Consider the following 72,089-nt stretch of genomic DNA (forward strand, 5'->3'; position numbering starts at 1 on the left):
CTGTATATCTAAATTTTACACATGTAAGTATATGAGGAAGAATTATGAGGTTATTTAAATGTATTTATGATAAGTTTTCAGTGAAATGGTAAAAGACTTGTAGTGTAATGAGGGGAAAACGGAGCAGAAGCCAAAATGAAATTCATAGCCTCTGATCTCAGATTTCTAGGGTTCAGATCTCACACTGCTGTATTTTAGGTATGCAACCTTGAACAAGATACTTAACTGTTCTGTACGTCAGTTCTTTCAACTGTGCTACTAAGCTAATAATAAAATCCATCTCAAAAGGATGTAAAGTGTTCATAATAGTGCCTGGCAAATCATACATATTAATTATTGGTTTAACATCGCCATTATTATATATTCACAGTAACTGCAAGTTCGTATAAGGAAAAATGCAGGTCACCTGGAAGCCAAGAGACAAAATATCATTAATATTTGCTTCTGAATGGTGAGTTTATGGGCAACTCTTTTTCTGCTTCATTACACTCTTCGGTATGTCTCCTTTTACAATAAAGTTAAAAATTTTATGCACGCATGGCTTGATGGGAATAAAAGTGGAAACTTGGAATAGGTTAAAATTTATAATCAATTATATTATAGCTTTAATTAAATGTCAATTAACCCTACTGTATAGCTGGTGTGATCGAATTCACATTTACCATACTTTACTTAATTCCAAATACATTCTAACTCGAAAATACTTTGTAAAGTTTAACCAATTTCAATCTAACACTCAGAAACGAAGTAAAATGTTTACTATAATCTCAATATTTTGACCTACTAAAACTAAAAATACTTAATTTTTTTATTTTAAAAATCCCATGCAAAAATCCCAAAGGTGCCTTTCATGTGTAAGCTTTAATTAGCAACCACTTTGGTCTCTGACACATATTGCGCAGATATTGAAGTGTTAATATTACTGCAGCTTGATTACAAAAGGCAATGATTACTTGTAAAGCAGACAAAAAAGATATGCCCTGATTACAAAGGAATGATTAAGGCGGAACGTCAGACACAGCACATTTATAGCAGTCTTAGCCATATAATGGATAAGACTTTGCAAAAGTCTATATTTAGAATCACCAGTACTGTGCACTTTATAATATTGGGTGTTTGTGCCATGCAAACAGATCCCCTGAACTCAAAATCAGGCCTAAGACCCTTGGAGACCGCATGACCCACAGCAAACCGCACGACTGCAGAATGGGCCCAACTGGCCGCCGTAGTCGAAGTTCTCACCGGGCAAGGCCCGACCTGAGGCACTAAATGAAGCCTGAGGCGAAGGTTTCCGCCAGCCTGTGCTGGTGGACGATAACACGTTTTGCTGAAAGAGAAAGCTGAGAGGAAAGCCTGACCCTAAAAAGGGTTGCTGCCCAGACTGGGAAGCCAAGGCCCAGGTCTCCATTTTTATTTGCCTCTGTGACAAAAGCAAAACCTAGACTGAGGGGACCAGGCCTCGCCCGAGGGGAGCTGCCGTCCGCCTAGGACGATGGCAGGGTTTGAAAGGCGCAGGAGAGAAAAAGCCGGATCAGTGAATTGTAATATGTGAAACAGAGGCAGAGGGAGCGGGCTGTGAGGCGCTCCGAGCGGGTGGCGCAGACCAGGCCCGGACGTCGCGCGGGAAGGGACGGCGGGTGGGCGGCGCGTGGTCGGCGCCTCCCCACGGGACTGCCCCTGCGCGTCCCCGCGGCCCCGCCGGCGTCCCCAGTGACCCCTCGCGGCCTTGACCCTCGGGGCTCCGGGCTGGGTGTCGGGAGGGGTGAGTTGGAGGCCGATCTCCTTTAACGTGCTGCTTTCCAGGGTCCTCAGACTTGGTTATCAAATATTTAACGTCGAGAAGGGGCTCCTCAGGAGCCTGGGCCGGAGATGAGTTTAGAGACGTTGTTTCAGCACATCCTCTTCACGGAGCACCAGGCTGAGGAGAGTCGCCGCTTGATGCGAGAAGGTCGGGCTTTTCTGGCGTTTTGCGGGGGACCGTTTGTCTTCCCGAGTTGGGTGCTTGGAGAAGAAAGAATTCCCGAAAGCGCTGGTCAGCAGAGCAGTTAGGGGAGTTTGCTTTCCACGTTGAGGGAGAGAAAGCTGAAAGGTGTCTTTCCAAATGCTACAGAAATGGGAATCTGAGAAATATGTATGTTTGTAAGGATTTAATTTGTATTACAGTGAGGTCGGAAATAAACAGATGTCGTGAAAAAATTAAGGAAGCAACAGAGCAGCTGAATGAAGAGAAAATCAAGTTGGAATCTAAGGTATTGCTGTGTAGAGCATGATAATCAGCATTTGAAAAAAGCCTGGTGCAACTTGACTTTTTGAGGGTATTTCCCTGATGAACTAGTTTTCCTTCAAATAGGAAGCACGCTCTTCTATCATGTTGCCTGGTGATATTTAAAGTTCTGATTCCAGTGAAGTAGTTAGTTCTAATATGAGCTTGTCCTAAAGAAACCAGTTCAGTTAATGAAGAACTCATTTCCATTTGGGGGAATGGTTAACATCTTAAAAGTGTACAGTGTCACTGGAAATTAATTGTTGAATAAGTAGATGATGCAGTATATACATTTTGAATAATAAAGTGTGCTATTTTGATGTAAGTATTAAATGTAACTTTCAAATGAGTGTATGTCTTTTGTTTTTTAATTCTCGACCACTTTTGGACATGTCTTTTCACCCAAAAGTATAACTTTTTGACTAGCATTTTTCCCTTTGTAAAATTGTCTTATTTGAAATCGAGGCAGGAGAACCTGGTGGCAGAGGTTGAAAGCAGAGGGTTGATATCTCGGAGTAGGCATTTGACTTTGCATTTTATTGACCAGTTTATCAAGTGGAGACAGCATAAGGAGAGACGTGAAATTAATCTGAATAGGGCAATAATTAAGATATTTGTTTTTTGATCCGGGTGATAAAAGCAGTTTTAGGGAGGTCACTCTGAACTCTGATCTGGAGGATAGAAGCAGGACATTTAGTTAGGAAGCTAAGGCTTTCGTTTAAGTATTTCACAATGAGGGCCTGGCTGTGGGTGGAACAGACTGCCATACAAAAATATTTATTCAGCGTGCAGCGGGGGAGTCTATTTGAGGAAGTTTATTTGCTTTAAATAGAAATGTCTACCTCTGTGAGGAATTTCCATTTTTCTGTGTGAATAAAATAATCATATAACCCTTCTACCAACTAGTAAATTTCTGCTCTTCAAATCTTTCTTAAATGTCACCTGTGGAGTTCTCCCATAGACATGTTGGAAAAATGTTTTTAATATAGCAGTCTGTACATTACCTTGCAATTAAACAACAATACATACTTATGTTTGTGTCATATCCCTTGCTATTTTGTAACATCGGGAATTATTTTTCTTACTCATCTTTTTTTGCTCTCACTTACCTGTATCCGAAGCCTAGCATGTAGTGTGCATTAATGTTTTGAGTGAATAAATTTATCACCAATATTTGTGATAATAGGGATAATACTGTTTTTTAAAATAGAATTTGGCACTATTCAGTGAGATCATTCTCCCGTTTTATTTTGAATAGCAAATAAACTAGCTACTACCAACAATGCTAAAAGCTGGTGGGCTGGGCAAAGTATTAAAGAATGCCATGATATAGATGTCTTTTTCTTTGAGAAGAATTAAGTTGCTTTCAGGTTTGATAACTAGAACGTAATAGAAGTAGTAGGTGACACATATACGATTAGAATTAGGTAATGCATAGCTAACATTTATTGAGCACTTGTGTGCTGGGCACTCCCCTAAAAGCTCCACCTGCATTAGCTCCTTTAATTCTGACAGTAATCCTGTGATGAGGTATGTCATTAACCCTACTTTATTGGTGAGAGAACTGAGAAACAGAATTTCAATGGCTTGCCCATGAGATATAATTTGAAAACAATGAAATTATCCTAAAGTAAGTAACAATTGAACAGTGACGGATATTTTAGTAAAACAAATTTCTTGAGCTCATCTTAAAGTTTATTCTTCATGATATTCACATATAATAATGTATCTGAAGCTTTAGAATCTAGTCTAGGGCAATATTTTTAAAAGGTCACCTATATAAGTTTCTCTACAAAATGGATTTTTCTCTGATTGATGAAGATATTGACCTGACAGATTACAAATAATGAAAAAAAAGGTTTACTCCATTTTATTTTCTTTGTAGGAGCCTATTTGCCTGAAAATGGAAATGTAATTAGTTGATATATACATATACATAAAAATGTCAATTCAGACATTTGTGCTAGAGAGATGAGAAAGCAAATCCCTATGCTGTTTAGAAACATAAAATTGCTAATTAATATAGGCTCATAAATGCGCTGCTTTTTAATCAGCTTATGTATGTGGGTAATAATACAATTGTATCTTACTAATAAAATTAATACATGAGGTCCACATTTCATACAATTCTAATTCGTAATTGAGATATTTGATTTATTATAGTCAAAATTGTTTGTATATCTGTGTGTGTTTAAAGATTTTAAAGGTGTCACCACAATTATAATGTAAATGACTAATAGGAAGAACTAAAGAAGTAATCATATATTGATTTCTTATTTCTTTTATCATAAGAGTTCATTATATGTCTGCCAATATCAGTGAAAATGTATTTACTTGAATATTTGACTTGGCATTTATTGACCAGTTTATCAAGTGGAGACAGCATAAGGAGAGACGTGAACATAATTTGAATAGGGCAATAGTTAAGATATTTGTACAGTGATACATTGAGAAAATATTTAAGGCATTTATTTTGGAGGTTGCTTATGATAAAAAATGTATTTAGGAAGTACGGTTTTCATCTTTTTTTCTGTTCTGTAAAACCCCAGGTAGCCTGTAATTAGAACTTGAATGATAGCATTTGCCTTTTAGGACTCAATGAATCCTTTAAAATATATAGTTGCAGAAATCTCAGATAATATAGTATGAGTCTTTGTGAATTGGACAGCTACATTATTCCTGGTTAGGTTCAGTAATGTGAAAACAGAAAGACAGGAATTTGCCCTGAATTTGCATTAATACTTACCAATATACCTAAAGCTTCTTCAGAATGTCGAGAAAGAGTTTTACAATACTGATGTCAGAGCAAACCAAAATTAAAGAATCAGAACAATTATGGATTTAATTTAAGCATCTGAAGGAGGTTATTCTATTAAGAAATGGCATAGGTAAAATTTGGGCATTTAATCTTTATAAACATATATAATGCCATGTTCTCTCAAGGGGAGTAAATGGAGAAAAGTCTGTAGCAGTTTTGCAAATATTTTATTTTTTTCTCTCCTAATTTTAAGTTCTTGCACAAACTTCATAATAATAATAAAAGAATATTTCATGAAATTAAAAAAAATATTTTTACTGAGATATCTTCACATACATACAGTCTACCCAAAGTATATAATCAGTGACTCACAGTGTCATCACATAGTCCTGAATTTTTAAAAGAAAATTCTGTTGAAATAAAAAAGTAATTTAAGGGATCTCCTTTTACATTTCCCCCTAAGGTTTAAAATGTACACATTTCTTTTATTTTTATTGGTATAAGTTAAGAACCCTGCCAGAGTATGTATGTGACACCTGAGACTCTGAATTAGAGCACTGAAACTATGAAAGTCAGCATTACCCCATACAGTAACTGTTTGAAAAGTTGAAAAAGTGATCAGACCTCAGCTAGAGATATGAATAAAGCTGATTTGGATAGGACTAAGGTAAATCAGAATACAGGGTAAAGAATGATATGATCCCTATTTTCAAAATTCAGTTTCTGTATGAGACCAAAGGAAGAAATGTTTATTTGGTGCAAAATTTATATTTTGGTTAGCACATTATCTCATTTAACTTGTATGATCAGTTTGTTTGAACACCATAATAACCTGGAATCTTGAATAGGGTGTGAGATCTTGGTGGTTTGTACAGGTTAGTGTGATATCTCTATATATCCCAGAGAAATTTGGGCAGAGAATAAAAAAGTATTTGCAAAGTCCCCTTAGGGGTCTGGGGAGAAAGGAGGAAATATTCAACTTCCCTATCTGGGGAATTCCTGATTTTCTTGCAATTGGTGGGAACAACAAGTTCAATAGGCTGAGCCCTCGATCTTGGGGTTCACCTCTATAAATTTGTTCCTGCAAAGAATAGGTTAAGCCTACTTATAACTGTGCCTGGAGACACCCCCAGAGAACCTTTTTTGCTGCTCAGATGTGGCCTCTCTCTCTAAGCCATCTTGGCAGGTGTGTTCACTGCTCTCTCCTACTACGTGGGGCATGACTCCCAGTGGTGTAAATCACCCTGGCACCATGGGACAGAATTCCTGGGATGAGCTGGAATTCAGTATCCTGGAAATGAGAAAGCCCTCTTGACCAAATGGAAGAAGAGAGTAATGAGATAAAATAAAGTTTCAGTGGCTGAGAGATTTCAAACAGAGTTGAGAGGACATCATGGAGGTTATCCTTATGCATTATATAATTATCCTTTTTTAGTTTATAGTGTATTTGGAGTGGCTAGATGAAAGTACCTGAAACTGTTGAGTCGTGTTCCAGTAGCCTTGATTCTTGAAGATGATTGTATAACTGTATAGCTTTTACAGTGTGACTGTGTGATTGTAAAAACTTTGTGTCTGATGCTCCTTTTATCCGGGGTATAGGCAGATGAGTAAAAAAAATAAGGATAAAAAATAAATAAATGATGGGGGGGCTAAAGGGTAAAATTGAGTACATTGGAGTACTAGTGGTCAGTGAGAGGGAGGGATAAGGGGTATGGGATATATGAATTTTTCTTTTTATTTCTTTTTCTAGAGTGATGCAAATGTTCTAAAAATGATCATGGTGATTAATACACAACTATGTGACGATATTGTGAGCTATTGAATGTGTATCATGTATGGACTGTATATGTGTAAAGATTTCTTTTCAATACAAATATTAAAAAAAAAAAGAAAGAAAAGAACCCTCTCAGAGGATAGTCATATCCTTTGGTACTCTACTAGCCAGTTAGGGAAAGAACAAAGTCACAAATTATTATCATTTATTATATTGAAATGGAGCTCTGAAGTTGAGGTTGTATTAGCCAGGTTTCTCTAGAGAAACAGAACCAACAGGAGGTATCTGTAAATATGAGATTTATGAAGTTGTCTCATGCAACTGTGGCAACGGAAGAGTCCAAAATCTGTAAACAGGCTGTGAAGCTGGCAGCTCCAGTCAAAGGTCTCAAGAACTCCATAGGAGAGGGTTTCTGGTTGAAGAAGCAATGAAAGTCTCTCTTCTTAATAGTCTCCAACTGATTGGATTATATCATTGTGGGATACACTTTAGTTGATCTTGAGCACAGATGTAATCAGCCACAGCTGTAATCAACTAACTGATGATTTAATAAACCAGTCTTCCAATTTATCAACCAGCCATGAAATATCCCTGCAGCAACATTCAGGCCAGTGCTTGCCTGACCAGACAACTGAGCACATCACCTGGCCAAGTTGACACCAGAATCTAACCATCACAGACTTTTTTTTTCCTTTTCTTTTACATTTCATTAAAGAGAAATTTGGATCATACCTAAATTTAATTCTCTTTACTTGTTGACTAAAAGTTGCTTAAAAACCACAAATTTACACTTGTTTAAATAGCAGTATGTGGATTATTTAATCTTAATTTTAGAAAATAAAGTGGAATTCAGTTTATCAAAATTTATTTTAACCTAAATTTCTAATAATAGTGACCAAAACATTTTTTGGTAGTTTCTCACACTGTCACCACATGTATTGCTTACAGGTCCTCTGTCTTTTTCATGTGAAATTCTTTTAAGCCCAATCTCTTCTGTCCTGAAACTGTACGGTTAATTTTTTAAAGTTGTACTATAGAATGTTGGATATTTTGTCCTTTTTACATTTCATCTTGTTCACATGTACAGTTTCCATAGCCAGTCAAGGTATTTCTGAGTCTGGAGTCCTTTCTTTGACAACTGATTATCCTTTGACACCTGAGATACCTCCATAATTGGAGGTTTGACTGATATTCTCCTCAATCCCCAATGCCACTACCAGCTCATGCCATATTCTAGTCTCCCATTTTCCACTCCTCATTGCTGACGTTCTATTGACACACTAGATAGTTCCCTTTCCCCTTCTTATTTAGATTTTACACCTGGCTTCCAGGACTTCTCCCTGTCTCAACTGTTGACATCATTCTTGATGATACCATTATCCATATGAACTACTCAGCCACAACTCTGATCTGTTAGTTCCATGGTCTCCACGTTTTCAGTGACCCTTGTCTCCATTCTACTTCAGCCATCTTGTTGCATAATCATGCCCTGGACTTTTTCATTACCTAAAACCACTTCACTTTGAAAATCAATAAAGCATTCTGCTTTCTGTGCAAACCTCTTATCATTCCATATTGCTTATTTAAGTTCTCCTGTTATATTTGTTCCTAAGTTTCATCCGGACCTTTGCAGCATACTTACAGTAGCAGTATCTGTGTCACAAATATTTCTCCATCCCCAGACATCATGTCTGAATTCCAGCTGGAAAAAGAGGGAAAAAGCAATAGGCTTTTCCTCATGAAGTTTTATTATTTTGGGGGTAGAGAGATCCTCCCAGGAACTTAAGCCTGTATTTCAAGGATGAGAATATTGTTCCATGGCCATTCATGGCATGGGAGTTTAGGGACATGAGCATTTTAAATTGGGCACATTACTTTGAATAAATTTGGAATTTTGTTTGTAAAGAAGAAAGGAAGGCTGGCTCATTCCTCTCTTGTCCCTGAAAATGGTCACTAACAACTCCCAGAGGCAAATGCTTTCTTGTTCAAAAATCAGAGAAAAGATTCTAGAGGCTTTCTTTGAAAAACAGGGTAATTTTTTCTCAGAGCCCCATCAGACACCTTCTTAGTTCAGCTAATTGACACGTGACCAGCCCTGAACCTGGGGCCAAGGGGTAGGAACTTCTTCCAGAGTTAATGGCTTGTCTAGGGGAGGTGCTGGTCTCTAAATATTACTTAAATAGTTATCTAGGAAAGGAGGAATGCATATTAGGGAAGCAACCAACCTGTCTATATCAAAGGTTTTGGTGGCCAAATCCAGATTGACCATATAGAGATTCCCTGTGGTTGGTTGAAATATTCTGGTCAGTTACTGAGTGTGTACTTTTTTTTTTTATTTTATTAATTAAAAAAAATTACAAGAAACATAAACATTCCCAACACATACACTCAGCAATTCACAATATCATCACATAGTTGCATATTCGTCATCATGATTATTTCCCAGAACATTAGCGTCAATTCAGAAAAAGAAATAAAAAGACAACAGAAAAATATAACAAACAGAAAAAAAAAATTTTTACAGGCCATACCCCTTATTGATCCCTTTCATTGATCACTAGCATTTCAAACTAAATCTATTTTAACATTTATTCCCCCTATTATTTATTTTTATTCCATATGTTCCTCTCCTCTGTTGACAAGGTAAATAAAAGGAGCATGAGACACAAGGTTTTCACAATCACACAGTCACATTGTGAAAGCTATATCATTATACGATCATCATCAAGAAACATGGCTGTTGGAACACAGCTCTGCATTTTCAGGCAGTTCCCTCCAGCCTCTCCATTACATCTTGGATAACAAGGTGATATCTACTTAATGCATAAGAATAACCTCCAGGATAACCTCTCGACTCTGTTTGGAATCTCTCAGCCATTGACACTTTGTCTCATTTCACTCTTCCCCCTTTTGGTCGAGAAGGTTTTCTCAATCCCTTGATGCTGGGTCTCAGCTCATTCTAGGGTTTTTCTCAATCCTTTGATGCTGAAACTCAGTTCATTCTGGGATTTCTGTTCCATGCTGCCAGGAAGATCCACACCCCTGGTAGCCATGTCCCACGTAGACAGGGGGAGGGTGATAAGTCTGCTTGCTGTGTTGGCTGGAGAGAGAGGCCACATCTGAGCAACAAAAGAGGTTCTCTTGGGGGTGACTCTTAGGCTTAATTTTAAGTAGGCTTGACCTACCCCCTGTGGGGTTAAGTTTCATATGAACAAACCCCAAGACTTGGGGCTCAGCCTATAGCTTTGGTTGCCCACATTGCTTGTGAGAATATCAAGAATTCAACTTGGGGAAGTTGAATTTTCCCCTGTTCTCACCATTCCCCGAAGGGGACTTTGCAAATACTTTTCCACTCACTGATCAAATCACTCTGGGATTCATCAGGGCATCACCTGGACAAACCAACAAAATCTCATGTCCTATACAAAGTTCCGTGTACTTAAGGTGTTCAATCAACTATCTACATAAGTTATATTAGGAGATGCACTAGTCAAAGTATAGATTTGTACCGAATAAACATTTTTTGCTTTAATCTCACACATTAGTTGAAATTTTAAAATATTAAGTACCATCTATTTTCAGCACATTGCAGTAATGACATTCTTTTGTTCTTCCTCATGCAAAAACATTTTTTAAATTTGTACATTTAATCACTATCATTATACACTCTAGGCATTCCTAGATGTGTTAGTTAGATTCAGTTGTCAACTTGGCCAGGTGAGCATACCTAGTTCTGTTGCTGCGGACACAAGCCAATGGTACGTGAACCTCATCTGTTGCTAATTACATCTGCAATCGGCTAGGAGGCGTGTCTGCTGCAATGAGTGACGTTTGACTTAATTGGCTGGTGCTTAAATGAGAGAACGCAATGTAGCACAGCCTAGCAGCTCGGCATTCCTCATCTCAGCACTTGCAGCTCAGCCCAGGCCTTTGGAGATGCAGAAAGAAGTCACCCCGGGGAAAGTTGTTGGAACCCAGGGGCCTGGAGAGAAGACCAGCAGAGACCATCCTGTGCCTTCCACGTAAGAAACAACCTCAGTGGAAAGTTAGCTGCCTTTCCTCTGAAGAACCAACAAAATAAATCCCCTTTTATTAAAAGCCAATCCACCTCTGGTGTGTTGCATTCCAGCAGCTTGCAAACTAGAACACTAGATTACACCATCTCAATCTTTATCGTCTATCTTTCTTTTGATTTCATTTATGCCCCAGGCCTCCTCCCTCTATCATTCTCATATGCAGCTTCATTCAGTGTTTTAACATAATTGTATTACAGTTAGGTAATATTGTGCTGTCCATTTCTGAGTTTTTATATTCAGTCCTGTTGCACAATCTGTATCCCTTCAGCTCCAAAGACCCAATATCTTACCTGATTTCTATCTCCTGATGGTCTCTGTTACCAAGGAAATATTCCAAGTTTAGTCACTAGTGTCATTTCATATCAGTGAGACCATACAGTATTCGTCCTTTTGTTTCTGGCTAGTCACACTCAGCATAATGTCCTTAAAGTCCATTCATGTTGTTATATATTTTATAACTTTATTCTGTTTTACAGCTGCATAATATTCCATCTTATGTAAATGTCACAGTTTGTTTAGCCAACTGTCTGTTGATGGACATTTTGGCTGTTTCTATCTTTTGGTAATTGTTAATAATGCTACTATAAACATTGGTGTGTAAATATCCGTTTGTGTCCTTGGCCTCGTGTCCTTTGACTAGAGACAGCATATAGATGGGTCCTGTTTTTTAATCCATTCTGCCAGACTATGTCTTTTGATTGGAGAGTTTTAATCCATTAACATTCAGTGTTATTACTGCATGGGTAGTACTTTCCTCTATTATTTTGCTTCTGGATTTTATATGTCATATCTGATTTTCTTTCTTTTTACCTTTACTCATAGTCTTCCTTTCTACACTCTTCTCCACACCTCTCTCTTCTGTCTTCATATCTGTCTCTACTGTTCCCTTTAGTATTTCTTTTTTTATTAATTAAAAAAAATTAACTAACAAAACATTTAGAAATCATTCCATTCTACATATACAATCAGTAATTCTTAATATCGTCACATAATTGCATATTCATCATTTCTTAGTACATTTGCATCGATTTAGAAAAAGATTAAAAAGACAACAGAAAAACGATAATAGAGAGAAAAAATAAAAATAAAAAAAACTATACCTCACATACAGCTTCATTCAATGTTTTAACATAATTACATTACAATTAGGTAGTATTGTGCTGTCCGTTTATGAGTTTTTGTATCCAGTCCTGTTGCACAGTCTGTATCCCTTCAGCTCCAATTACCCATTATCTTACCCTATTTCTATCTCCTGATGGTCTCTGTTACCAATGACATATTCCAAGTTTATTCACTATGTTGGTTCATATCAGTGAGACCATACAGTATTTGTCCTTTAGTTTTTGGCTAGTCTCACTCAGCATAATGTTCTCTAGGTCCATCCATGTTATTACATGCTTCATAAGTTTATTCTGTCTTAAAGCTGCATAATATTCCATCGTATGTATATACCACAGTTTGTTTAGCCACTCGTCTGTTGATGGACATTTTGGCTGTTTCCATCTCTTTGCAATTGTAAATAATGCTGCTATAAACATTGGTGTGCAAATGTCCGTTTGTGTCTTTGCCCTTAAGTCCTCTGAGTAGATACCTAGCAATGGTATTGCTGGGTCATATGGCAGTTCTATATTCAGCTTTTTGAGGAATCACCAGACTGCCTTCCACAGTGGTTGCACCATTTGACATTCCCACCAACAGTAGATAAGTGTGCCTCTTTCTCCACATCCTCTCCAGCACTTGTCATTTTCTGTTTTGTTGATAATGGCCATTCTGGTGGGTGTGAGATGATATTGCGGTTTTGATTTGCATTTCTCTAATGGCCAGGGACATTGAGCATCTCTTTATGTGCCTTTTGGCCATTTGTATTTCCTCTTCTGAGAAGTGTCTGTTCAAGTCTTTTCCCATTTTGTAATTGGATTGGCTGTCTTTTTGTTGTTGAGTTGAACAATCTCTTTATAAATTCTGGATACTAGGCCTTTATCTGATATGTCGTCTCCAAATATTGTCTCCCATTGTGTAGGCTGTCTTTTTACTTTCTTGATGAAGTTCTTTGATGCACAAAAGTGTTTAATTTTGAGGAGCTCCCATTTATTTCTTTCTTTCTTCAGTGCTCTTGCTTTAGGTTTAAGGTCCATAAAACTGCCTCCAGTTATAAGATTCATAAGATATCTCCATACATTTTCCTCTAACTGTTTTATGGTCTTAGGTCTATAACAAAGACCTAATGTGTAGATCTTTGATCCATTTTGAGTTAACTTTTGTATAGGGTGTGAGATACGGGTCCTCTTTCATTCTTTTGCATATGGATATCCAGTTCTCTAGGCACCATTTATTGAAGAGACTGTTCTGTCCCAGGTGAGTTGGCTTGACTGCCTTATCAAAGATCAAATGTCCATAGATGAGAGGGTCTATATCTGAGCACTCTATTCGATTCCATTGGTTGATATATCTATCTTTATGCCAGTACCATGCTGTTTTGACCACTGTGGCTTCATACTATGCCTTAAAGTCAGGCAGCGTGAGACCTCCAGCTTCATTTTTTTCCCTCAAGATACTTTTAGCAATTTGGGGCACCCTGCCCTTCCAGATAAATTTGCTTATTGGTTTTTCTATTTCTGAAAAATAAGTTGTTGGGATTTTGATTGGTATTGCGTTGAATCTGTAAATCAATTTAGGTAGAATTGACATCTTAGCTATATTTAGTCATCCAATCCATGAACACGGTATGCCCTTCCATCTATTTAGGTCTTCTGTGATTTCTTTTAACAGTTTTTTGTAGTTTTCTTTGTATAGGTCTTTTGTCTCTTTAGTTAAATTTATTCCTAAGTATTTTATTGTTTTAGTTGCAATTGTAAATGGAATTCATTTCTTGATTTCCCCCTCAGCTTGTTCATTGCTAGTGTATAGAAACACTACAGATTTTTTTGTAACCCGCTACTTTGCTGTACTCGTTTATTAGCTCTAGTAGTTTTGCTGTGGATTTTTCAGGGTTTTTGACTGATAGTATCATATCATCTGCAAACAGTGATAGTTTTACTTCTTCCTTTCCAATTTTGATGCCTTGTATTTCTTTTTCTTGTCTAATTGCTCTGGCTAGAACTTCCAACGTGATGTTGAATAGCAGTGGTGATAGTGGACGTACTTGTCTTGTTCCTGATCTTAGGAGGAAAGTTTTCAATTTTTCCCCATTGAGGATGATATTAGCTGTGGGTTTTTCATATATTCCCTTTATCATTTTAAGGAGGTTCCCTTGTATTCCTATCCTTTGAAGTGTTTTCAACAGGAAAGGATGTTGAATCTTGTCAAATGCCTTCTCTGCATCAATTGAGATGATCATGTGATTTTTCTGCTTTGAGTTGTTGATATGGTGTATTACATTAATTGATTTTCTTATGTTGAACCATCCTTGCATACCTGGGAGGAATCCTACTTGGTCATGATGTATAATTCTTTTAATGTGTTTCTAGAATTTTGTTGAGGATTTTTGCATCTATATTCATTAGAGAGATTGGTCTGTAGTTTTCTTTTTTTGTAATATCTTTGCCTGGTTTTGGTATGAGGGTGATGTTGGCTTCATAGAATGAATTAGGTAGCTTTCCCTCCACTTCAATTTTTTTGAAGAGTTTGAGGAGAGTTGGTACTAATTCTTTCTGGAATGTTTGGTAGAATTCACATGTGAAGCCGTCTGGTCCTGGACTTTTCTTTTTGGGAAGCTTTTGAATGACCGATTCAATTTCTTTACTTGTGATTGGTTTGTTGAGGTCATCTATTTCTTCTTGAGTCAAAGTTGGTTGTTCATGCCTTTCCAGGAACCCGTCCATTTCATCTGAATTGTTGTATTTATTAGCATAAAGTTGTTCCTAGTATCCTGTTATTACCTCCTTTATTTCTGTGAGGTCAGTGGTTATGTCTCCTCTTCCATTTCTGATCTTATTTATTTGCATCCTCTCTCTTCTTCTTTTTGTCAATCTTGATAGGGGCCCATCAATCTTATTGATTTTCTCATAGAATCAACTTCTGGTCTTATTGATTTTCTCTATTGTTTTCATGTTTTCAATTTCATTTATTTCTGCTCTAATCTTTGTTATTTCTTTCCTTTTGCTTGCTTTGGGATTAGTTTGCTGTTCTTTCTCCAGTTCTTCCAAGGCGACAGTTAATTCCTGAATTTTTGCCTTTTCTTCTTTTCTGATATAGGCATTTAGGGCAATAAATTTCCCTCTTAGCACTGCCTTTGCTGCATCCCATAAGTTTTGATATGTTGTGTTTTCATTTTCATTCGCCTCGAGATATTTACTAATTTCTCTTGCAATTTCTTCCTTGACCCACTGGTTGTTTAAGAGTGTGTTGTTGAGCCTCCATGTATTTGTGAATTTTCTGGCACTCTGCCTATTATTGATATCCAACTTCATTCCTTTATGTTCTAAGAAAGTGTTGTGTATGATTTTAGTCTTTTTAAATTTGTTGAGACTTGCTTTGTGACCCAGCGTATGGTCTATCTTTGAGAATGATCCATGAGCACTTGAGAAAAAGGTGTATCCTGCTGTTGTGGGGTGTAATGTCCTATAAATGTCTGTTAAGTGTAGCTCATTTATTGTAATATTCAAATTCTCTGTTTCTTTATTGATCCTCTGTCTAGATGTTCTGTCCATTGATGAGAGTGGGGAATTGAAGTCTTCAACTATTATGGTAGATGTGTCTATTTCCCTTTTCAGTATTTGCAGTGTATTCCTCACGTATTTTGGGGCATTGTGGTTCGGTGCATAAATATTTATGATTGTTATGTCTTCTTGTTGAATTGTTCCTTTTATTAGTAGATAGTATCCTTCTTTGTCTCTTTTAACTGTTTTACATTTGAAGTCTACTTTGTTGGATATTAGTATAGCTACTCCTGCTCTTTTCTGGTTGTTATTTGCATGAAATATCTTTTCCCAACCTTTCACTTTCAGCCTATGTTTATCTTTGGGTCTAAGATGTGTTTCCTGTAGACAGCATGTAGAAGGATCCTGTTTTTTAATCCATTCTGCCAGTCTATGTCTTTTGATTGGGGAATTCAGTCCATTGACATTTAGTGTTATTACTGTTTGGGTAATACTTTCCTCTACCATTTTGCCTTTTGTATTATATATATCATATCTAATTTTCCTTCTTTCTACACTCTTCTCCATACCTCTCTCTTCTGTCTTTTCATATCGGTCTCTAGTGCTCCCTTTAGTATTTCTTGCAGAGTTGTTCTCTTGGTCACAAATTCTCTCAGTGACTTTTTGTCTGAAAATGTTTTAATTTCTCCCTCATTTTTGAAGGACAGTTTTACTGGATATAGAAGTCTTGGTTGGCAGTTTTTCTCTTTTAGTAATTTAAATATATCATCCCACTGTCTTCTAGCTTCCATGGTTTCTGCTGAGAAATCTACACATAGTCTTATTGGGTTTCCCTTGTATGTGATGGATTGTTTTTCTCTTGCTGCTTTCAAGATCCTCTCTTTCTCTTTGACCTCTGACATTCTAACTAGTAAGTGTCTTGGAGAACGCCTATTTGGGTCTATTCTCTTTGGGGTGCGCTGCACTTCTTGGATCTGTAATTTTAGGTCTTTCATAAGAGTTGGGAAATTTTCAGTGATAATGTCTTCCATTAGTTTTTCTCCTCCTTTTCCCTTCTCTTCTCCTTCTGGGACGCCCACAATGCGTATATTTGTGCGCTTCATATTATCATTCAGTTCCCTGATCCCCTGCTCAAATTTTTCCATTCTTTTCCCTATAGTTTCTGTTTCTTTTTGGAATTCAAATGTTCCATCCTCCAGTTCACTAATTCTAGCCTCTGTCTCTTTAAATCTACCATTGTAGGTATCCATTGTATTTTCCATCTTTTCTACTTTGCCCTTCAGTCCCATAAGTTCTGTGATTTGTTTTTTCAGACTTTCCATTTCTTCTTTTTGTTCAGCCCATGTCTTCTTCATGTCCTCCCTCAATTTATTGATTTGGTTTTTGAAGAGGTTTTCCATTTCTGTTCGTATATTCAGAATTAGTTGTCTCAGCTCCTGTATCTCATTTGAACTATCGGTTTGTTCCTTTGACTGAGCCATATCTTCAATTTTCCTGGCATGATCCGTTATTTTTTGCTGGCGTCTGGGCATTTAATCAGATTTCCCTGTGTGTGGGACCCAGCAGGTTGAAAGATTTTCCTGCGAAATCTCTATGCTCTGTTTTTCTTATCCTGCCCAGTATGTGGCGCTCGTCTGTCTGCGGGTCCCACCAGTAAAAGATGCTGTGTCTCCTTTAACTTTGGACGACTCTTGCTGTGGGGGAGGGTCACCAACCGAAGCAGCGTGATGGAGTGCCAATCCAAATCTCCCAGCTGGCCCGGGAATCTGCGCGTTGGAGGGGGCGCCGGTCACCATGGCTTGGGGGTGTGCCGATCCATATCTCCCAGCCGGCCCGGGAAGGAGGGAGGGAGGGGCGCCGACCACCGCGGCTTGGGGGTGTGCCGATTCAAATCTCCCAGCCGGCCCGGGAATCCTTGTGTTGGGGGGGGCGCTGGACTCCACGGCTTGGGGGAGTGCCGATCCAAATCTCCCAGCCAGCCCGGGAAGCCAAGCGTGGCGGGAGGCGCCGGCCGCCGTGGCTTGGGGGAGTGCCGATCCAAATTTCCCAGCTGGACCGGGAAGCCACGTGTGTGGAAGGGACCTTGGTCGCCGGCCTCCGTGGTTTGGGGGACCTCCGATCCAAATCTCCCAGCCGGCCCGGGAAGGAGGGAGGGAGGGGCTCCAACCGCCAGCCGCCACAGCCTGGGGAAGCATGCGTCCCTCGGGGATCTCACCGCAGCGTATTCTCCCAGCCAGTTCAGCCGTTCCAGAATGGGGTACACTGTCTTTTTGGTCTCTGTTGTGGCTCCGGGAGCTGTTCTGTACCGTTTCTATTTTTTTAGTAGCTGTTCTGGAGGAGGAACTAAGACCCATGCGTCTTACTAAGCCGCCATCTTCTCTAAACTAAGATCTTTAAGCTCTCTCATTAAAAAAAAAAGTTTGTAATTAGTTTTAATTTTTTCTGTGTAATTCTACAAATATATTGTGCCAGTTTGAATCTGTTGTAGATGCCAGAAAAGCCGTATCCTTTAATTCTCATTTAATGTTGCTGGGTGGGAGCTTTTTGATTGTTCCCATGGAGATGTGACCTATCCAGTTGTGTGTGTTAACTTTTGATTAGTTGGTTTCTATGGAGATGAGTTTCCACCCATTCAAGGTGTGCTTACTTACTGGAACCCTTTAAGAGGAAACCATTTTAGAAGAAGCTGTAGAGCCCACGCAGCCAGAGATCTTTTGAGATGAAGAAGGAAAACACCCCCAGAGGAGATTCATGAAACCAGAAGCCTGGAGAGAAACCTAGTAGACATCGCCATGTTCGCCACGTACCTTTCCAGTTGAAAGAGAAACCTTGAACATTATCAGCCTTTTTGAGCCAATGTGTATTTCCCTGGATGCCTTTGATTGGACATTTCTATAGCTTTGCTTTAATTTGGACATTTTCATGGCCTTAGAACTGTAACTAGCAACTTAATAAATTCTCCTTTTTAAAAGCTGTTCCATTTCTGGTATATTGCATTCTGGCAGTTTGCAAACTAAAACAGGTATTATTTGCCATTTTTACAGTGCTGACACTTGCGTTAATGGAACAAAAGCAATAATGAGTAAAACTATTAGCACATTAGCACATATCAAGTAAGTGGAACCCAAACTCTACTATTGGTCATTGCATTCTTCACTGCTGTGCACTCACAGTTACTCATCAGTTTCATTTTATGCCCTTGATAAAGCAATAAGAAGTATTACTATTTTAGTGATGACCCTTGACTATATGTGTTTTTAATATTAGGTGTGGTAAGATGGGACGTTCGAATAAAGGTTTTCTGTATTCCAAAGTACAGAAAAAAATCAAAGTACAGTGATTGTCTCAAAGAAGAGCACTTGTGCAGTGGTTTGAGTTGTAGCTAGAATTAGCTATTCCTTTTCTGAAATACCATTTTTTCTTGCATAATTCACAGTCAATCTATATTCTTTAGATTTGGGTATTTGGCATATTTTTCAAAAATAAAAAAGGATGAGACTGACATTTCAAGGAAAACAGCTGACTGTTATTATTATTTTGCCAATGATGATATTCAAGCTTTGAAACAAAAATTAAAATTTTGGAAGACTTACCTGCTACTATAAACATGAAACTTCCCAGTACTTAAGGGCTTTTCTAAAGAGTTTGGTAGTTAGTGAATGTTGCTTTTTATATTATGCTATGAAGTTTGCCAATTTTGGATTATTTGCGTAACTTAGTGAAGCAATGTTTTCCAAATGACCAATGCATAATGTTACAGAGCCATGCATGGATTAAAGGCACTCATAGACTAATGGATTTTTAATGTAACAGAGAATGAAATGGTTTAACATTGTAGGTAACCTTCAAGGAACTACCACTTGTGGAGTTTTGGTGTACTATTACATAAAAATGTGCACAATCACCTGAAAAGGGTATTAAAATATCCTCCCATTTCTAGCTATATATCTCTGTGAGGCCATGTGTTCTTCATATATTTTTAGGCAAAACATATACATTTTAGAGAATTAATTTCCTATTAAGTAATTACTATTAATAAGTTACTATTATTAACATCTGTGTGATGACAACCTTGTACATACATCTTTATGCACTTATCCTATTTTCTTAGTAAATATTCCTAGAAATGAAATTGTTTTATCAATGGGTATATGCATTTTAGGGCTTTGATCATTTCCAAATTGTGCTCCATAAAGGTTCTGATTTATATTGCAACAATTTCACCACTTGTACATTAGAAATTACCAAAATTTTCACAAATATAAGAAAAATAACATTTTTTATAGTTTTAATTTATTTGCTTGTAATATTTTTCCTTTGTATGTAGATTGTTTTTATTTATTTTGAGTTACCTGTTCATATCCTTTCTTCTTATTGACTTCTAGCTTTTATTTGTTATAAATAATACTCTTTCTTTGTCATTTGTTGCAAATTGCATTATTTGTAGCTTGACATACGACATGTTTTTCTAGTTAAAGTTTAGAATTTTGTGTTGCTTGAATTTTTAATCCATTTGTTTATTTTTTGTTTCTGAGATTCATTCCAGGCTTGTGAAAACCTTCCCCATTGCAAGACTTTTTTTTTTTGATGAAACAGATATTACTTTCAATGTAATTGTAATACTATATCATATGCAACAAAATTAACCCTAATTTCATATGCCCTAATATCATCTAATATCAGATTGTATTTGCTGTTCATTTGTTTTCTAATTGTTATACAGATGTTTTCTTTTAAAAATTGCTTTGCTCTGATCAATATCCAAATGACTTCCTTTTATTTTGACTTGGTTAACATAACTTCCTGAGTCTTCTTTTTTTAACCACAGTTTTCTTTTTGTTGTTTAAAACAGCTTTTTAGAGGTGACTGACATAATAAATGACATATATTTAAATTGTTCAATTTGATGAGATTTAACATATGTATATAGCCATGAAAGCATCACCATAATCAAGATGATGAAAATGTCCAGTTTTCATTAGTCAAAGAAGTTTCTCTTAATCTACGACTGTTTCCTCTTTCTTCCTTCTCCCACCCTATCCACATACTTCTTTTTTAAAAAATATTTTTATTGACAAATCTTCACACATATGCATTCCCTACATGATGTACAATTAGAGGCTTACGATATCATCACATAGTTGTATATTAATCACCATGATCATTTCTCAGAATATTCCCACTGCAAGACTTTTTGTTGTGTTGTTTTAATTTTTTTCCTTTTTTTATACTGCAAGACGTTTAACATCTTTTTCTAGTACTTTTATGGCGTTTTTTTTCTTTACTATTTTAAATAAAAAGAACTACCCAATTGTCCTCAAGGTAAATTCACACATTTTCTACTGATTTCAAGCACCACTTTTTATAATATACTAATATACATTTTAAATATTATATATATATATATATATATTTGTGTTTGTTTATAGATGTTCCATATTATCCTATTAATCTGTTTTGACACCAGTATCATATTGGCTTAATCACAGTAGATTTAAAATATCTTGGACTCTCTGTGAGGGCAGTTTCTTTTTCAGAACTTTCCTGTTTTTACAGATTTCTGTTTTTTTAGACAGCTTTGAAAATTATTTTGTCAAATTGCAAAATAAAAAACAACACCTGAAACAAAACTATTGGGGTTTTAATTGAGATTATACTAAATCTATATGGTATTTTGGAAAGAATTAATGTATTTACAACTCTGAATCTTCACATACATGAACACAGTGTATTCTAGTTAGTTAGGTGGTCTTTTATATTCCTCGGTAGAGGTTTTTTTCTTATAGGTCTCAGGTATTTCTTGTTAAGGTTATATGTGTTTTTGTTAGTTTTGTTTTGGCTGTCATGACTGGGATATTTTCCATGTTTTTTGTCTGTAAATTTGTGGTAACTAGAAAAGGTACTTGATTTTTGGTATTTATTTTACCAGCCTCTTTACTGAATATTACCAGTCTCTTTACTGAATTCCTTTTTATTTCTAACAATTTCCCAGTAGATTTTTTTTTATAATTTTGTGGATTTTATTAGATATAAAATAATAGCATGTGCCCAAAGAAAAGAGAGAATTTTATTCAGATAATTATATCTTTCGTTATTGTGTTGATAAGAATATCTAGTACAGACTTAAATAACAGTAGTGTAATCAGGTATGCAGATAACCCTCAGTGAAGAGGTGAGATTTGACGAATGACTTGATGCAGATGAATGAGAAAGCTGGGGAAAGAGATTTTCTGGCAGAGGGAAATACAAAGGCCTTGAGGAGGGGGTGTGCCTGGGACATTCAGGGAACAGCAAGTAGGCCAGCATAGCTGAAGGGGAGTTGGAGAGGAGGAAGCTAGAAGACCAGTTTAGGGAGACAATGAGGAAATGCAGATCATGTAAATGCAAATTAGTTTTTATAATGCAGTCTTTATAAGGTTTAGTGGTCTAAAACCTTATAAGCCATTGTAAGAATTAATATTTCCTAATATTAAGCCTTCCTTGCTTATTATATTAGGATAACTATGTCTTAGTGAGTTATTCTTTGATAATTCATTTGTGTTTTAGAAGATTATTTATGAAAAATAGATCTATTTTTCAAAACTTAATCTCTGCCGTTGTTACAATATTCGTCGCTCTGCTTTAGGTTTCAAATGTATCTTTATCATAGCTGTAACAAATTAGTTTTCCTCCAATTGCTATGAATTTAGCAGTGTGTGTCTTCTACATAACTCTCTTTGTATCTTCTATGTAAAGTTGCCTATTATGCTACTGGACAGAGCATTTAATTGGCAAACTGTCAATTCCTCAAGCCCAAGATTGTTTTTAACATCTACCACCACCACCACCACCACTTATTTGAACCATAACATTAATTTTAAATTCTCAGTCTTCAATTTTCAGATCGTTCTGGTAGAAAAATACCTAAGGGCACCCAGGCAGCAGGAATAGTAAAAAGTCACAAATGATGGCTCTGCTGGAAGTTGACCTAGTTGACCAGATTAGTTGGTTTACTGGGAAAACTATGAGCTCAGTTAAAAAATCAGATATCCCAAGAGGAATAAAACACGGAAAGGAAAAAAAAAATCTTTATTGCTTACAGAAGCAGAATTAACCAAGGAGTTGTCACTGCTATAAATTAAAATTTTCCGAAACAGTTATATTTTGAGACAAAGCCTGGCTATTTGATTCAAGGTATAATGTTAAGGCTAGATACAGATATGTTCTCTACATTTCTGGTCAGAGGAAGGAGAGAGATGCAAAGGAGGAATTATTATTACTGTCACTAGGAACTGTCTACCTTTTTATTTTTATTGTTTGTAGCCCTGGATACTTAGGAAACAGGGTCAGTAATTAAGGTTTTATCATAAGATGTCCAGTCTTCCATGAATATAAGATAGTCCCTCAATTTAAACCTAACTTAGAAAAATATGTTCAGAAATATTTTCTAAGCCAGTTTATTGCATTTTTTCTAGTATCCTCCCCATTCTGATCTCCACCAGTTGTTTTTATACAAAAAGATGAGAGCTGATTGATAGAATCCACAAATACTGTAATGTGCTGATAATAAAAAGTTTTCATATCTGCTAAAAAACAAAAAAGATGAGAGTGGTTTCTGGTAATAATGTATTCTGTGAAATGACCTCACATTTAATCTCGTCAGTGTATTTCAAGTTGTGTTTGGAATATTTACCCAAATTTTACACGTGATTAGGTCTGGTTTCCAAATAAAGGAATGGGAAAAATAATTTAAGAAACTAGTTAAAACAACAGAAGGAACGAAAGGAACAACCAGAAGGCCATTCTGCAAATAGGTGACTGTGAAAAGCTATTTTAGATCCACGGAGTTATTAATTTATAATTGGCAGAAAGGAAGAAACTGGTCAGGTCCAAAATGTTTTTGTCCCTTATTTTCATTAAAATATGAAGGTTCTATATTAATAATATTAGGCCTTATCTAGTTTCTGTGACAATAACTTATTGATGTCCGCAACTGTATGTGAATCAGCATAATGTAAGCATCTGTTTTCACTTGAGCTTTCTGACTAGCTTTCCCAATCTCCTGCTTTTTTGTTTATGGCAGTATTTTCCCTACTTGCCAATACCATTTTGTATTAAGTGTTTTCATCATAGACCCTAAGTAAATTTAAAAATTAATGTTACTGTAAACTTTCTGTAGTTAATGATCTTTGGGACTTTTCAGGTCTTGATTATAAAGGGAAAATTTAGAAGTAACAGATGACAGAAGGGAAGGGTAAGACAGAAAGAGTGAAGAAGAGAGGCAGATAAATAATATGCATAAAAACAAAGAAACTGGAAAGACCTTTTTCTATCTATGTAGATAACCCACATAGAATTTTAGGAATAAGAGAAATTATAGATATACTCTTCTAAATTTTTTGAACAGCTGTCTGCTTTTCAATTTTTACTATATAGCTTTAATTTTTCAAGTTATGAAAAAATGTTTCAATTAAGCACAAATATGTCATTAATAGCTCTCTTTAATGTTTGTTAAATCTCCCTTTTAAAAAAGCGAACATGATCTCAGTGGTAATTTCAAGTCCTAGTTGATGATAGCTAGAATGTAACACATTCATTGTGAGTCCTTAACATTTAAGGCTTTACTGAATTTGAGTAATAAATTTGCTTAAGTCTTATTAAAAATCCATTAATTTGATAAGTACTATTTTTTCCATTTTTGGTTTTGACACAGGTCATTCATTACAAATCCATGGCAGAAATAAAACTGGAATTCAGGAGTTTTAATTCTAAAAGGCATGATATATGAAATACTTTCCTAGATGAAACCAAAGTTTATCCAGCCCAATATATGGTGTCTGAAGTATTTTTTGTGGGCATTCATGCTTACTGTCCACAATAGCAACTCTAAGAGTTAGGTATTCATTGCAAGTAACCTTTTCTCAGTAACCTCTGGTAGATTTTGTATTCAATGTTTTTTTCTAAATATTTGTTAAACTTGCATATTTTTAAGTTATACAATTACCAAAATTAACTGTTTTATTACTTTGAAATAGTTCTAAATATTTCCATCATAAACCATGATTAACATTATGATTTAGAAAAAAAGAAGTTAGAATACCTGGATTTTAGTCCTGGGTTTGTCCCTAATTAGTTATAGAACTTTTGTCAAGGCATATAACCTCTCTGGACCTCATTTAATCTCATTTATGTAAGTAGTAATAAATAGCTCTGAAGTCTTTTCTTGTTTTAAATAAGACATAGAATTCATGATCATAGTCTTGTTTGTCCTTGTTACCAACTTCTATGTGATTTTGTAGATTTGACCCTATGTTTTCGAATTCTTTCTTCTCAGACAATAAAATATTAACTATCCAATTTACCCTTCCCCCAATTTTTAAAGTATTCTCTCAATTCATTTGGCTATGTAAGTTGTACCTCTCTTATCTTTCTCTGTTATCCTCTTACTTAAGATGTGGTTGATGAGAACAGACCAAGTACCAAACGAGCAGGTGAATATGCTATGATGTGATATAAATGAGAAAAATAAGTGTGATAAATATGTTTTTTCTGTTTTATTTCTGCTACTATTGTTTTTAATACCTGCATTTCTAGAATTTTTTAGCTATAACATTTCAAAATGCCTTTGAGGCCGTCTTTTTGCCTCTGGACGAAACTATCCCTAAGCTCTTTACTATTCAGTATCTTCTGGGACAGAGATTTCACAACCTGTCTCTCACCTTGAGGAAATTCTTATAGGTAACATAAATCTTGCTTCCTGCAATTTAAGTTGAATTTATTTCCTTTTTCTTTTCCCTGTGGTAATAGAAACAGTTCCAAACTGGAAATGCTTTCTTGTGAGGGCCAGTACTGAGCATAGTGGAAATATTATTTCCAATCCAGTATCATTTTAGCTTTTATATTAAAACTTCCTGACTTTCATTTCAATATTCATGGTCTCAGAAGATGTTATTCTTTAAGGCCCAAATGAAATAACAGTTGTATATCTAATATTATTGTTTATTATTCCTTTTGCTATTTAGAACCAAATGGGATACTAAAATAAAAAATGAGTTTTGAAAACCCATATGAAGAATTTAGAAGATTTGTGTTTCACCTGGTGTAACTATAGTTATGGGATTAGTTTTTTTTTTGCCTGTGGTTTGGTGATTTTATTTCATTATTAGTTATATTGCGTACATGATTTCTCTCTCCATATCTTCCTTATAAGTTGTGGGAACAGTAATCCATTATTTAAAACAAGCCATCTTGAAGAAGATTTCAGTTTGTTTAGTCAAAAAGCTTTAGTACCTAAGATTGGAGAAGAAAAAGAGAATGTATTCTCTGCCCGTGAGGAGCCTATAGTCTTACTGGGGGGAAAGAGTATAGAATTTTAAAGCACTTATAAGATAATATAAGAGAGTACATATAAAATAAGATGTTTAATTGAATTCAACTTTGCATTTTTAAAGATGAATACAGAAAATGTTACATAATATATAGAACTGTTCTATTAACTAAAGTGTCCTAAAATGTCTAATTAATTATTTATTTCTTATTTGGTTTTTTCTTACTTGTAGGTTCAACAGTTTTCTGAAAAATCCTTCTCCTTACAACTTTTGAAAACTCATGAAAATACCTTAGAAAGACAGTGCAGTGAAATTACAAATCAAAGGAATATGCTTCTTCAAACCTTTGTAAGTCTCTAGCCTCTTAGAAAAAAGCTGTTTCTCTAACTTTGTCAGAAAGCATTTAACTGTACTTAGGTGTACTTTTAGAAAAATACTCATATGCATATTAGCAGATAGTCCTGTTTAGATGTGGAAAAATATTAAGAGCTATTTAAAAATCAACTGGGAAAAAACCAAACAATTGGTAGAATATCCTTGTTTGAAAGAATTCTATTCCAGAAAAGCAATGTAGAAGTTACTGCACTTGTAATAAGCATAAAAGAAACCGATTTGAGTTGTTCAGTCTTGGAGACCTTGTTTTTAATACTTTTGCAAGGGAGAGAAGTTCGCACTTTAGGCCTATTTATGGGTGTGGGTCAAAGGATGTACTTTATCTTTTTATCTTAGGTCAGAGATAACAGACTGAATAAGTGGCACAGTTTCTGAATGTGGTTCATTATTAGCTGAGATGTTTTAGAAAAATAAAGCATGTTTTAGCATCATTGAAAAGTTTAGGTTCTAACATTGTGATACAATTTTTGAAATTCTTATTTCTAGTCAATGTTGATATTTCCATAAAATGTAAACTATTATTTAGAACTGAACTGAAAGGAATATATAATTTTGCCTTCATTGTCTACATTTTTAAAAGTTTCCTTAGATTGTCCACTCCCATTTTTTCCCAACTTTCTTAATTTTTTTCTGTAAAGCAACCATTTCTTTTATTTTAGATTTGCATTTTCAAATTTGATCATTTAATTATTTTACTGCCAAATTTTATATTGTAATGACAAAATGTCATATGTGGTTAAAAAGTTTAATACAGAAACATAGGTATAATAATGAGTGGTAGGATTTCTTCCAGAGCTTTAAGGGTAAGTCAACTGAAGACAGTAGTTTCTATGTAAAACCTTCAGTTTTTAATTAATATTAATAGAGGAATAAAACATTTCTGTGGTAATACCACAAAGTAAAATTTATACTTGTTATTGTTAATTCCAAATGATTGCAATTTAAATCACTAAAGAAAACTGCTGCTGCAACTAATGCCTAGGATATTTGATCTTTCATTTCTGCTTTTTAGGAGGTTACAAAGAAGAAAATGAAAGAGGAAGAGGAAAAATTCATGAAGGAAATTTCAAAGTTCAATAATGAGTATGAACTAACAAAGAACAGAGAACTTTTCATGAAACAGAATGTCAAGATTGAAATATCTGACTTAGAAAATCAGGCAAGCATTTTGGAAAGAGGTATGAATATGTGATACCACCTCATTTATCTGGCATTAATTAGAAATATTTTTATCAATGGATTTTATAGAAATTTAGTTTTTTCATAAATTGGTTTATTACATAGCTTTTCTTTTACTTTTATCTTAATTATCCTAATGGATATTTATCTTCTATTATGAGTAGTCTCAAATTCTTTACAAGTAAGTGTGGCATGAGTATTTGGTCATTCTTTCAATAAAGAGTATCTGTTTACTATCTGTTGTGTAATAAGCACTACTTTCTGTCCTGGGGATATAAACCAAAAAATGGAGGAAGCAAATATTTAAACAGATACTTACAGTAAAGGTAATGGAAGCTTAAAATAAGGCCTAGGACTGTTGTTGTGTCCTTGCTTTACCATCAGTTCACTATAAACTAAGAAATAAGAGTTATACAGTAGGGTGGAGAGATTTTCATTTCAGGAACACTAGTCCTAGGTAATTATAATCTATGGTAAGAAATAAAGATGCCAAAGAGAAGAGGGGATGAGTTTGTGGTAGTTAGATTCAGTTGTCAGCTTGGCCAGGTGAAGGTACCTAGTTCTGTTGCTGTGGCCATGAGCCAAGGGTATGTGATCCTCATCTGTTGCTCATTATGTCTGCAGTCGGCTAAGAGGCATGCCTGCTCTAATGAGTGATGTTTGATTTAATTGGCTGGTGATTAAAGAGAGCTCAACATAGCACAGCCCAAGCAGCTCATAGAAATTTAATTTTTTCATAAAATTTTTCATACCTCATCTCAGTACTCGCAGCTCAGCCTAAGCCTTTGGAGATGCAGAAAGAAATCACCCTGGGGAAAGTTGTTGGAACCCAGAGGCCTGGAGAGAAGGCCAGCAGAGATCACCCTGTGCCTTCCCACATAAGAAAGAACCTCAGTTGAAAGTTAGCTGCCTTTCCTCTGAAGAACTAATGAAATAAATCCCCTTTTATTAAAGGCCAATCTGTCTCTGGTGTGTTGCGTTCCAGCAGCTAGCAAGCTAGAGGTTTCCTTCAAATGAATGAATGAATTTTGAGACCATTATCATGGAGTAGAGTGGGAGACAGTTGATGGTTATGAATTGAGGAGTCAGTACAAGTTGAAGGAATAGAGAATACAAATATAAATGATATTAAATGGAAACTGGATTTTAAAGGGAATTTTTCTAAAATGTAGTTACTTCACACATTTAGTGCATGGAGAATAATAAATACGTTTAACATTTTTATTACCTGAGGCTATCTTTATGAATAATTTATTGTTGGGTTTTCCTTATAACAATTACTATAATTATCATGGGTGGTGTTTATTAGGTTTATACCACATAATAACCACAATCCTAAATATTACAAATGCTGAAGTCAGTCTGAATTTAAATCTTGACTTTACTATTTAATAGTATGACTTTGGGCAAATTGCTTAACTTTGCCTCAGTTCCTTTGCCTGTAAAATAGGGGATAATGATAATGACCTTACAAAATCATTGAGAGAAGTTAATGAAATAATATTTAAGCTCTTAAGATGCTGCTGGGCACATGATTAAACCTTTAAGAAATATGAAATATAGTTTTTAAGTAGTCTCATTTTATACATAAAAGAATTGAGGTTCCCAGGGATAAATTATTTTGAGAAGAGAATGTAGGACAAAAGTTCTTCACCAGGGGTACACATAATAATCTGGGAGCTTTTAAAAAAAAATGTTTGAATATCATCCCTGCCCTATTGAATCAGAATATCTGTGTATGAGGAGCAATAACATTTTTTTTTCTTTTTTAAAGTCCTGTCGGTGATCTTGATGTGCTATTTAATAACCGTATTCTTAGCCATAAAATGTCTCAACAAATTAAAAAGATTGAATTCATACATAATGTATTGTCTAACCATAAGAGAATGAATTAAAAATCAATAGCAATATGATATCCAGGAACACCCCAAATGTTTGGAAATTAAATAACATACTTGTAAATAATCCATGGATCAAAGGTGAAATTATAAAGAAACTAAGAAAATATGTTGAACTGTGTGATGGTAGAAATAAAGTGTTGGCTACAGCTAAAGCAGTGCTGTAGAGAGACATAGGTAGCTTTAAATGCTTACATTAGGAAAGAAGATCTAAGATCAAAGATCTAATGTTCTACCTCAAGAGGCTAAAAAACAAAGAGCAAAGTAAACCTTAGCCAAACAGTAAGTGGTAAATTAAAAAGACTAAAACAGAAATCAAAGAATGAGAAAACTGCCAAATTAGGGAAGAAAAAAGCAACACAAAGCCAAAAGCTGGTTTGTTTAAAGGATGAATTGAACAAAACTGAAAACTCCCACCTGTGTTGATAAAGAAAAAAGATAGAAAACACAAATCACCAAACTCAGGAATGAAAGAGTTGTTATAGGTACAGATAACACAGACATTATAATGATGATAAGAGAAAATTGAACAATAGCATGCCAACAAATTTGTTAATTTATATATAATGGGCAAATTCCATGTCAAAACAAGCTACAAAAGGTAACTCAAGAAGAAATGAGTAGCCCTATATTTATTTAAAATAATAAACTTGTAGTTAAAAATATTCCCACAAAGAAAACTCCAAGCCCTGGTAGCTTCATTGGTTAAATCTTAAAAAAAAATTTTTGAAAAAAATAATACATATTCTAACACAAGATGGTTCAGAAAATAGATGACGATGAAACACTTTTCAACTCATTTTGTGAAACCATAACTACCTGATTCAAAACCAAACAAAAATATTACTGAAAACTACAAACAATGCCTCACGAACATAGGCACAAAAATCTAGTTATATGCTAGTAAATTAAATGTTAGAAATATTTTGAAATGGTAATACATAATGGCCAGTGAGGTTCATTGCTTGAATGTAAGTTTGGTTTGGCATTTAAAAATCAATCAGTGCAATTTTTCATATTGGCAGAAAAAAAGGAAATAATTATGTTAATAAATATAAGCAAAGCATTTGGCCAAATTCAACATTCATACATGATCAAAACTCTAAGTAAACTAGAAATAGAAGGGAACTTCCCCAATTTAATAAAGAACCTGTCTGAAAAGCCTACAGGAAACATCATACTTAATGGTGACATATTGATGCTAACATCATACTTAGTGGTAAAATACTAAAAACTTTCCTCCAAGATTCATAAAGACAAAGGTGTCCATTTTCACCTTTCTATTCAATATGGTTTTGAATGTTCTAGTCATCCTAGCTATTTGAATAAAGCAAGAAACAACGTATACATATTAGAAAGGAAAAAAAAATACTGATTACATGATTGTTTACGTAGAAAATAGTAAGGAAATTGCAAAACAACTACTAGAATTAATAAGTCAAAATAGCATGGTTTCAGGATTCAAGATTGATATACAAAAATTAATTGAATTTTTATATATTAGCAGCAAACAATTGGAAAATGGAATAGAAAATACTATTTACAACAGCATAAAAAGTAAAATTGGATCAAATTTAACAGAAAACTTGCAGGACTTCTACATGGATAACTATGGATATTGCTGAAAGAAGTTTAGGAAGACCTATATATGCAGAGACATATGCCAAGCTCATGGATTGGAGAATTCACTTTTGTTAATAAACCAATTCTCCTTAAATTGATCATAGATTTAATTGGATACCAATAAAAATCTGTAGGGTTTGTAAAACATCCACAAGCTTGTTCTACTATTTATATGAAAATATAAATGTCTTAGAGAAGCCAAACAAATTTCTAAAAAGAACAAATTTAAAGACTTATACTCCCTGGTTTCAAAAATTTACTAAAAAGCTACAGTAAATAGTTAATATGCTCAGGACTAAGCATATTAACCAATCGAACAGAAAAGAATCCAGAAATAGATTTATGTATATATGGCCAATTGATTTTTGACAAAGGTGCCAAGGTAATTCGGTGGTAAAAGCAAAGTCTTTTCAATAAATGGTGCTAGAACAGTTGAACATTTATTGCAAACCTGTTACTCTCAGCTCTTTCTTCACGTCATATTAAAAATTAGCTCAAAATGGACATACACCTAAACATAAAAGCCAAAACTATAAAACTCCTGGGAGAAAATTGTTCTAGGTTGGTAGCTGCCAGAATGCAATATACCAGGAATGGAATGGCTTTTAAAAAGGGGAATTTAATAAGTTTCTAATTTACAGCTCTAAGGCCGAGAAAATGTCCCAGTTAAAACAAGTTTATAGATATGTCCAATCAAAGGCATCCAGGGAAAGATACCTTGGTTCAGGAAGGCTGATGAAATTCAGGGTTTCTCTCTCAAGTGAGAAGGCACATGGTGAATACAGAGTTTCTCTCATCTGGAAAGGCACATGGCAAACATGGTCAGGGTTCCTCTCTCATCTGGAAGGGCACATGGCGAACACAGCATCATCTTCTAGCTTCTTCTCCTGGCTTCCTGTTTCATAATGCTCCCTGGGAGGCATTTTCCTTCTTCATCTCCAAAGGTCGCTGGCTGGTAGACTCTGCTTCTTGTGGCTGTGTCGTTCTGCTCTGCTCTCTCTGAATCACTTTCGTTCTCCAAAATGTTTCCTCTTTTATAGGGCTCCAAAAATTTATCAAGACCCACCCAAATGGGTGAAGACATGTCGTCACCTAATCCAGCTTAACAACCACTCTTGATTAAATCACATCTCTAGGGAGATGATCTGATTACAGTTTCAAACATACAATATTGAATAGGGATTATTCTGCCTATGAAATGGGATTTTGATTAAAACATGACTTTTCTAGGGGACATACATCCTTTCAAACCAGCACAAAAATATAGTAGAAAATCTTGTGATCTTGGCATAGACAAAGATGGGACACAGCATGGCATAAACCATAAAAGAACAACTAACAAATTAGACTTGTTCAAAATAAGTTTAAAAGACATTTTTAAGAAAATGAAGACAAATCACAGACTTGGAAAAAATATTTGCAATAGAGGCATCTGCCAATGTCTATCAGAATATAATGATCTCTTACAACTTAATAAAATAGCAAACAGCCAAATTACAAAACGAGGGAAAGATTAGAACTTCACAAAAGAATTGACTAATAAGCATGTGAAAAGATGTTCAATATCTTTTTTTTTTCCCAATCAGGAAAATTCAAATTAAAACCACAAGGTATTACATATTCATTTAATTAAAATTAGAAAGACTAGCCATGTAAGTATTGGCAAGAATGTGGCGCAGTGAAACTGATGGGAATGTAAAATGGTACAATCACTTTGGAAAATTGTTTTGCAGCTTCTAAAATAGTTAAATGTATGTTTACTGTACAACCCAGCCATTCTCAAAGTACTCAAGAAAATTAAATATATGTCCACACAAAGAGGGGTATATTAATTTTAGCAGCTTTATTCACAATAACCAAAAAGTGAACACAACCTAAATGTCCATCCAGAGGTGAATGGATAAACAAAGTGGATACATCTATGCAATGGAATACTCAACAATAAAAATGAAAAATCTGCTGACACGCAGCATGGATGAATCTCAAAATCTATGCTGAGTGAAAGATGCTAGACATAAAAGAGTAAATACTATTTAAAATGCAAACTGATCTATAGTGATGACAAGCAAATCAATGGTTGCCTGCTTCAAGGGGGATGAACTGCAAAGGGGCGCAGGGATTGTTTTGTGGCTGGTGTATATATACTATTTGTTGATTGTGCTGGTTTCTTGGGGGTATACAACTGTCAAAACACATGGAATTGTACCCTTTAAATGGATATAGTTTGTATAAATTATTCCCTTATAAAAAATGATAAAGAAAAGATAGTCCCTGATGTCAATTTACCTGTAAATCTTCTGAAATATGAAAAATATTTCATAACACATCATCTTTAGAGCCTCTCTGGAAAAATCTGTATTATAACAGACATTTCAACAAAATATTTTATTGACTTAGAAATCTTCAAGGTAGTATAGGAATTCCTTTAGGAGCTGTAGGAGTTTGGAATTGCAGTATCTAACAGTCATTTTCTACAGTGCCCCTATAGGTGTAATCTATTTTTGATTGTTTAACTAATTCTCTTATTCTATTGATAAATTTCCCATTTTCACTACTGAATGGTGTCTATCAGTATAATGCTTTTTCATGGCATTTTGTTATTTCACAACATCCTCAGGTCTGTACTAATTGTCTAACTAGAGCAAAGTTTGTAACACCGCAATTGGGAGACTATCTGTGTAAAATTAATGTCTATAATAAATGTCTGCTATTTGCAAGGAATTGTGTTGGGACAAACGCACACCACACACATACACACACACACACACACACTTTCAGGTGAAAAAAACCTGAAGCTCAGAAAGTTAAGTAATGTACCCAAGATTGCATGGTGATAATAAACCTAGCTCCAAACCCAAGTTCACGCTTTTTCCAGTTGTCTATACTTTTTCCACATAATAAAGGAAGAAAAAAAAAGGCAGGGAGAATATACAGGCAGAGAAAGAAGTCTATTGTAGCCTTAGGACAGCATATAAAGGCGAGAAGAACGATATGCAGCATTCTTAGAGTGTTTTTTTTCTTTCACTAAAAGCATTTTAGTGAAACCCAGAAATCCTTTTGTTTACTATAATCAATTCTTCATTATTAACTTCTGTATTTGGTGCTTTTGAATAAGAATTCATTATTTAGCAGTTATAGGCAAAAATAAGAATTAGATAAATATCACATTCACCGTAGTAGCCCTCTACTTTATGTCCTTTCTTCCAAAATATGGATTTATTTTAATAGATTTGCTTCCATGGTGCCTCATACTGTTTGTTTTTTTTCTGGCAGAAAGTCTGTCTCTAGGTATTTCATAACATTTCCATATGAAACTTTACTCTCTGTGATGGTTTAGACTTTTGTTTAATGCTATATCCCCAACAGTATGAATGAGATAATTATAAATTGGTGACTGCTTCAAAAGAAGAAATACAAGATAATATGAGAATATTAATTGGGGGACCTAGTTTGACTGTGTAAATAAAAAGAACTCCTTGAGGAAGTGACCTTCAGACTGAGATCTCAAGGATGATGGGGATTAGCTGAGAGATTAAGTACAGATGTCAGATAGTTGGAGAGGCCTGGGCTGGAGCTGTTAAATTGGAGAGTCACCTAGGGAGAATGTATTGTTAGAAAAACAGAACCGTCAGGAACTCAAGGCAAGAAGAAGAAAGCCAACAAAAAGCCTGAGAAAGGTGGGCAAGAGAAAATCTAGGATAGAGAGTATTTGAGGGATGTTTTCGTCCAACGTCGGATGCTGGTGAGCTACAGATCACGATAAAGACTAAGTAGTAGCAATCAGAGGTTATTGGTGACCTTTAAGAAAAATAAATTGAGGGAAGTAATGAAGAAGGAAGGACAGAAACCAAGTTATAGAGGATTGAGGAATGGGAGGAGAGGAACTGGTGACCATGAGCATAGACAAGTCTTTAAAGAAGTTTCTCTGTGGATAAGCTATTAGGCCAGTAACAAAGGATGTGAGGTCAGGGGAGGGTTTTTAATGAGGAAGGAGGTTCTTTTTCACTTTGTATTATTTGAGATGGGAGATATTTGAACATATGTAAATATTGATGGTTGAGAACCCTTAAAGAAAGAGAGTTGAGGATTCCAAAGAGAGGATTCCAAAGAGAAGCACAGTTCCCTGAGAAGATAGGAAATGTACAGTTGGCAAGACTGGTGATGGTATTTTGAGAAAAAGAAAGCAAACAAACAGAAAAAGAAGAAATAACCTACAAGACCATCAATAGGGAACTCTTTAATTATCAGAATATGTATCTTATAATACTTTAAGATGCAGTAAATTCTAAAACTGAAACTGCTAGGTCAAGGGGACATTTAGCAGATTATGCTCCTTAAAGCATTAATTCAATGATTTTCTTTTTCTTACCAACTATATAGGAGAGTGCCTCTTTCCCTATATTAATATCCCATACAGTTCTCAAACTGGATATTGTCAGTAATTTTAAACTTTGCCAATCTGATGAAAGATATTATTCTCCTTGGTTTGATTTGCACTTCTTTAATTTTGCATGAAGTTGAATTTATTTCTCTGAATTCTTTATCACGTATTTCTTTGAACTCTTCATATTCTTTGTCCATCTTTTTATTTTTTTCTTATTTATTTATATGAGCTCTTTGTAAATTAAGAAAATTAGCTCTCTCTCATGTGTGTTATAAATATTACTTCCTGGTTTATCACTTATCTTTTTACTTTATGTATAATGTGTAAATGTGCACATAATATAGAAACTTTAAATTTTCACAAATCCATCTTAATCAGTCTATTCCTTTAGGGCTTCTAGGTTTTTTTGTCTTTGTCTTAGAAAGGCTTTTGCTGTCTAATGTTAATGAAAAAGTTTACCTATTTTTACTTCTGGTAATTTTCTGTTTAGTTTTTCCAACTTATATCTTATATCCATCGAAAATTTATTTTGTTGTAAGGAGTTAAGGATTCAACTTTACTTCCTTTTGCTAGAATGGAAATATCTCTTAGGGGTAAGGCATAATTTCTTACTATTAAGTATGTTATCTGTAGGGTTTTTTTGTAGATGTTCTTTATTAAGTTGAGGAAATCCACCTCTCTGAAAATTTTTTTCATGAATTGGTGCTGGATTTTGTAAAAGTTTTTTCTGCATCTATTGATTTCCTGTTTGCAATTTCATTGATTTCTGCTCTAATTTTTATTATTTATTTATTTCTGCTTACTTTGGATTTAATTTGCTCTTCTTTTTTGAGTTTCTTAAGATGAAGTTTAGATTATTGATTTTGTCTTTCTTCTTTTCTAATATATGCTTTAAATGGTGTAAATTTAAGCATATGAATCTAAGCATTGCCTTTGCTGCATCACACAATTTTGTTAAGTTGCATTTTCGTTTTGTTCAAAAGATATTTGAGTTTCTTTTGAGTCATCTTCTTTGACCCTTGTATTACTTGGAAGTGTGTTATTTAATCTCCAAATATTTTGAGAGTTTCAAGCCAGCATTCTCTATTGATTTCTGGTTTAATTCCATTTTACTTGAGAACACACTTTGTATGATTTCTATTCTTTTAAATTTGTGAAGGTGTGCCTTATGGCCCAGGATGGTAGTTGAATATTCTAGGGTTATTTAATGAGAAAAGGATAGCCTTCTTCAGCAAATGCTGCTGGAACAACTGGATATTCATTTGTAATAAAAATGAATAAGAATCCCTACCTTACCTTTTCACAAAAATTTGGCTAGAGGTGAATCACAGAATTAACATTAAAGTTAACATCACAAAACTTCTAAAAGTAAAACAGGAAAAAATCTTTATGACCTTAGTTTAAGTAGAGATTTTTTATGTAAGGCACAAAAATTATGAACCATAAAGAAAAACAATTGATAAATTGAATTTCATAAATATAAATAATATAAAGAACATTCACAACTTACTAATAAGAAGCAAAAGCATCCCAATTAATAATGGACAAAAATATTTGCACAGACATTTTATAAAGATATACTGATGGCCAGTGCACACTTGAAGAGATGTTTGACATTTTTAGTCATTAGAAATAAAACAGAGTAAAATTACAATTAGTTATTACCAAAATGCCTAAATTTGAAAAGATTGACCATATCAAGTGTTGGCAATGATTTGAGACAAGTGGGATGCTCTTATATGTTGATTGTGGGAATGTAAAATGCTATAAGCACTAAAAACACTTCAGCAGTTTCATATAAAGTTAAGCATATGCTACCTATTTATCCAAGATAAAGTAAAATATATGACTACATAAAGATTTGTACGTGAATGCTCATAGCAAAATCCAATAGGTGAAGGGATAAACAGATTGCAGTATATTCATACAATGCAATACTACTCAGCAATAAAAAATGAACACCCTGCTGGTGTATTATAACAATATGGATCAATATTAAAAACATTTTGGAGAGCATAAGAAGCCAGACACAAAGAGAATATACTATATGATTCTGTTTATAAAGAATTTTAGTAAAGCTAATCTGTAGTGATAGAAAACACACTGGTATTTGCCTAGGTCTGGAGGTTGAGGGGAGAAAGATTGATTGCAGAAGGACATGAGTGACCTTTTGAATGTGATTGAAGTATTTTATATCCTGATTGTAGAGGCAATAACCTGGGTGTACTGTACACTTAAAATGCGTGCAGTTTTCTTAAATAAAATTTTAACTCAATAAAGTTGATTTAACATAATATTATGTAGTAGGTGCTATAATAGAGCTATGGACTAGTAGCCTTGTATGGATAGAAGCGAGTCACTTAGTCACCATTGGTTAGTCATATACAATACTCTAGAGGAGATGTGCCTTATAGTGTGAATTGTAGTTGTGGGAAGAAAGGAAGGGCATTCTAGTTGAAGATATAATATTGTCAATATTTTGGAAGCTTGTAGCCACAGGCAATACCATTTTAAATATGTTTTAGTTAGGAAGAGTAGTTTTTTCTTATTATAATTGGGAAGCTTGTTTTATTTAGTTTTATTACATTATTTTGAATTTTTCTTTGGTAGCCTAACCATCAACTAACTTATTCTTTTATACCCAGTTGGTGCTCAATGAATCCTGGTCAGTTTATTAAAAAAGAGGTCCTAAGTGGTCAAGGAGATCCATATGATTGACCATATGATTTTTAAATTTTTACTATGTGAGAAGTTTATAATTGCTGATATATTTAAGGCAAGGCCTAAATATTTAAAATAGTTTTTGTATGTTTGTGTTTTTCAAGAAATTCAATCAATGGAACATGATAGTGGCCGGTTAAATGAACTTCAGAAACAAAAGGATGAATTAATGCAAGAATTATTTACTCTCCAGAGGAAACTTAAAGGTATTACCTTTATGACTTAGTTTATTTTGCTAATGAAAATAAATACTCACATGGGAGGATTATATTATTATTTCAAAATACATTAATTTGTTGGAATATATTGTGATTGTTGGTATAAAAAAGTCATAGATGAATTCCTTAATTGATTAATGTTAGATCTGGTGTTTTTAGTGTCATGACTTTTGTTAAAATCCTTTTTGTATCTTTGCTATATTTAAATAGAAAAATATAAATCACTACTATGGATGTTTTTATACACAAGCACCAAAAATTAGAGTATTGTTCTTATGAGTGGATAAAGATAACTATTATGTTTATTATTTAAAAGATTGTAAAATTTTCTTAATTTAGTTTTTGGAGATAAAGAGAATGAGGCCATTTGTACTACCAAATACCTAGAGGCAGAAAAAGTAAAAATCAAAGAAAAGCCTCAGAATGATTCTGAATGCTTAAGGTAAGTGTTACCTATTGTAGTTTGGTATAAAACATGACTTTTTTTTTTCAATTTTTAAATTAGATTTTGGAATAAAGCTAAGTACATAGATTTTTCTTTAAGTTCTAGATGAAAACATTTCCTTCTAGGTGTTAACTAGTTAGAAAAGCTACACCTTAAGTTTCATGATGCATAGGGTTGATAAATACTGAAATCATTTTTATCTTTTCTTATATTCCATCGCTTCTGTTTTACCCATATCCCAGTAAATAAGACAGAGTGTTGGTTCTTTAACTCTATCTTCTATTATTCCCAACTTTTTTTGGATATGATTGAAATTATTTCTAACCTTTCTAGATTCCAGAAAAAAATTCATAATGTACTATTTTACTTGAGATTTCTTACTCTGGTTATGTGCCTAAAAATTTTTCTGTATGTAACATTTAGATGCTTTTTATGCATTTTGATAATGAAAGAATGGCTGATGTTTGAAATGACATAGTCATAAATACAAGGAGAAAAGGCCACAAGTTTATTAATAAAATTTTATTAATAATTCAGTGTTATATCTGCTGGCTTAATTTTAAAGAAGTTCTCATAATTCCTAGGTTTAATATAAGAAAAAAAATCTCATTACTAAATCTATGAAGAAGCAAATGAAGCCTTTGTTCACATAAATCATATAGGAAATATGCCCATTAGAGCTGAACAAATGCTTCATATTAGCAGCGTATTGCTTTAAGCCATAATTTTTAGTGGATTGTGAGAAAGTATTTGCAATTTAATTTTATTAAGTTTTGTAAGCATAAAATATCAGTCTCTTAAGTCTCTTGAGTGATATGTGTAATGGCAATCTGATCCTTGATTTATTTTATACTTTTAAAAATGATATTGTCTACCAGTATCATTATAGTTAGTAATGTTAGGTCTTCTGATATGAACTCCAGTTTTGTGGGTTTATCACTTAGTTGTAAAAATTTTCCCTGAGTTAAAATTAAATATACAAAGTCTGTTATAGAGTGCTTTTTTTTTCACAAATGGTGGCAGAGGAAATTTGGATAGAAGAATACATCAGTCCATGTACTTAGTCTACTCATTGCATTTAAGCAGTTATAAATGAAATGCCAGTATTGATCCATTTCCGCTTTAAATCCTTTAATATGTGTAGTTTAGTTTTCCTGTCAGTATGTTCCATAAAAGTTATCCTTAGAGTATAGAGCAGAGTGAAACTACTGAGTGTAAAGATTTTAGGAAAGAGGGCCATTATTCTTATAATTAGTGTAACAAAATTATGTTACACCGATGACAAGAAGAAATAAGGCATTATCATATGTAATCATAGAGACCAAAATGAAGGTGGCTTCCTCTTCAAATTTTGCCAAATATTCTTTTTCATCTGTATGTTCAAATGTGTACAATTCTATTTTTCTTAATCATTCAGGTCAGACCTACACTGTTACAGTTATTTTTTAAGCAGAGTTTCTCAAACTCAGTATTGCTGACATTTTGGGCTAGATAATTCTGTGTTGTGGCATGCTGTCCTAAGCATTGTAAGATGTTTAGGAGCATATCTGGCCTCTATCCATTAATTACCAATAGCACCCCATCCCAAGTTGTGACAAACAGACATGTCTTCAGACATTGCCAAATACCTCTCTGATGAGGGTGGAAGGAATCAACCCTGGTTGAGAACCTGTTTAATTGTAGCAGTTATTATAATTGTTGTTTTATTTTCATTAAAATTTGACCAGTAAGAAAGCAATTACCAAAAAAAAAACCCCAAAAAACTCATATTAGTTCATCTCTATGAGCTTATTGTTTCTTCTTTTAGTAATTAAAATATTTCAATACATGTTGTATTCCATCTGTATTATTGAACTTCTTTTATGATGGTTGTGTTTTGTTTTCTTTTAAAGTTAATCTGCTATGTTCAGGTTATTGGACTCTACCTTCATGTCATCCATTAATATAAAGAGCCAGGTCTTTATATTCACAGTGGTTTAATGGTGTTTGCTTTAGATAACCATTCCCAATTTATAAATATCAAGATAATTGTTTATTTACAAGATTCTAGTTCGAAGAGGATGGGATCATGAACACATACTAAAGTAGCTAACCATACGAAATGATTATGATTAACATTTAATCCAGAGATTGGATTAATTTATCAGAAACCGCCAAGAGAGTTGTATAACCATGAATGAGTTATGTTTTCATATAGTACAGGGAGTATAGATGATAAATTTCAGATTTTAAAAAGCAGTAAGCATAGTGGTTAAGATGCAAGGGTAGTTCAGTGGTAGAATTCTCATCTGCCATGCAGGAGACCTAGGTTCGATTCCCAGCCTATGAACTTCCCAAAACAAACAAACAGAAAGAGAAACAAAGAAAAAATTCAACGAATGGTGCTGCAATAACAGGATACTTGCATGGAAAAGGATGAAATGTGACCCCTGCCATGCAGCATACAGAAAAAAAGAAAAAGATTTCAGGTCCTTTTGAACTCTAGCTCTCTTACTTACCAAGTTAGTGACCTTGGACAAGCCATGTAACTTGTCCATGCCTTAATCTCTACATCTATAAAACAAGGTTAATAACAGTATCTACGTCACAAGGTTATAGAAAAAAAAGTGAATTAATGTATAAGAAGTCCTTAGAATGGTGGCTTTATAAGTATTAGCTATGTAAGTATTAGTTGTTATCACTTATGATTTCAAGACTTTCTGGCTCCTTTGTCATTTCTTCTCCTGCATCTTCTTTAAATGCCAATACTCCTCAAAGTTTAATCATTTGTCCTCTTCTTAGATTGTACTCTTTTTGTGCCATCTCATTTGGTCGAGTGATTTTAGCCATCATCTATAGATAATTTCTAAATCGTTGTCCCTCATTCCTCTTTCCTAAACTCAAGCCCTGAATCTCCAGTGGTCTAAAATAAACATAGAAATAGATCTGAAATGATGCAGCTTTGATTTAAAAACAGACACACAAAATTATCATAATTCCAATGGCCTTCATAATCTTTGCATACCTCTCATCTTCTTCTATTTTTTGTCATATAACTTGTACTACGATTGCATCAGAATACTATTTGTAGTATCCCAAATATGTTATGGGTTTTCCCACCTCTGTATCTTTCTCACCTTCTTCATTACCTAAAATCCAACTTAGTCCTCAAGGCCTATCTCAGATGCTATCTTTTGTGGGTATTCCTCAAGTCAGAAATGTAACAGACATTCTTGACATGTTCATAAATCTCGCCATTCTCACCCTACACCAATCCATCTCCAAGTCTTGTTGATTTTACCTCCAAAATTTTTCTTGAATCCTTCCACTTCTCTCTCTATGTTGTTACCACCCTAATTCTAGCTACCATTCTCCCTCACGTGGATGACTATAACAATATCTGCTCTCCTCTCACCCATTCTTGCACCCTCCAATTCATTGTAAATTGGATCATTGCACTTCCCTTATTTAAAATCAGTAGCTTCATAATGAACTTAGAATAAAACCTTAAGTCCTTAATGTGGCCTACATGGCTCTTCACAATATGGCCTCTGACCCTCTCCCTATATTATCATCAACCTTCTCACTTGTCCCCTCAAAACATGCTCTTCCTGTTCCTGAAATTATCTGTCTTCCACTCTGCCTGAGTATTTCCTATCTAGTAGGCGATACATATAATTGAATGTTCACTACAAAGAAGACAAAAATTCTCTTATTTTCAGTGTTATTTGTAAAGGCATGGACTATTTTACCTCTGGAATAGCCCCGTTTTGGAATGGAATTCTTCTTTTCCCACACTTGATTTTTTTCTTCCATATAGGAAAAAGCTTAACTAGTTTAACCCTCTAGGCCTTCCTTCAGTCTTCACTTTCTTATCCTAAATGGGGAGGAGTGACTCAATCTGATTGGTGAGTTGGAAGGGTAAGCTAATCTCTTTGGATGTTGTTCTGCCTCAGAGGCCATGTGTTCTGCTCTTCTCCACCCCTCTCCACCCCTTAAATTTTGCAATGGGACTCCTTGAAAGAAAGCTTGTGGGGTCCAGTGCTACTTTTTTATGGTGTAGGTAAGTTAGTGTAATTCTGGAGTACAATATTAGAATGGCCTTTGCTTGCAGACCTAAGTAACATCCTCCAGTATCTCCTATATCAGTAATAAATGTGATGTTTTTGCCTCTTTTCTGCCTTCTTTATTTCTTAATTGGGCAGAACTCAAGCAGGACAGAGTGAGTTCTATATTGAATGCCTTCAAACTCCCAACAACTATTATTTTTATTATTAACTGAAATAAGACTCCTCTAAACATGGGTTCTTTTTTTTTTTTTTAACATGGGCGGGCACCACATGGCAGGCGAGAATTTTGCCACTGAGCCACCATCACATCACCCTAAACATGGGTTCTTGAACATAATTTTGATTTATTCCAAACAGTAACATAACAGACAACTTTTTTAAAATTTCAGGCATTTTTATTACCCACTGAACTTTCTAGAATGTTTTAACATTTCTTGTAACCAATATTTGTTTTTAATAGAACAGGAAGCTTGTTTTTTTAAATAAATAAAGCTGCAGAGTCAACAACATAGGATTGTTGTTCTGAATACTTGAAGGTAGTGTGGTTTTGCAATGAAAACTGCACAAAAGTTAATATACACCTACTACTGAGAGACTCTTAATGCATTCATATGAAGTAGTAAAACTGGGCTCTTGCCTTTTCAGTGAAAAAGTCATCTAGTTCTTTTGGTCACTTTTATGGCCCTTAGATTTATAAGATAGCAAAAACATCATGGTATTAAAATACTTTCAACCTCTCTAAAAGTTACATAGAAAAATATGTATGTGTATGCATATATATTTATGTTATGTATGTATGTATTTTTAAATTATGAAGCTAGGCTATGTTAATTGAATTAAAATTCAGATACTACAAAAATGTAAAATGTCAGCATTTCCCCTTTTATCACCTAACTCCCACAGTTTGGGTGTGATCATTGTTAAAAGTTTGGTGTGTATCCTTTCAGAGTTAACATTTTTGTGTGTGTGTGTGTGAGCCCATACACATATGGACATATATATGTGTGTGTTAACACGAATGGGATCATGTGATCTCAATTACTAGTCTGTAATTTGTTTTATTACTTAGTAAAATATTATATAGATATTTCTCATACCAGTTTGTACTGATTAACTTCATTTTTTAAATGACGTTATATGGCTATGCCCAATTTATGTAATCATTCTCTGATTAATGTATATGCAGTACAGTTTTTAACGAGTCACAATCAGAAGCATTCTTATAAATGTATTCTTAAATACTTGTGGGAATGTTTCTGTAACATTTAGAATAACCATCTTTGTATTTTTTAGTAAAGTCATAGGAATTGTTACCCAGGCTACCTTTATAAAATAGTTTGTATTTACTTTGCAGCATTCTGTTTTATCAACAAGACTGAACTTAAAGTGAAATACAGCAAGGTCTTTGTTCTAAAGTTTCTATAAATACTGTAAAAAATGATTATATATCTATACCAAACCCATATCATCTCTCTCTTCTTTTTAACATTTACAAAATATAGAAATCCCTATTTAATTCCTGGATTATTCTTAGCTATGTATTTTGTTGACCCTACATGTTTTCTGTAAAAATTTCATCATTTATTCACTAATGGAAATGTTTCTATAGCATTGATTATGTAACCTACCAGCTAAAAGAGATCCCATACTTTGTGAATTTCTGGACATGATATCTTTATTAAAGCTTCTAAGTAAATACTGGAGAAATTTTTTTCTGGTAAAATTGATTATTTTTGTAAGTTATATTCTGATGTTAAATGTGCCTATTTTCCCCCAGACTTTGAAGTAATTTTGTCTGTTGTGCAAGATTACACAGTCGTATATAATATTTGTGATTGTTTTCTGTATTCATTTGTATTTTTAATATCATAATACAATTTATTTGCATTTTTGTATGTTTACCTTAATAAACAAACTCTTTTGTCTTGTGAGGAGTATAGAAAAAGTGCGGTTAAAGGAGATGCCCTAACCTAGGTTTTGGAGTAACAAAGAGAACTATCAAGATCCTTCCCTCCTCATCTTCCTTTTCAGCCCCTGTGAATGTTTTTTTCTGTCTGCTGGTGGCCTGGGCTAACAGAAGGTCTATTAGTCAGGGTTCTTCAGAGAAACAGAGCTTATAGAATGTAATGGGGTGTGTATGTCTGTGTGTAAATTTTATGAGATTTGTTATAGGAATTGGCTCATACAACTGTGGGGATTGACAAGTCCAAATTTTGTAGGGTAGGTGTATGTTGGGAATTCTGATGAAGGTTTCCATGAATTCTCCAGGAGAAGCTAGCTAGCTGAAGTAGAGATAGATACTCTTCTTTCTCAATGCTGAAATGATCAGTTTTTGCTTTAAGGCTTTCAATTGATTGGATGACACTTCTCTCTTTGCTGAAAAGTCTCCTTTGTGGACTGTAGATGTAATCAGTCAGAGATGTGATCGACTGAATAATGACTTAAATCCATGAGATACCCTCACAGTAACAACCAGGCCAGTGCTTGTTTCACCTACAACTGGACACAATAACCTAGTCAAGTTGACACACGAACTCAACCATCACAGAAGGCATAATTAGGAAATTGTAATTCTGCTTTCACACATTTCAACTCTTAAACCCATTTTCAGGAATAAATTACATGTGAAAAAAGATAACCTATATTACTTTAAAAATAGTAATTTTATATTTAAATGGCACTAAATAATTTCAATACAAATTAATACAAAGTTATAATTTTAAAAGGCTAAACCCTCAAAACAGTAGAAAGTAGAAGTGAGTACTTACTAAAACTCTGGCATGATTAAGGAAACCAAAAACACAAAATTAATAGATTTAATATATACATAATTTAAATTACATGTGTCAAAAAAGTTATCAATATGGAATGATAAACTCGGGAAAACTTAACATAATTATGAAAAACAAGGGATAACCACTTCTTAAATAATCAACTGATAAAAACTCAAAATCAATAATTTTTAATTCATGCACTTATTCTGCAAACATGTATCAAGTGCCTATTTTGTGGCATACACTATACTAGTTACTGGGGGATACAAAGATGAATAACACACGATGCTTGTTCCCAGGAAATTTGTGATATAGGAAGTAGATAAGCTGGTAAAATATTTGAACAGAGAAATCATAAAGAAAAAAATTAACAAACAGAAGAAAATTCAGTTATAGTGTTTATCAATGAAATGCAAATTATACCACTAAATATCATTTTTTCTAGCAAATCATGAAAGACTTTAAAATAACTATAATAAAAAATGGTAATATATGATTCATACTTGTCAGTGGCAGTATGCATTTTATATATGTGGAATGCAGTTTGATGTACATAAGTAATTATAAGCATCTTAAAAATGTGTGATTTTACCTAATATGCCATTGATGAGCCCTATCCCAAGGAAAATAATTCTAGGTACAGAAGAAGCTTTATGCACAAAAGTGTTCAAAGTAATGTTATTATGGTAGAAAAGCATAGTAGCAACTTACATGATCTACCATAAATGGAGGATTAACTGTCATGTAACCTGCTGAACTGTTACATATTTATTTTCAGTGATATTTATGTGACTTGTGTAATTAGCAGGGGAAAATGTACATGATAGCATTAAGCAAAAGAGAAAATAGGAGAAAAATTGTCTTTACTATGTAATCAAATTATATGGAAACAAATGTTTCCAATGGAATGAGGTATAACTAATATTTAACAGTTTTGGAATTTGGGTAATAGGACTTTGGGTTAAAATTTTCCTTCTTTCTACTTAAATAGTAGAATGTTCTTTTAGTTAAGACTTTTCTATGGCACTGAGAGGTAACTGAAAAAATCTTGGAATGGTACAAAAAGCCATAAAAATACATAGAATAAATTTTCCTACACTGACTAGCAATGTTGGCCCATTCTGGTCATTATTTAATGATTCAGAGGAAGATGACAATAACCAGTGCAAACTGCCCTAGTTATTGTGAAGTTGGTGAGGTAATTCCTTCTTGACTGCTACTGACATCAGTCCATATGCTGAAGCATAAGATCTGCTTACCATTATATTGTTGTGCCTAGCTCCAAATGTATAAATATTCATAAATCATCATCTAGCCTCCTTTAAAGCTAGCAACAGAAATCTTTTAAGTTTAGGTCTAAGTTCCACAGCTTGATTATATACTGAATGAAGAAATACCTCATATAATTTGCTCCATCTGCCCTCATTTTCTGGAGGCTGTCACTCCTGTTCCTAACAAACTGAAATGGAGAATGTTCACCACCTACTTGTTTCTGCTGAGCAAGAAAGATCTTACAGAATCTTGAATTGAAAAGAGAAGGGGAAGTATTGCTTTTAATACAATGGGGGGAAGATCCCTATCATTTTATTTGAAAAATAAATATATTAAAATAATATATATAAAAAATAATTTTTTTAAAATTCAGTATAAATATAGAAGCAACAGTACATTGAAACTCTCCACTTAACTTTCCACTTGCTCTTTTACATGGGTTTTTATGCTTGTGTAAACATCTAATCAAAATTAATAACTTGTTCTATCTTTTCTAATTGAGCATTCCTTCGTAATTCCTCTTATTATTAAATTCCTAAAAGTTCAGGACCCGATGCACTTCACATATATAAGGATATTGTTTCTCCATTTGTTTCAGTTTATTTAGTTGCTCAAGCAAGTACTATGCAATGGGTTGGCTTAAACAATGAGAATTTATTAGCCACTGTTTTTGAGACTAGGGGAAGGTCCAAATCAAGGTGTCATCAAGGCGCTCTAGAGCTGGCTCCAAGCAATCCTTGGTCTTTGACTCCACTATCACATGGCAATGTACATGGCAGCTTCTCTTGCCTCCTCCTTTCTCTTTTGGGTTCTGCTGAATTTCAGCTTCTTGCTTCCTGTGACTTTATTTCTCTCTGAGTTTCATTCTGTTTATAAAGGGCACCAGTAATAGGATTAAGACCCATTCTGTGCAACACTTTAACTGAAATAATCTCATCAAAAGGTCCTTCTTACAATGGGTAAGATGCCCACAAGATTGGATTAAATTTAATAACATGTTTTTGTGGGGTACCTAACTCCAAACCACCACCCTTAACATTTCTAGGATAACTCAACTTGGTCATGGCATATATTGCATATATTTTTTAACATACTACTAATTTCTTTTGATAATATTTTAAGATTTTTGCATTTGTCTTTTTGGGTGAGATTGCCTTATGTTTTTTCTTTTTGTACTATCACTGACCAGTTACTGTATCAAGATTATACAGGCCTCATAGAATGAATATGGGAGTATTATCTGTATTGTATAAGATTAGAATGATTTACTTTTGGAAGATTGAAAGTGTGTAGAACTTACTTCTAAAACCCACCTGAGCCTGCTGTTTCCTTTGTAGGAACTTTTGGACCAGTCATTCAGTTTTCCTAAGTCATTACAGTTCTATTAAGGCTTTCTATTTATTCTAAAGTCAGTCTTGGAATGTCATCTTCTTTTCACAAATTTGTCCATTTCACTCAAGTTTTCAAATTCTTACTCCAAATTCCTATGCTTCTGTTTGTTTTCTCTAGACTAATTTCAGTGGCTAGTACTTCTAACAAAATAGAGATAGTGGACATCTTTGCCTTATTTCTTAAGTTAAGGGTATTGACCTTACTGTTTCCTCAGTAAATAAGATGCTTACCTTAGGATTGACATATATATTTTTGTCAAATGGAGAGTATCCATTAATTCTGATTTTTAGTGAGTGTTTTTAATCAGGTTAAGTTTTGTATTTTTCAAGATCCTTTATGAATATATGGAGCTATTCATTTTTTCCTCCTTAGAAATATTAATATATGAATAATAATGAATTTCTAATATTGAACCTTACATTTATTCTTGGAATAATTCTTACTTGGTCATAATGTATTATTTACTTAATGTGGTATTGTATTCTTTTCACTAATATTTTATTTAGAATTTTGCACTAGAATTCATAGATAAGTGTGTGTATGGGTATACACTATCTTTATCAGATTTAAATGTCAATACTATGTTTGCTTCAGAAAATAAGTTGAAAGATTTTATTAGTTTTTTATTCTTTGAACTAATTTATGTAGTTTTGGGATTATATGGTCTCTAAAAGTCTTTTTGTTTTTGCTTTTTATAGCTAGTATAATTCTTTGAAAACTACCTCCATTTCAGCTATGGTTATTGTGGGAGAAATGGACAACTTTTAAAGACAGAGAAGGAAGAGATGCAAATTAAGGATGCTGGAGGAAAAAAGAGAAATCATAAAACCACAAAAAGCACAGCCTTCCTACTAAAAAAATAAGAGAGACATTGATTTAAAAAGCTTCTTAGGTTAAAAGTAAAATAATGAAAAACAATATCCTATGTTAGCACTAATTAACCAGAATAAAGCTAAAGTTTCTATATTAATATCAGGCAAATAGACTTTAGGACAAGGAATAATATGGATGAAGGGAATAGTAAAGAATGATAAAAGGGTCAATTTTTCAAGACTGTAAAGCAATCCTAAATGTATATGCACCTAGTAACAAAGTCTCAAATTACATAAAGGGTAAACTGATAGAACTGAAAAAACAACTGCACAATTATTGTTGGGGAATGCAACAGTCTGCTTTCAGCAATTAAACAAGTAAACAGACAAGAAGAAAATCATAGAAGATCTAAGCAATGCTGTCAACCAATTTGACCTGACATTTATGAAAAACTCTACCTAACAATAAAATAAATGTTCATTTTGAGTGCACATGGAACATTATACTCAAACAAAATCCATCAAATTTAAAGAATTTAAAATAGGGCAAAGTATATTTTCTGGCCACAACAGAATTAGACTAGAAAGCAGTAACAGAAAGTTATCTTGAAAACCCCCAAATATTTGAAAATTAAAGAAAACTAGTCCTAAAAAAGAACAACCCATGGGTCAAAGAGGCAATCAGAGGAAATTAGAAAATAGTTTTGAATTGAATAAAAATAAAAACAATATATCAAAAATCTAAGGGATGTTGCTAAAGCAGTATTTAGAAATTTATAGCATTAAGTTCTTATGTGAGAAGAGGAGAAAGTTTTCAAATTAATGACTCAATTTTTAACCTTAAGAAATTAGAGAAAGAATGGTAAATTGAACCCAAAGCAAGCAGAAAAGAGGAAATAAAGAGCAGAAATCAACGACCTGAATCTTTGATATAGAAAATGATAAACCTTTAGTCAAACTGATTGAGAAAAACATAGAAATTAGTTAAAATACCATTATCAGGATTTAAAAAGAGAGGAAATCACTGCAGATTCTACAGATATTAAAGGAATGTCTGTACAAAAGGAAATGTTTCCAACAGCTTTAGGATAATAAATTTGACAACTTTGATGCAGTAAATTTCTTGGAAGATTCAAACTGCTATATGTCACTCAAGAAGAAATAGATCACCTAAATAGTATTATTTTTATTAAAGAAATTGAATTCAAAGTTAAAAATCCTTTGAACTTAGAAAAGTCTATGCCCCAATGGCAAATTCTACCAAATGATTAGGAAAAAATTGCTAATTCCAACAAAATCTCCCAGAACTTGTTATATGAAGGAAGCATTGCCCTAACACCAAAACAAGATAATACTACCACAAAAAAATGCTACAAATCAATATTCCTTATAAACACTGTGCTGATTTGAAAGGATTATGTACCCTGGAAAAGCTGTGTTTCAATCCTGATCCAGTGTTGTGGGAGCAATTGCTTCTTTTAATCCTATTCAGCACTTTAGATTAGAAAGTTTATTAGATTATCTAGACGGAGGTGTGAACCACAATTGTGGGTGTTAACGTTTTATTAGATGGAGTTGTGATTCCACCTGTTTCAGGTAGGTCTTGATTACTTTATTGGAATCCTTTAAAAGAGGAAGCATTTTGTTGGAAAAAGCTCGAGAATGATGATAGCCACCAGAACTACCAGAGATCTTTGGAGATGAAGAAAGAAAATGTCCCCGGGGGAGTTTTGTTAAGAAAGAAGTCTGGGAGGTGGGCCATAGTGACTCAGCAGGCAGACTTTTTGCCTGCCATGCCAGAGACCTGGGTTCAATTCCCAGTGCCTGCCCATGTGAAAATAAAAAAGAAAGAAAGAAACCTTGGGAGAAAGCTAGTAGTTGTCACCATGTTCACCACATGCCGTTCCAGTTGAGAGAGAAACCCTGAATGTCATTGGCCTTTCTTGAGTCAAGGTAACCTCTTGTTGGTACCTTAATTTGGAAATTTTTATAGACTTGCTTTAATTGGAACATTTTATGACCTTAGAACTGTAAATTTGCAACTTAATAAATTTTCCCTTTTAAAAGCTGTTCCATTTCTGGTATATCACATTGTGGCAGCTTGCAAATTAGAACAAACATGGACAAAACTATCTTCAAAATAGCAAATAAAATTCATTTGCAAATCATCTTCATTAGCAAATCAAATCTAGCAAAATATAAAATGGGTAATGCAACATGGCTAATTGGGATTTATCCTGGGAAGTCAAGGTTAGCTTAATATTTGAAAATCAATGTAATTCATTATATTTGTAGATTAAAGAAGAAAAAGTCATTATCTTAATAGTTGTAGTAAAAACATTTAACATAATTCAAGATTAATTTCTAATAAAAACTGTCAGTATTAGTGCAGATTCCTGTGTGTGTGAGTTTTCTTACTTCTCTCCCAGAAGCAGTGGAACTTACCCAGAACCCAGGGCCAGGAGGGTTTCTTGCCACTTTTTCTGTGGTATTTGGTTTTTCTTTCTTTTGAGAAGAGTCTGAGCAGGTGATGGTTGGCTTTTCCTTCTTTTGAGAAGAGTCTGGGCAGATGATGGGGTTTTGTATCTGATCCACAGTGGCCGCTGACACCAGTCAGGACTGTTTCCAGGCTCTTGCCCTGATAGTTTTATTTATATCCTTGTAGATATTCAAATGGCTGCTTAGTGATCTCCTTGTGGTTTTCTTTTGTATTTCCTGATTACTAATGAAATTGAGCAGCTTTTCGTATATTTATTAGTCATTGGATAACTTCTTTTGTTAAAAGTTTATTAACGTTTTGGGGATTGTTTTTTGTTTTGTTTTGTTTTTGGTGCCTATTTCCCATTGTGCTGTCTATTTCTTATTGAATTTTAGTTCTGTATGTATTCGGGATATGATCTGTTGTTTGTTGTCTCTGCTGACTTTTACTCTGGGTGACATGCCTTCTTGGGTGCTTTGTGGATTTTAATTTTAAATTCATCATTTGCCCTTAATCTGTGGGAAGGCTATAGGTCTAAATATGTTAAGCTCTCCTTTAAAGAGGATTTCCTTCTACTGCTGGTATTCAGGGAATATCACTGATCTAGGACCCCTTCAGCTTCTCTTTGAGGGTCAAGGCTCAGCAGATCTTCATTTCAATCTATACTGTGGCTGGCCCAAGGCTTGCTTAGGGTTATGAGGACAATATTGCTCTTTAGTATCTACCTACATGGAAGGTTCACCTTCCTAGTCCAGTCTCAGGCCATACCCTCTACCTTTCCAGCCACGCCTCATGGCTTTTCTTTATGCTTTTCTATTTGGAATGAATGCTAATCATAATGATGGACATGAAAGACTTATTTCTTCACTACATTCCTCATTAAGGATAGCCATAAAATAATTTTAAAAACTAATCTCAAAATATACAAAGGATTAAAGACTTAACTGCGAACTGTAATAATTGGTCTCACTCTCAAATTAAAATATATTTTAATTACATGTTATAAAATTATTGAATTTTAGAACAGTGAGAAATTAGAAATCTCAGTTTATTTTTTTCTGTACTTAAACATTCTCAAGTGAGGTTCAGAGAGTTTAAATAATTTAACTAAGGCCATTCAGCTTGTTGGAAGACAGGTCTTCAGACTACATTTTCTTCTATTAAACCATGTTGTTCTTTTAATGGCCCTAAAACTATTAATTACCTATTATTTATTCCATTTATCTTATTTTCTTTATGGGAATTTTTCACCCGAATTTTATGTAGTCCTTAACAGAATTATAATTAAATTTTATTTCCCAATTATTTAGTTTTAATTTGAAATTCTGGTTATAGCATATTTGACATTTTCCATGTAATAAAGAGTAATTATAAAATATAGTTCGCTACTAAACTGATAGGGTACAATTTTCTTTTAAAACAGACTTAAGAAAGAATTAGAACTTTATAAGGAAGATGACATGGAAAGTATTTGTAAAGCTCTCCAAACAGAAATCGAATTTTTGGAGGTGGTAAGCCATTACTAATTCTTTAACTCTGTTCAGCATTATTTTACCTACTGTTAAGAAAAGCTTTACCAGAATATAAATCACTGAACTAGTATTTTGCCCTTCACATAGACTTGCATTAGATACAACATATAGAACAATGACAAACATAACTAGGGTCGGGTATAAATCTGTGAAGTGTTCTGAATTCCTGGAGAGTTAAGTGCTACATAAACCAAGATATAGTCAGTGAGAATATGTATACTTTCAAACTAAATTAAAAAAATTCAAACCTGATCTCACAACATTCCCCTGACTGTTATTAGAGGATTAATGCACTGAAGGAGTTTAGCTGTCATAATGGTTAAAATCGTTTTAACTTCTGTTGTGTTTTATCTAAAACTTTCGTTTTTCAGATTTTTCTCATCTCAGAAAGTTTGAATTCATTTTTGATAACTTATTTTCAGATTGTGTGGGAGCACTTTAAATTGTTTTTAATCCCTTACTTTGGTTGTTTGTAAAATGGGCAGAATATTTACTATTCTTAATTTTAATACAAACATATATATCTCTGTGTTGATGTGGTTTTAATTTGAGCTATTAAAATTTTGTTTGATGTTTATTTTATATAAATATTCTTTTTTTTTAATGTTACAGTTTATGCCAGGGTAATATATTTTTTGTAACAACTTTCAAAAATAAAATTCAGAAGTGCCCAGAGTTATTTTATGTCAAGATGGGGTAAATTTTGTGTAATACTTTTATTAAAAATTTAGTTTTCCCTGTGAATAATTGTTATATGTTTTATTTTTAGATATTGGCACAGAAAGGTCTCCAGGAAAATGAGAACCTTATAGAGAATTGATCAGCCATCTAAGAATTGATCAAAACATCTTAGAATCAAATCTTTGTGATAGATACAAGAATAGAACTCATTACAACAGATTCTTGTATAAAACACATGGTCTGAAATGTTCAGAATTGTTGATAACTAAAACTGGTTTATTAGAACTTTAAAATAATAATTTTTGGTCCTATTATTTACAGGATCTTTAAGGATTCTTGTATGGTTTGATTTTGTTACTAAAGCCAGATAAAGTGGAACAAATAGATATTGTGCTCCCGGGCTGCTTATGTATCCCCTGACCCTTAAGCTTATCTATACTTTCTGATCTATATACTTCCCTTCTTTGTTGCTGCCCACCTTGGGTCTTATCAAAGACAAAGGAATAAATACTCAGATTATTGACCCAATTTTATTGGTTCATGCTTACTTTCATTTTAATCTGTCTCTAATAATATCTGTTCGTTCATAAGGTTCTCTGAGTCCCTTCATCTACAAAAGCCAGTTTTTTCAGTTTTGCTCTAAGTGCATCATCATACTATAAAGTAATTCATCCCAGTTTATTACAGTTTCTGCAGATGAATTTTTTTTCAGTACCACCTTGGGGTCATTGATCTTAACGGTGGCAATTCTCCAGCAGTTCGTGCCTGCCAGTTTTCTCTTTGTAATGCCAGTGTTGGGTCAAATAAAATATGTATATATCTCCTTATAGTCATCAGAATTCATTTTAGCTGGTGGCTTGAAACATTGCAACTGAGCACAGTGTACTTATGTTTAGATCAAACTTGGAATTGCCACCAAATTTCCACCAGCATGTATCCTTCTACTGTTAGCCCTCCTGACTAGAAAGAAATGTTGATTTTCTCTGGTGTCTAAAACTATATTGAAACTCTTCAGTCACCCTCAACAAAGTTTTAAATTGGGGGAGAGTGGGAAAAGGGAACCAAACCCGTTTTTGGTACAGTAGTTCTTCAGTCTTATTTTTTTTTAAATTGTAAAAGTTAAAACACTCTCCTCTGGGATGTGTAGCAGATGCCATCTATTTAAATAATTTGAACTTTAGAAGTGACTTCTGTTTTGGCTTTTTTTCATATTTAAATTTATTGTAAATTATTTTCATTTAAGAAGAAAAAAGTTAATGGTGCCAGGAAATTGCATTCTATTTTATATGCATATATAGAGAGGAAAATGGTTATTGGGATTAGTCAAGACTTCAGGTCTGTCTTATTTTTAGTCCATTTATCTACCCGCATTCTAAATATTGTGAATATCGATAATTATATGTCATATTATTAATTTTAGATTGAGTTTACACATAAAGCCTTTTTCTACTTACCATTGATTTTTGTTCATTACTGATTTTTTAGCTAAAATGTAAATGTAAACTAGAGAACTCTCCACTTTTTCACATAGTGCAAAATGACATATATGCAGAATAAACTGTTACTGATACAACTGCTCTTTCACATATGTGTGTTGTTTAGAATATCTAGATTAAGTATTCAGTAATATTTATGAATTAAGTATTCAGTAATAGAATCAAGATTCATATGTCTTGAACTTGAGAAAAAAACTGAGGGAACAATATTTTTTTCAGTATTTTAGAATACTTAAAACACAATCTTAAGATTTAAACTAATTTTCAAGCAATTGAAATGAATGATTGTTTAAGTACTGCATGGTAGAGTAATACAAAGCACTACATACGTGATCCCAATCAACTTAACTGGGATTACTAAAATTAATGTAATCAAATGAGTAAGTTCACTAAAGCAAATAAAATACAATAATCAAAAAGAAACTACAGTGTTATGAAGCTAAACTGTGTCATTAATAATAATATCAGCTATAAATTAGGCCCATTTTCAGTTTTTTTAAGAATTAGTAATTCATAAAACTCTTAAGTAGGAGGAAAAAACTCTGAAATTTTCTGGGTAAAAATGTGTTTCTGATGGAACTTAATTACTCTGGAAGTAAGACTTTGACTAGGCAGAGAAGCAATTTTTAAATGAATGTTTATTCATTAAATAAACTCACTAAATTTGCCATATGCTTAGTTATAACCAAAGTGCATACTAACCCACATAAAATGATACTGCTCAGAGGTTCATGGTATGCCACCATGGTTCTTTAATGCAACAGAAGTTCTTTCAGAAACAACTTTCTAATCTGTAGCTCTCCCTTGGGGATAGTATTAGAATGCACAGATAGTTTGCTGCATATTTTTCCTGCTGATAAATGGAGCTATTTGGCTGGGAGAAAAAATAGCAACACGATTTTAGAATGTGGAACATGACAACTGGACTAGAAATTCCTTTCTTCCTTCCCTAATCTAATTATTGAAATGGGGGAAGAAACAAATAAAAGGAAAAGTTTTAAGATATGTACAGTCAGGAAGATTTCTATATTATTCACTATTTTGTTAATAACAGTGTCCTCTTCTATAAACAAAACAAAAATTGAGGAGCACTTTTCCTGCCTTTTTCCCTTGGAACTTGAAAACAGATACTGATTTTCTAAACAATCCAAGATAAGATAGAGGTCATTGTATTGTAATGAGTTGGAATCTAGAAATATCCTAAAACAGTTGATTTGGCATTGGTAAATTTGTTGTGGAATGGATATTATACTGTAAAAAAATCTGTTGAGTTTCTTACCAGAAGGGCAATCAGTAACTCAGCTGGCTAGCTGCAGGTAGACAGACAGCATACACTGGACAGATTCTGCTCTAGAGTTTATGTCAAGGACAAAGTCCCTTTCTATTTCATACCAATCAATCATACATAATTGTGTCACATTACTGTGAATAAATGTGTATTTGTAGTCCAGACAACAGTAGCAGATCAGTGACATGATTAAAAATGAAAATGAGATGATTTTAATATTGGATTTACCTGGGTAAGCTGTTCTGTCATTCAAATATTTATTTATAGTATAAAATTTGAAATTTGAAGTTGTTCAGTGAATTAAAAATTATTTTAAGAATTGAAGCTGATCCATTTTTTGGCCAATTTTTATATTTGTTTTTTACCCCTCTTCTTTCCTTTGTCATCCTGAAATACTTGAATGAAGCAAATATGTTTACTCTCAAAGCCTAGTTCAGAATGCTTTCTGTGAAGGGAATTTCTTTTTTCAGGATGTAAACTAACAATAATTTATTCCTTGCCATTAGCCTAAAACAGGGATTAAGTCCTGGAATTTTATGGCCCTTTCATCTTAAGAAAACAGAGGTGTTCAGTTGTCTTTTTTTAATGGAAGAATGGGAAGGGTGGAGTTATCTTTGAAAATGTTTGCGGTAGGAATATTTACTTAGTTGCATTTATGCTTTCTAAACATATTTTCAAGTTAAGTTTTTGCTTGGCCTGCTAATGGTCAAATCATTGTATAGTGCAGAAGCTGTATTTTCTTATTTATTTTACTGACATTTGACAAAAGAATAATATTGAAATAATAAAGGATAATGTACGAAGGGAATGATGTAATAGCTTTCCCTCTTTTAGAAAGGGAGAATTAGGATGTTTCAGTTTGTTGTTATTAACAGTTTGTTGTTATATTCTCAGACCTTAGAAATCTAATGAAGTATGGCCTGCACATTTTAAGAACCATTGGGTCCAATGACACCCACTTTCTTTTCCATTTCTCCCTATGGAAATGGGGACATTTATCCCATGAATGTCCCTCCTTTACTATTGGAAGCAGATAACTTGTTCTAACTTTCATAGGTTTCCAAAGAGGAGAATTTTACCTTAGGACAAATCACACCTGTGGCTGATTTGATGAAATCAAATGAGTCACATTTACTAAACATAAGTAACTATTTTGTAGGGTAGTGATTATTGTAAGAATATTATTTACTTTGGTTGGAGGAAAAAAAAAACAAGCATAACAACGAAAAACATGATGGGAAACCTGTCTCAGTAGCTGCTATGAAAAGTACCAATAGCAAGGCCTTTAAATAACCAAATGCTTATTTAAACAACTGCTTTTGATGCTTAGCAAATTTATCTTTAAAAGATATGAAAGTGGTAGCACCAGAATTCAGAGGTCTGGGAAAATAAAGAGTAAGTAAAAATGTGAAATTAATAAAAGTGACTGATATAAATAGCTGTGCCACAAAAGGCCCACAGAGTGGGAGAAAATTTTTTATTTTTTTCTTACAACCGGCAGAGCTACACTATTCTATTAATTCTAAGTTGAACTATTTTCATACGTGTAATAAATGGTCATTCTAATTAGTTGGTAATAAAATCTTGTTAAAATAAAATCCTCTTAATCTTATACAGTTACCTGTGAATATTTCTGGGTGTGGCTTAGTGGTTGCTGAGAGAAGGTATTTGCAAAATTTGAACCACCATTAAATGTGTGATTGTTGAAATAGTTTTTGTGGGCTTTAGACAAAGAAGTTCTTGAATGGGTGGCATAAGGTAATCGTGGAGTCAATGTAATCTCAGTTCTAAAATCTGATGCCAATGGAAATTTGTAAAATATCAAGATGATTTTTACAACAACATTTTTATCAAATAAAATCGAAGTTCTTCTTTTGAAATTCTAGTTGGAAGTCCAGCATATACTCAATTTTTGTAGAACTGAGATTTTGATTGATGATCTGATTTCTGTGAAGTCCCAGAAAGCGACTAACTTCTTTATTAATAGCTTAATTGTATCGGTTTCAGTTCTAATGTACCTTGAAAGTTAATTGTTTTTGAAAATATGCTTATAATCAAATCTTACACAACAGAATAATAGAAGATAGAGATTTGGAAACCATTAAATCACCCTTTGGTAGCAGAAAATATTGATTAATCAGAATTAGTAGATGTCTTTAAGAATATCTTTCTATACCTTGTGAGGAGAAAGGGAAAAATCAGTGCAAAACAGACTCAAATCAATTATTGAATATTCACCTTCTGGGAATCCCTTGAAATTAATACCTACCCATTCACCCCAGTTTATTACAATTTCTGCAGATGAATTTTTTTCAGTACTACCTTGGGGTCATTGATCTTTACAGTAATAATCTGAGGGATGGCACTTTCTTAAAATATCAAATAATGAGTTATATTAATTCTTCAGTATTTGCTAAAAGAAAACTTCCAGAAAAGAGGAACAAGAAGAATTTCTGATTATTCTGAGCACTCTTGCCCACTTCTTTCTTTTCTCCTTCCATTCTTCCTTCCATCCATCCATCCAGGCTCCTGGCTGCCTCTGCACACCCATCTATACAACTGATAAAAGAAAAAAAAATTTAGGATCTCACAGCTTTATTGCGAGATTCATGAATTAGGGAACATCCCATTCAGAAAGCAGAAGGGAACTCCACTGAGGAGGCAGACGGGGCCAACTCATATAATATAATCACAGAAACAAGTGAGGAAGTATTCTTATTGGCTGACATTGTTTCCATTTTACTTAGAGAAAGTCTTACAAAGTGGGGGGCAGATATACATTGATTAGTATGGTATGTCTGTCAATTCTGATAAGCTTTCTTGATAAGCCAGGTATTGCTTACCAATGATTCTGTAGGTGCATTCTGTTTTCTGAAACTGCCCCTGCAAGTCAATTTTTTTATCCTCTGAAAAAGCCTTCTCTGAAAGGGGTCTTGTTTCAATTTGCCAAAGCTGCCAGAATGCAGTATACCAAAAATGTAATGGCTTTTATAAAGAGGATTTATAAGTTAAAAATTTATAGTTCTAATGCCATAAAAAGGTCCAAACTAAGGCTTCGGAAGGAAGATACCTTGACTCTCAAGAAGCACCTATGGCATCTGCGGTTTCTCTGTCATATGGGAAGGCACATGGCAATGTCTGCTCTCCTTCTCTTTCAGCTTCTGGTTTCAAATGGCTGTCTTAGGTCCTGTGGATCCTTCTGGCATCCCCTGGAGTGCCCTTCTTCTACATCTTCAAGCGTTTGTGTCTGTATGCCTGTTGTCTGTATTGGCTCTGAGTTTTCATTCATAAAGGGCTCCATGAAAGGATTAAGATCCACCTTGAATGGGTGGGGTCACATCTCCATGGAAACAACCTAATTAAGGGGTCCTGCCCAACAATAAATCTGCCCCTGCAAGATAGGGTTAAAAGAACATAGCTTTTCTGGGGTACATAACAGCTCCAAACCAGCACATTCTACCCTCTGGACCCCCAAAAGATATGTTCTTTCCATATACAAAATACATTCATTCCATCAGAGTATCATAAAAGCCTTAAACCATTTTAGTAACAATACAAATACAGTTCAAATAAAAAACAGTACAAAATTTCATCAGATTAGCTACAGGCATGATTTGTCCTAAGGCAAAATTTTCCTCTTTAGGGATCTATGGAAGTTAGAACAAGTTATCTGCTTCCAATAGTAAAGGAGGGACGTTCATAGAATAAATATTCCCATTTCCATAGGGATAAGTGGAAAAGAAAGTGGGTGTCATTGAACCCAATGGTTCTTAAAATGTGCAGGCCATACTTCATTAGATTTTAAGGCCTGAGAATCATTTATAGAATGATGTTTCATCCTTGGGGCTTGAGAGAGTGGCAGTCCTTCCCTTTCCAAGGGCTTTTGTAGCAACCCTGCTCTCTGCAAACACTGGGATGAGGGTTGCAACATTTGGGAGCACTAGGGAGACCACCTTGTTCTCAGCCCCAGCTTCCTCAAGCATTTGGCACCCATACTCTCTGCCATCTCTGGGGTATATGCTCAACCCCTTCAGAATAATGGGGTGGTGGCCAGGCTCTCCCCAATCCCTGGGGTATGTGCTTCACCCTCTCTGAGTCTTGAGGCAGCAAAACTCTTCCTGAACATCAAGGAGGAATACCCTCCCTATGGTTTGGAGCAAATTCTCACACTTTCACATGCATTTCACATTCCTGGCCCCAAATTTATTGTCTTTCATGCTTCTGGCTTTGAGGTCATTTTTCCTTTAATTTGTTCCTTTTCTGTCCATTGTAGTCTAGACTGGCAGTGGTTCCATTTATATAGATCCTACTAAATTCTTGTTGGTTTTCCATGCAGTATACAGGGATCATAACCACCAGACAATAGGATTTTTCATAGATCCTTTCTGGATAACTCCATCTCCAATCCTGGCTTGTCCTGTAATGGCATGGTAATTCCATGTTTGGTTAAATCCTCATGTGGGGCATTCTTCTCTAGGGTCTCAATTTCTGGAACCCAGAATTTCCAGACCATTAATTCCTGGTTTCCCAAAAGTTCAATTCTCAACGTATCTCTTCCTCTCACATTTTACTGTAAGCTGCAAGGAGGAACCAGGCTGTATTTTCCACATTTAGTTTGGAAATTTCCTCAGCTAGATATCTAAGCTCATCACTTTCAAATTCTCCCTTCCACCCAACAGCACTACTAAATTTTGTTAAATTCTCCTCCACTCTAAAACAAGGATTGCCTTCCTCCCAGTTTGCAGTAACATATGTGTTATTTCTGTCTGAGTCACTCATTGGAAGCACGTTTAGTATCCATATTTGTACTAATAGTCTCTTCAGAGCACTCCAGGCCTTCCTATTCACCTCAAAATTCTTCTAGAATCTTCCCCTTATCCATGCAAAAAACTGTTCCAACATGTTTGGTATCTGCAGACTGCAGCACCACACTTCTCTGGTAACAAAATCTGTTTCAGTTTTTTAAAGATCTTCTTCCAACTACATCCACAGCAGGTGGACCTTTTATTTTCCATAATACCACTCTTCAAGAACATTCCTCCCAAGCCACACTGGTCTTCTTTATGCTCCCCATATAGGCCAGACTTTCTCTAGGCTTAGGCAAGATCTGGGTTTCCCCATCCCGGGATGCTCCTTCCCTTGATTTCTCTATTGCTGCCTACTTCCAGTCATTCGAGTGTCAGCTGAAATGTCACTTTCTCAGAGAAGCCTTTCTTAACAATCTTAAGTAGTTATATGGTCCTGCTGTCACACACCCTAGTTATTTCACTTTCTGGTACTTATAATTTCTGATTTCTTTCTTGTTTATTTGTTTTTATTTTCTATTTAACAATGCTAAACCATAAGTTCCACAAAAGCAGAGGCATTATTTATCTTGTCTACCATTTTTTCCTCAGAGCCTAAAACAGTATCTGGCATATAGAAAGTATTTAATAAATGTATGTTGAAATATTGGTTGGATTACCTTATTCCTTCAACCCATATTTAGTAATTGACAATTTCAATACTGATTCTCTAGTTTAAAAACTGGCTCATTTATTGTTGATTTTTGTTTCTTGATTGAATTAATTTATCTTCTCATCCCTTACTCTTTCTGAGTCTCTATTTACTTAGCTGAAAAGGTTAATAATAATGTTTCCTCATTTCAAAATCTATCTGTATAGAGTACCCAATAAAAACATTGAAAAAAAAATAGGAGAAAATGATGAATCCTCATCCCAACATGGAAAGAATTGGTGAGTATCTCAGTGGTCATTTACAGCTTTCTATTTTCAAGCTGTTGATGGACATGTATTTATTGTGAATGATCATTTTCCACCAGCTGCTAGAATAGGAAGTAAAAATTGTAAGTTGCATACAAGCTATGAATGTGCATTAGAAAAGCTTAAAAGTATTATTTCTTTATGGTAATACAAAAATTTGAATTGCATTTACTTCTGACCATGATTTATTCCATCTTCCTGGTCTGCAATACAAAGTTCAAGCAATCCTGTTTTTTTAACACCATATTTAGAAAAAAATATATGGTTGCCATCTGCTGGTTTTCTATGAAACTACATTGGGCAAGATAATTTAGCAAAATTGAAGGGAGTGTTCCTTGTGAGAGTTTGAGAATGGCAAATCCTTATTTTAAAAAAGTGGTCTATTCTTATTTCCTCTTTCCCTTCCCTTCCCTTCCCATCCCTTCCCTTCCCTTTCCCTTTACCCTTCCCTTCCTTCTTTCCTTCTTCCTATCATTTCTCATATATATAGATACATATTTTAAATCTCTCAATATAAATTTTCAAATATATATGTAATTTGCAAATATATATTTATTTGATATTAATTTTAAAACTAGGGTCATATATATGCTAGAGAAAATGTAAAGCCTAAGGGATCTAAAGTGAAATTTTAGTAATATTGCAATAGTTTTCACTTTTGCTAACCTTAAAATTTAGGATCCTAATTGATTTAAATAATATATTTTCTTTATTTTTGAATTATAAAAATGTAAGTAACTGACATTCTCTCTGAATTCACATAAAAAGTTCATGTAAATTCAAGTTGATTATTTACATAACTTCTGTGTGGTGTGTTAACCTTGATTAGTCAGTATTTGTCTTTAGTCTTCAAAGAGTCATTCAGGGGTTGTGCTCCATCAAGTACAGAAATAATCGAGCAAGTGAAATTGCTCTAACTATGATCTCTGGTAATTGACCTTCCAATCAGCTTTATCACCATACTTGTTTTCTTTAAAACTTTAAAATTTCTATCTCCTTATCATTTTTTTTTTTTTTTGGTATGCTGTATGGGGTCACATTTCATTTTTTTTCCATGTGAGTATCTCATTATTGCAGCACCATTTGATAAACTGTTTGCTTGTTTGTTTTTGTTTTTTGTTTGTTTGGGAAGTGCATGGCTGGTGAGAATTCTACCATTGAACTACCCTCGCACCCCCTGTCCTTATCATTTAACATCTACAGAATTCATAGTGTTTCATGAGTCAAGTGATTGGACTATTTTCTGCTATAATTCTGTTGATATAGGAAAATTGGGCTGAATTGCTTTTGACTACAAGAATGTCATAGTCATTGAATATTTGACAGTACATCATGTGCCCAATCCATCAGCAAATCCTGTTGTTTCTACCTTCAAATTATAAGCAGAATCTGCCTGACTACCATCTTGTTCTAAGTCACCTGACACTTCCTGTCTTCCTTTTCTGCACTTAAATTGTTTATCAGTTTGCTCATATTTGCTGGTTGTCTTTCAGGGTAGAATGTAAGTTTCACAAGGGCAAGGATTTTTTTTGCTTATTCAAGGCTGTATGCCCAATGCTTAGAAAAGTGCCTGGTCAATAGTATTGTTCTAGTTTGCTAGCTGCCGGAATGCAACACACCAGAGATGGATTGGCTTTTAATAAAAGGGGATTTATTTTGTTGGTTCTTCAGAGGAAAGGCAGCTAACTTTCCACTGAGGTTCTGTCTTACGTGGAAAACACAAGATGGTCTCTGCTGGTCTTCTATCCGGGCCCCTGGGTTCCAACCTCTTTCCCTGGGGTGACTTCTTTCTGCATCTCCAAAGGCCTGGGCTGAGCTGCTAGTGCTGAGATGAGGAATGCTGAGCTGCTTAGCAGTGCTACATTGCAATCTCCCATTTAAGCACCAGCCAATTAAGTCAAACGTCACTCATTGCAGCAGACACGCCTCCTAGCTGACTGCAGATGTAATTGGCAACAGATGAGGTTCACGCACCATTGACTTATGTCCGCAGCAACAAGACTAGGTATGCTCACCTGGCCAAGTTGACAACTGAATCTAACTAACACAAGTATGCACTCAAAAAGTTAATTTTTGAAATGAATGGATTTGTTGTGAATAATTTTCTTCTTTCTCAAATAAAATATTTAGAACAGTAGGAACATAGTACACTCTAATTTATAATATCCAAATCAGTATAAACTTTTCATCATTTAGACTTGACTATATCTTGTACATTTTAAGGTGAAAAATGGACACCTACTAAACAGGATATTATGATAGTTGTGGTATGGGACAGGTTTAGTTTTCTAGGCTGCTCAAACATATACCATGAAATGGGTTGGGTTAAACAATGGAAATTTATTTGCTTATGGTTTTATAGCTAAAAGGAAATCCAAATCAAGGCATCAAGGTGACACTTTCTCCCTGTAGGCTGTGGCATTCTGGGGCTGGCTGCCAGATAGCTTTGGTCCTTGGCTCCTGTGTCAACATGGCAATGCACTTGGTGGTCTTTCCTGGCCTCTGGGTTCTCTTCTGGGTTCCACTGAATTTCAGTTTTTTGCTTTCAATGGCTGTCTTTTTTCTCTCTCTGAATTTTGCTCTGCTTATAAAGAACCTCAATGATAGAATTAAGACCCATCCTGATTGGGATAGACCATGCTTTTTTTTTTTTTTTTTTTTTTTTTACTATTTTTATTATAAACAATGACTAGACATACAGACATTCTTGACATACAACCATTCTTGACATTGTTACACTCAGTGGCTCACAATATCATCACATAGTTGTGTATTCATCACCATGATCATTTTTTTGAACATTTGTATCTCTTCAGCAAAAGAAAGAAAAAAAGATAAAACTCATATATGCCACACCCCTTACGACTCCCTTTCATTGACCACTAGTATTTCAGTCTACTCAGTTTATTTTACCTTTGTTACCCCTATTATTTGTTTATGTTTTTATCCATATTTTTTGCTCATTTTTCCATTCCATAGATAAAAGGAGCATCAGACACAAGGTTTCCACAATCACACAGTCACTTTGTGAAAGCTATATCATTATACAGTCATCTTCAGGAAACATGGCTACTGGCACACAGCTCTAAAGTTTCAGGTACTTCCCTCTAAGCCACTCTAATACATCATAAACTAAAAAGGGGATACTTTATAATGCATAAGAATAACCTCCAGGATAACATCTTGACTCTGTTTGAAATCTCTCAGTCACTGACACTTTATTTTGTCTCATTTTGCTCTTTCCCCTTTTGGTCAAGAAGGTTTTCTCTGTCTCTTGATGCTCAGTCCCAGCTCATTCTAGGATTTCTGTCCCATGTTGCCAGAGAGGCTTACACTCCTGGGAGTCATGTCCCAAGTATAGAGGTGGAGGGCAGTGAGTTCACTTGCTGTGTTGGCTGAGAGAGGGGCACATACAGCTTCAAACCACTATAGGGACCAAAACTAACTAAGACATGGTCCTTGTGCCTATGAAACTTAAATATATTCTTCCTGAGGACTGTTAATGAGTATTTGGTTGTGTAACAAGGGACCACTTCCAACCAAGAGGTACTGAATTTAATCCTCTGTGAAACAGGAGATGAATTTAGTTTTTTCTTTTTCATTTTGCCTTATTTTCCTGAAGGGTATTAATTAAACATAGCAGTGATTCTCAAGGAGTTTTGGATATTCCCTGATCTGTGAATATTTGACATATTCACATATATACACACACATACATTAAATATACCTATTATTTATCTATCTATTGAGTTGATATTAGAAAGTCCAAATTCAGAATTCCTTCCTTGACTTCTCATACTTGATACTTCACATAAGTCACCACTAATCTTCATCATTAAAAGAGATAAGAATATTGATGACTGTTTTACATCCAAAGAAACAGAGATTGCAAGATGAAGCAAATTGCCAAGATAGTAAAGTGTCCACATCAAGATAGAGATTTGAACCCAGGGCTTCTAGAACTCAGTTATCTATAATAGACTATGTATTTCTCCATCCATAATACTAGGGACTGATTGGCTTGCATCTAGAAATGCAGCAAGGGCCATTTCTTTCACAGATGCAGAAAGCATTTTGCTAGACATCAGGGATAATTAAATTGTCTCTTTCCCAATTGACTTCACTATTTACTCCTTCCCTGCAAGTGTGAAGGCAGTTGGAATACTCATCCCTCTCAGATTTATACAAAGTGCTCCTTCCTCTGCCAAGTGCTTTCAGATACTACCAAGCAAATTGAGCACATCCTCTATGTCCCACAAAATTCATTCTAACTATGCACCTCACCATGATCCAGTAGTGGTATAATTAGTATCCATTTCTGTATTGTGAACTATATAAGGGCAAGAATTTTCATTCATTTTATCTTCACATCTCCAATCCATACCAAAGTGTCATGACCATAGCAAGAAACTAGTAGATGTTGAAGACTTCATGTGATGATTAACTTATACCTCATTGGTAGGTTTTATAGACTGGAATAGAATCTAATCATTTTCAGTACCCTTTCTGAAAGAAGATAAATTCTAAGATTTAAATAACCATTATCTTTTGGAACAGTAGATGCCTACCTTTCTTTCTCTCTTAAGTACTTGTTCTGGAGAATTTTTTTTCCAAAACTCAAATTCTCACTTGTTATGACCAATTGCCGTTTGCTGTTTATAGGAGCACCTTATAGTGCTAAAAGGGAAATTGAGAATACTCACTAGTAAGGGAACATTTTAAAGGAATGGAACTAGCATCTAGAAAGAATATTGATGACCAACTGCCAGAATTAATTAAGAAATAATTCACACAGAGACTAGTGGAAGAAATTCTTCTATGGAAAGAATGTCTTGGTTAACTTCATTCTGCGAGTATAGAAAGAAGGGACCAAACTAAAACTGTATTATTCAATAATGATAATGCTAAATGGGTTATATATCCATTATTAATTCATTTTTAATTTTTACTTTTGTAAAACCTCATTAATTAGTATTAACTGGAAATATACTTATTTGAAAGTCAGTTTTTTTTCTAAGATAGAAATGTGATTTAATTTTTACTTTAAACGCTAAGTTGAATTGGCTTGTTTCACAGAGTAAGACAAGACTAACAATAATTTACATACATTATGCTAAAGTCAAATTGTATTAGTTTCCTATTGCTGCTGTGGTAAATTACCTTGGATTTAGTGGCTTAAAACAATAAAAAATTATCTTACTGTTCTGGAGGTCAGAAGTCTGCTATCGGTCTCACTGGCCTAAAATCAAGGTGCCTATGGGACTGCATTACTTTCCAGAGGCTGTAGGAGAGAATATGCTTCCTTTCCTTTTCCAGCTTCTAGAGGCCACTTGCATTTCATGGCTCATCCATCTTAAAAGCCAGCCATGTTGGCTCGAGTCTTCATGCTGTACCTCTTTGGTTCTCTGTCTTTTGCCTCTGTCTCTCACTTATAAGGACCCTTGTGATTACATTGGGCCCATGTTCATAGTCAGGGATAATCTTCCCAACTCAGAGTCAGCTGGTTGGCACCTTAACTCCATCTGCAACTTTATTTCCCCCTTTTATTTCCCCAGAACATAAGTTCTGGAGATTAGGGTGTGGAGGTCTTTGGGGGTAAGGATTGGGATTCAGGCATCATTCTGCCTACCATATCAGTGACGTGTTTGTGTTCTCTAAAATAAGTTAGGCAATCCCCCTAAACTGTGCCATGCATTTTATGTTAGTTTTCTTGGCAAATTCTTTTAAGTTGAGAGAAAAATTTGGTATTAGTTAATGATTAGTTAATTAAGTTAGTTAATGATATTTTATCTTTCACGATTCTGTGGCTTACTTCTTGACCTGCAGTGAATTAAAAACATGATTTCATTGAATGATTTTTCCTTCCAGGAAACAGGGTTACTGTGGTGCTATAATAAAGGCATTTCATGGACAATTTTAAGTTAGCACCTTTTCTCTTTATTTTCCTCCATTTCCTCTTCTTTCTTTTCCTTCTAATTGTTAAAATCACTGCTCTTCCTTTCTGAGACTCCCCCAAACACTCCTTTATAATTTTCTCTTATTTGTCACTTACTACTCTTGCCTCCATTTCTTTCTTTAATCTGTCTTTACTGGATTACTTCCACTTGGGTAGTAAATAATTTGCATTCCCTTGTTTTTTTTAGATTTGAAAAATTGCTAATTACTCTCTAGCTGAATGTCAGTTTCTGGTAGAAATCTTTAACTGGAGCCTCCCCCAAAGAATGTAAAGTCCTAAAGTGACCTATATAAGTTAAGGCAAAAATTTCCGTTTTCATAATATCCTTTGGGAGAACCATGATGCTAGTTCAAATGTTTAGAATCTGTTTTTTTTTTAATACAGAAGATATCATAAAGTAATGTTACATAATGAGGATTATGTGTCTCGAAAGTATTGTCTGTGATGTTTATTCTCTTGGCAGAAATCCATCTAGTGACTCACCATACATATCTGTAATAATCTTGGATGAACTTCTTGTAGTGTAGTTTTCACAGAGCTATTAAATATAACAGTTCTTCAATTTAATGAGTATTTCTTGAAATTTTGCTCTGGTAGGTGCTATAGGGATCACACAAAATAATAATAATAACATATGGTTCACTTCCATAAAAAGCTTAAAATCAAGAAGGTTGTGATGCATTACAAAATCCAAGTTGGGTTTTCAGTTCACAATAAGTATGTTTATTTGCTTTTACCTCACCTTATTCCAAAATGGTCATATGGTGCTTTATAATGAGACAGGCCTGGAATCTGTTCTGGTTCTGCCCCTCCTGTGTATTCTTTTTTTAAATTTTATTTATTAAATTTACCAACATACAAACACAAACATTCTTACCATATGATCATTCCATTCCACATATATAATCAGTAATTCACAGTATCATCACATAGTTGTATATTCATCATCATATCATAATCATTTCTTAGAACATTTGCATCAATTCAGAAAAAGAACTAAAAAGAAAACAGAAAAAATTCATACATACCATATCTCTTACCCCTCCCTTTCATTGATCACTAGCATTTCAATCTACTAAATTTATTTTAACATTTGTTCCCCCATTATTTATTTTTAATCCATATGTTTTACTCATCTGCCCATATGTCTTACTTATCTGCCCATAAGATAGATAAAAGAAGCGTCAGACACGAGGTTTTCTCAATCACACAGTCACACTGCGAAATCTATGTCATTATACAATTATCTTCAAGAAACATGGCTACTGGAACATAGCTCTACATTTTCAGGCAGTTCCCTCCAGCCTCTCCATTACACCTTAACTAAAAAGGTGATATCTATTTATTGTGTAAGAATAACCTCCAGGAAATCCTCTTGACTCTATTTGGAATCTCTCAACCATTGACACTTTATTTTGTCTAATTTCGCTCTTCCCCCTTTTGGTCGAGAAGGTTTTCTCAATCCCTTGATGCTGAGTCCCAGCTCATTCTAGGATTTCTGTACCACATTGCTAGGAAGGTCCACCCCCCTGGGACTCATGTCCCATGTAGAGAGAAGGAGGATAGTGAGTTTGCGTGTCATGTTGGCTGAGAGAGAGAGGCCACATCTGAGCAACAAAAGAGGTTCTTTTGGGGGTGACTCTTAGGCCTAATTTTAAGTAGGCTTAGCCTATCCTTTGCTGGGTTAAGTTTCATATGAGCAAACCCCAAGATTGGGGGCTCAGCCTATTGCTTTGGTTATCGCCACTGCTTGTGAGAATGTCAAGAATTCTCCACTTGAGGAAGTTGAATTTTCCCCCTTTCTCAACATTCTCCCAAGGGGACTTTGCAAATACTTTTTTATTCACTGTTCAAATCACTCTGGGATTTATTTGGGCATCACTCTGGACAAATCTACAAAATCTCATCTCCTATTCAAGGTTCTATGTACTTATGGTGTTCAATTAAGCGGTCCACATAAATTATATTAGGAAATGAAGTAGTCAAACTATAAATTTAGTACCAAATAAACATTTTTTTGCTTTAGTCTCACACATAAGTTAAAGTTTTAAAATATTAATTACCATCTATTTTCAACACCCTGCAGTATTGACATTCCTTTGTTCTTCCTCATGTAAAAACATTTTTAAATTTGTACATGTAGTCACCATGATTATATATGCTAGACGTTCCTAGATTATACCATCTCAGTCTTTATTGTATATCTTTCCTTCCGATTTCATTTGTGCCCCCAGGCCTCCTCCCTCTATCATTCTCACATTCAGCTTCATTCAGTGTTCTAACATTATTGTATTACAGTTAGGTACTATTGTGCTATCCATTTCTGAATTTTTACAACCAGTCCTGTTGCACAATCTATATCCCTTCAGTTCCAGCTACTCAATATCTATTCTGTTTCTATCTTCTAATGACCTCTGTTCTTAACTGAATCTTCCTCTGTATTCTTGGACAAGTTACTTAACTCTTTGGATTTCATTTTCTTAATTGGTAATACCAGAATAAATACCCACTGTGTTGGGTTATCAAAAAGGAACTTTGAGTTAGCATACATAAAAGAACTAACATTTTGCCTAACACTCGCTGTTTAAATCATTGTTGAGCAGAAGACAGTGACTTACTATAATACTAATATGTTTATGCTATTCTTTATATGCAATGATGAACTTACTAGTTCATATGCTTTTATTTCTTTGAGTTTCCAAATTTTCGTTTGTGTGGCTTGCGTCCCAGACTGTGATACACTTGACTGTGGTAAAGAAACAGCCTAAAACTGGGAAACAGATTTCCCTATGCAAACAAAATTGGCAACTTTTGTCAAGTTAGAAGCTACTGAACTGACCAGCTTAGAAGAACTTTTGGATAGTTTAGTTTGTTTTCAAAACAATCCTATCTGTTTTAACCTCTGAGATATAATCAGCCTGAGAACATGTTTTGCTAGCACTAACATTCGTGATTTCAGTTGAAGGTAGCATATTGAACACAATGCTTTACCTCAACTCCTTCCCCAAACTCCATCAATATGATAGTGAAATGATTTTTGAAAGCCCTAAAGGGCAGAGAAAATTGTTAAGGAAATGATAGCAGTATTATTTTGGAAGTTGAGAAATTATAGGGATAAATGGGACATGACTTAGTGAACCTGAGAAAACTGATCCCAAATTGGCAGAAGGGACAGATGAAAACCAATTTGACTTGCCCCCACAGAATCCTTAAAAGTCTCAGGGATCAGCAGTACCAGGTACCACTGAAATGGAAGTGAAGGTGTAACTGAAAAAAAAACAGGATTGGCTGAATATATGTTTAAGAAGCACTTAAGACCTTCTCCGATCCTCTTCCCCGCTCCAACTGGGAAACAGCTGCTTCCCACCCCTGGCAGTAGATTTCAGGTTAATTTTATGGAGAATATAAAACATGGATGGGGTAGATGTTAAGGATAGAAAGTAGAAGGATTAAAAAAAATTTGCTTTCAATAGTTGATCAAATGCTATTTAAGTTAGTGTTTAATATTTATAATTTAAGAACTTTGCTATATGAATTTGCAGATTTTTTTTTCTTGTTGCCTTAATTTTAAGTTGGTTTATGAAACTTACTGTTCAAACAAAGGTTTTGCAATGATTATATGGATACTTTATTTAAATATGCCTATGCTTAAGCTAACTAAGATATCATTTTTGGTAGTTCTAAGTGTATTGTTTGTTTTCTTAAATTAAAAAAAAAAGCTTGCATTTTGAAGGTTGTCATCTCTACTCCTTAACTCAGGTCCTAGATTGGGGAATTTAAATTTATATCCTCCAGGATTGGGGTCTCAAAGTGTTGTTCTATGACCAGCAGCATCAGCATCATCTAGGAGCTTTTAGAAATTCAAATTTTAGGATCCTATCCCATGTGTAGATCAGTCTGGGAAATCTGCGTAACAACCCTCCATATGATTGTGACCCATATTCAAGTTTTTTTTCAAT

At 34.3% G+C, this 72,089-nt stretch overlaps 1 protein-coding gene across 2 annotated transcripts; it reads left to right on the forward strand.

The window, feature by feature from the left end:
* The first annotated feature begins 1,234 nt into the window (after nt 1–1,234).
* Nucleotides 1,235–55,136, forward strand: CCDC172 (coiled-coil domain containing 172). Of its 2 annotated transcripts, none has more exons than XM_077124422.1 (9): nt 1,235–1,400; nt 1,804–1,948; nt 2,164–2,249; nt 26,008–26,124; nt 27,182–27,347; nt 38,079–38,180; nt 38,532–38,634; nt 52,839–52,926; nt 53,717–55,136. In XM_077124422.1, the coding sequence occupies exons 2-9, from the start codon at nt 1,870–1,872 to the stop codon at nt 53,765–53,767; spliced, it is 792 nt and encodes a 263-aa protein (XP_076980537.1). In that variant the 5' UTR covers nt 1,235–1,400; nt 1,804–1,869; the 3' UTR covers nt 53,768–55,136. The 2 variants fall into 2 exon arrangements, with proteins under 2 accessions (XP_076980537.1, XP_076980538.1); XM_077124423.1 differs by having other exon boundaries at nt 52,839–52,923.
* The last annotated feature ends 16,953 nt before the right edge of the window (nt 55,137–72,089 follow it).

This window comes from Tamandua tetradactyla, chromosome 13 (genome assembly GCF_023851605.1).
Source record: "Tamandua tetradactyla isolate mTamTet1 chromosome 13, mTamTet1.pri, whole genome shotgun sequence".
Classification (NCBI taxonomy): domain Eukaryota; kingdom Metazoa; phylum Chordata; class Mammalia; order Pilosa; family Myrmecophagidae; genus Tamandua; species Tamandua tetradactyla.

What these genes read in the sequence shown, in the direction of transcription:
- CCDC172 (XM_077124422.1), top strand. Translation starts at nt 1,870, where the DNA reads ATGAGTTTAGAGACGTTGTTTCAGCACATCCTCTTCACGGAGCACCAG. An exon ending in ATATGCTTCTTCAAACCTTT is followed by an intron (nt 26,125 to 27,181) that starts GTAAGTCTCTAG and finishes TCTGCTTTTTAG; the next exon opens with GAGGTTACAAAGAAGAAAAT. An exon ending in AAATCGAATTTTTGGAGGTG is followed by an intron (nt 52,927 to 53,716) that starts GTAAGCCATTAC and finishes TTTTATTTTTAG; the next exon opens with ATATTGGCACAGAAAGGTCT.